The sequence below is a fragment of the Leptonychotes weddellii genome, chromosome 7 (genome assembly GCF_054177405.1).
Source record: "Leptonychotes weddellii isolate Sample4059 chromosome 7, ASM5417740v2, whole genome shotgun sequence".
In the NCBI taxonomy this organism is placed as follows: Eukaryota; Metazoa; Chordata; class Mammalia; order Carnivora; family Phocidae; genus Leptonychotes; species Leptonychotes weddellii.
The window spans coordinates 37,999,482-38,071,570 of NC_138375.1; the positions used below are offsets into that span (position 1 = coordinate 37,999,482).

At 38.5% G+C, this 72,089-nt stretch overlaps 1 protein-coding gene across 8 annotated transcripts; it reads right to left on the minus strand.

Moving 5' to 3' along the window:
* Positions 1 to 6,866: 6,866 nt before the first annotated feature.
* CSNK1A1 (casein kinase 1 alpha 1) lies at positions 6,867 to 54,655 on the minus strand. Of its 8 annotated transcripts, none has more exons than XR_014146947.1 (12): positions 53,982 to 54,643; positions 53,254 to 53,360; positions 32,145 to 32,271; positions 29,374 to 29,472; positions 26,890 to 26,973; positions 22,665 to 22,804; positions 21,264 to 21,342; positions 20,183 to 20,257; positions 17,569 to 17,675; positions 16,437 to 16,549; positions 12,426 to 12,825; positions 9,962 to 11,720 (listed from the first exon to the last, which is right to left on the minus strand). XR_014146947.1 is itself a non-coding variant. In XM_081826171.1 (11 exons), the coding sequence occupies exons 1-11, from the start codon at positions 54,102 to 54,104 to the stop codon at positions 9,386 to 9,388; spliced, it is 1,062 nt and encodes a 353-aa protein (XP_081682297.1). In that variant the 5' UTR covers positions 54,105 to 54,639; the 3' UTR covers positions 6,867 to 9,385. The 8 variants fall into 8 exon arrangements, 4 of the variants coding, with proteins under 4 accessions (XP_081682297.1, XP_081682295.1, XP_081682294.1 ...); XR_014146946.1 differs by having other exon boundaries at positions 16,401 to 16,549; XM_081826171.1 differs by lacking the exons at positions 9,962 to 11,720; positions 12,426 to 12,825 and adding an exon at positions 6,867 to 9,393 and having other exon boundaries at positions 53,982 to 54,639.
* Positions 54,656 to 72,089: the final 17,434 nt, after the last annotated feature.

Consider the following 72,089-nt stretch of genomic DNA (forward strand, 5'->3'; position numbering starts at 1 on the left):
ATCTTACTCATCTTTCAAAATGCAATTCAGAGATTATCTCCTCTGACTTCCATCTGCTTCACTGGTATTGCACTCATTTTGGTAAAATCCCATATTGCGTAGTCTCATATGAACTGTCACTCCTGAATTCCCAGGGAGTAGCACAGTGCCCAGCACTTAAGAGACTCAGCAAATGCTCTTTAACTGCTAATCTATCTGTGAGTAAAATTAATGCTGATTACTGTTTGTGCACAACTTGCACTTTGTACACAGGCTTAAAAAAACCCATATGTGGTCATTACATAAAATTCAAGATAAAGCAGCAGCAATTTACACTTTTCTTCACCATTTTGCAGGGGGCAGGCTGGTCAAAATAGTCAAGAATATTTTCATGTTTTTAGGTCTTTCTACTCACACTTGCACATGAGCGCAGGTGCACGTGCACACACACACCCCATCTAGAGGCGAGCTTATTAGTTTACTGTGCTTCTAAACCTAGACTAAAACATTACACTCTTAATGGAGCTGCATGTTACCACAGTGCAAACCAGTTTTGCAATTAAAAAAATTTACTTAGCAACTGTTGAGAGCCGTTTCTAAAAATACCCCCCCTTCTTCCAATCCTAAATATCTAAAGCAGCACTTTATCACCACCAAGATTTGTGCCACTGTCCATTGGCAGAGAACCAATGTATGGCTGCCTGACATCCCACAGAAATTGTTTCCAATGGTTATTCAAACTATTTACTTCTCTGGATCAGTAACACTGCACACTTAATATGGTAATGCTGAGAAAGGGCTACATTTTTTCTACCTAAGACATCATGCTCTATAAATGTCATTATCAGGATATAAAAGTACTACCGAACTGGGGGTAGAAGACCCTTTTCAGTGAAGGTACTAGTATATCAGAACAACCTACACAAACCTGGTTACATGAAAATGCTCCAAAAATATACAGGAAATATTCACAACCCCAAGGGAAAATAACTTGACCAAATTTGTTTCTCTAACAGAATGCAATTTTATTAATGCATTCCACTCTTGACTAGACATGGGTAGGGTTATCTTACACTATCCAACACTGATGATTTTAAATTTTAATTGTTTTAAGATGACCTCGAAAAAATGTTCAATTTTTAGTAAGACTGGTGAGGAGCAAAACTGGCTGACAATTTCTTCCTGCTATCATTAGCATGCAGATGAGGTTCTTGGTGATAACTAGGTAAAAGCTGGTTGATAAACGCAATCTATAAAAGAACTGCTCTGGCTTAATGGCGAGTGCCACTAGGGAAAAAAATAAAATCTTTTTGACCTGCGTTCTAGTTTTGGTTGTGGCAATTTCAGCGTATCTGTACATCTTTATGGGCTTCACTTCCATCAACTGATTTCCAAGACACTGAAGAAAAACAAGATCTAGTAGTTAAGTCCTAAATGCAAACTCTACTAACACCCCAAGTTGAGAGAGGACTTAAAACCTTTATGACATTGTTTTAGACTTTTTTAACTCCTAGGCTGCCACCCTATCTGATAAAGATACATAGACAACATCAATTATTTTATTTTATTTATTTATTTTTTTTAAGATTTTATTTATTTATTTGAGACAGAGAATGAGATAGAGCATGAGAGGGTCAGAGGGAGAAGCAGACTCCCTGCAGAGCAGGGAGCCCGATGCGGGACTCGATCCAGGGACTCCAGGATCATGACCTGAGCCGAAGGCAGTCGCTTAACCAACTGAGCCAGCCAGGCGCCCCAACATCAATTATTTTAAAGGGGGAAGTTAAGTTCTTAGGTTCGAGAATTCGAGAACGGAAGTACCCCTTGCAGCCCTGTGCGCTTCAGGATCCACAAAAGTAAAACGGAGACAGGACTTACCTCATTGGGAAGCTAGGACAATTAGGCAAATTAATAGACATAACACACTTGGAAAGGTGCCTGGCATTATAGCATTCAATAAATGATGGTTAATATTAGCAACCTCTGGTTTTCAAATGGTGATAAAATTTAAAAAGGGAAGAACACCAGGTCTAACCATAGAAAAACTAAAGGAAATCAGGTTTCAGGCCTGGCTCTGTAAAACTTAACAGATGCTGTATCTTGAGTAACCGTTTTCTCAATTTTTTTTTTTTAATTTTTAAGATTTTATTTATTTGTCAGAGAGAGAGGACACAAGCAGGGGTAGCAGAAGGCAGAGGGAGAAGCAGGCTCCCCGTTGAGCAAGGAGCCCAATGCGGGACTTGATCCCAGGATCCTGCGATCATGACCCGAGCCAAAGGCAGATGCTTAACTGATTGAGCCACCCAGGCATCCCTTCTCAATTCTTTTCTAACGGGAAAGATAGTAACTGTTTCATGATTGTTAAAAAGATGGTCAGATGATGCACAGAATTTTGACAGCTGTAAAGTTCTTTATGGATTCAAATTCCTTAATTTTAAAAGACATTCTATGAAACTTAGTATTTCAATCTTTAAAATGGGGATGATCATACCACCTCTCCAACTGCGTGTCCAGGTTGGGGATTTTTTAGAATGTCCCCTGGCAAGTAATGCATATTATTACATGGCAAGTTAATACTTTTAGGACAATGTATATGTGCTGCCGAAGCGAGCACAATACTTTTAGGACAATGTAAATGTTCCTGCTCATCAAACTTGCACTTTCTCCCTTTAGTAAAATGATTTTTCAAATGCATTATTTTCTTAGTTGATGTTCTTTTAAAAGCTTTCCCTGCTCCTCATTTTTATATGAATATAGTTGTAATCAATACTTTCATAATCGACTTGATACACAGTTGACCAGTAAGAATCTTTTGAGTGGCTCCAGTGTTCTGACATGCACTCATCATTTTTTGAGATTTCCTTTCTTCCTGGCAAATCACAATGTCCCAGGTTCATCTTGTTATTTTCTCTACCCCAGCCCTAAAGCTGGACATTTCTCCAAGGAGCCATGGCTCCTTTCAGCATTTAGAAATCAAGATCTGGGTGCTCAGGTGTGCTCACTGCTACCGTAGTAGCAGGGGTTCCAGGCCCTCAGTGAACATAGCTGGAAAACAAAACACACACACACACATGAAATACAAAAAGTCATGAAAGACAAAAGGGTGAGGAACTGTTCCAAATGAAAAAACACTACCCAGACACAACTAACTACAATAAATGGCCCTTGTGTTCGATCCTGGACAATTTGAAGAAGTGTTATGAAAGACACTTGGGATAACTGATGAAACAGGCTGGACTAGAACACTGGGTCAATCTTAAAATGTTCCGATTTTGATGATTGTACCATGGTTAGTATGAGCATGTCTGTTCTTAAAAAAATCTACATTAACATATTTAGGTACAGGGGTGCCTGGGTGGCTCAGTTAAGCATCTCTTATTTCGGGTCAGGTCGTGATCTCAGGGTTATGAAATGGAGCCCCACATTGGGCTCTGCACTGGGCACTGAGCTCGCTTAGGATTCTCTGCATCGCGCCCCCCCTCCCCCGGCTCTTTCTACAATAAATAAAAATGTTAGAAGTGCAGGTTTAAAGAGAAGATGCAGGAACAATAAAGGGGTACAATGTAAACAACAATGTAAACAATGTTGAGCACAATGGGGTATCTCCGTACTATTCTTTTTTTTTTTTTTCCGACTGAGCCACCCAGGCGTCCCCCTCTGTACTACTCTTGTAATTTAAGTAAACTCTATGCCCAACGTGGGGCTTGAACTCACGCAATTGAGATCAAGAGTGGCATGCTCTACAGACCAAGCCAGCCAGGTGCCCCTTAAATGATACAGAAGTAACAAAAACAAAAGGTTAAGAAGCACCTTATAGGGCGCCTGGGTGGCTCAGATGGTTGGGCGTCTGCCTTCGGCTCGGGTCATGATCTCAGGGTCCTGGGATCGAGTCCCGCATCGGGCTCCCTGCTCCTTGGGAGCCTGCTTCTCCCTCTGCCTCTGTCTCTGTCTCTAATGAATAAATAAATAAAATCTTTAAAAAAAAAAAAAAAAGCACCTTGTAGACTAAAGGCCTACATAAAACCCAGGTATTGATTCAGTTCACTGAGATGACCTAGCTCTGGCCTTAATATTTGAACCATGACATTTAGTGGATAACTGTGTGAGTCATGGTTTTATCAATGAAAAGGAACAAAAATTTTCTTGACTCAAGAACAAAGGGGCGCCTGGGTGGCTCAGTCGTTAAGCATCTGCCTTTGGCTCAGGTCATGATCCCAGGGTCCTGGGATGGAGCCCCGCATTGGGCTCCCTGCTCACCAGGAAGCCTGCTTCTCCCTCCCCCACTCCCCCTGCTTGTGTTCCCTCTCTCGCTGTGTCCCTAATAAATTAAAAAAAAAAAAAAAAACCCAAGACTAAAGCTAAAACCCATATTAACTTTCTTTTTTTTCTTTTTTTTTTTTTTAAAGATTTTATTCATTTATTTGAGAGAGAATGAGACAGAGAGAGCATGAGAGGGGGGAGGGTCAGTGGGAGAAGCAGACTCCCTGCCGAGCAGGGAGCCCGATGCGGGACTCGATCCCGGGACTCCAGGATCATGACCTGAGCTGAAGGCAGTCGCCTAACCAACTGAGCCAGCCACCCAGGCGCCCCCCATATTAACTTTCTTAAAGCTTTACGCCCAACATGGTAGGCTTAAACTCACAATCTGTGTATCAAAAGCCACATGCTCTACCGAGCCAGCCAGGTGCCCCTGTATTATTATCTTTAGTGGCGCAGTTGGTTAAACATGACTCTTGGTTTCAGCTCAGATCCTGATTTCAGGGTCATGGACTGAGCCTACCATCAGGCTCTGCGCTCAGTCAGTCTGCTTAAGACTCTCCCAGTCTAAAATAAATCTTTAATGGCATCAAAGAAATGTATATAAACACACCTAAATTTTGCTATAGGCAAAAGTGGCTTTGGGGCATCAGTACTCTGTAGTTTCACACCAGCTGCTAAATTTCATCCTAATATGGAATCTCTCCCCACTTCTTCCAAATAAGACACTATGTTGGGAGAGCTGAGAATTGGACCTGAACCATAAATTCCTCTGAAATGTCTCCTTTGGTAAGTAAGATGCTTCAGGATTTTTCATGATTTTGACAGAATAGGGCATAACCTGCAGATTCCACACTACCCTTTTTTCACTACCAATGGATAATCTAATCCTCCCCCAGTTTTTGTATCAAAGTGAATTGTAAAAGTCTCTTTACCTGGACTCTGAGTAAGTTTCCTATTCACAGGTTTTCCACACCCTTTTGCTTTCATGGAATGGCCCTGGTCTCCCTACAGCTTAAATGTGTTGCCAACCTCCATTTGATTCCTCAGAGTACTCTCTGATCCTTCTAAAGAGCACTTGATTTGTGTATCCATTCCTTTATGGTCCTGCAGCAGTTCTCTACCTTCTGTACCTAGTCCTGTATTTCAGATTTTTCATTTGCTGCTCCCCAGTGATCTGCCCCCCCTCATTTATCTACACTTCTTTTAACAACTCATACATACCCTGGTTGGCTTCCTCACTATGAAGGACATGGATCTAGCTTACTGGTCACTTAACACTTCATCCATCTCCACCTTACACTTCTTCCCATTCAGAAGTCATTTAAGGAATCAGGTGCTCTGGCTCAGGTCTTGGGTGGTACTGACATCAATGAACTGCTCCCAGTACTTAAAACCATCACCATTACAAACATGTCTTCCTAATTTTTGATTCAGATAGGTGTACACTGTGCCAATAGTAGCAGTTCCTCAAAAAACCTCTTCCAGGGGCGCCTAGGTGGTTCAGTGGTGGTTCGGTTAAGCATCTGCCTTCGGCTCACGTCATGATCCCGGGGTCCTAGGATCGAGCCCCGCATCGGGCTCCCTGCTTGGCAGGGAGCCTGCTTCTCCCTCTCCCTGTAGCTCTCCCCCTCCTTGTGCTCCCTCTCTAATAAATAAAATCTTAAAAAAAAAAAAACCTCTTCAAGGGCTCTGGTTTGGTAAAGGCAAAGGGTAGAATGAACTAGTTCACCCTGCCAGGCTGAAAAAGAGCAGAGACCCAACAACTGAATGAAGTGTGAATTCCCAGATCTCTCCAACTTGCTTTTCCTTCTCATTGTGAAATTCTAGTCACTGTGGGTCCAAAGCCTCAGCAAGACACAATGCCATTTGACCACAACTTGAAACAGGCCTCGGTCAGCTAAGTTTAATAGCTCTCCCATTGCTCAACATTTTCATTACTTTTGCCTATGTCCTCAAAACTGACCTAACAAGTCACTTGAGAAAACAAGTCATCTCACTTCAACAATGTGCTGTTTGGTAATGCACAGCCGGATTAGATCAACTTACTCTTCATTCATCACCATCTTTGGCCATTTCAAAAAATGCACAAAACAACTCTGTCAAGGTCTAGTCTCAACAGTCTCACTTTAAAGGGGGACAGCATATCTGAGATAAATTGTTGACACTTTGCTACACCTCATACAGACCTACTCACATTTTGATCAAATGGTTATCCCTTTAAAAACAGAGAAAACCTAAAATACTGCTACATATTCGTTTGCTCAGGAAGAGTCTGTATCAGACTGCATTTTCAAGAGCTGGGAGTCTAGGGCACCCTTCTTAGAAGTCCCACGGTTCATTCTACTTAAGCTAGAACCCTGTATTTCAGCAAATGTTAGGAAACACTAGCTTATTGCCTTGGGTTCTAAAATCTTGCTTGGTATTTTTATTACAATGTAATTAAGTTTATAATCATTACAGTATTCTCTGCTTGAAACATTTTAATAGTGTTGCAAGGACTAGTAGAAATAGGAAAATCTCTTGCTATTTGTTGATGAAAATAATAGTAAACACAACCTCCAAAACGTCATTTGTAGGCCATAGGAGCATGAGCACAACCATATGGGAGGAGATAACCAGTCTCTCCCTTCATATATATTCTTTTTTATTTTCTTGTTATACCTTCCCAAAACAGAGACATTCAACAGTAGTTAGAATGGCCATCTCCCAACATTTAAAAAAAAACTGTACCCCCCAATGGGTGAACAAAGTAGAGTAGTAACCTAGAGTTCAGCTGGGTAAGCCACTGCGGAGCCTTAAGTGGTGAGGTCTTCCAATTTCAGAGTGATGTGTCTTCAACTTGTATCATCATTGTAGTGGAAAAACATAATTTAATTTTGGTGAAATGAGATTCATCTCCCGACAGGATTAGTAACAGCATTCACTGAATTTCACATTCTTCTTTTGTGAACTGTGAAGAAAATGAATGGTAGCTAGAAGATCAATGGGATTCCAGCTCCAGCTGCAGATGGAATGAAGATATACCAGGACAAAAACACCTATATTTTGATTTACAAAGCTAACAGCAGTTTTAAATCTGCAACTTAATTACAGACCAACTACACCACAACCTTTTCAAATGGCAAAAATACAAAAAAGTTAAGTGTTACAAAAATATTTCAGAAAAAGTGCATAGTCTAAGTGCATAGTAAATAAAAGCACTGAAAAATATCTTGCTAGAGGGAGTTCAGCTTGGAAAAGTTATTACCGAAGCTAAACATTTTTATTTTACACAAACTATACTCAAAAATAGCTTTATGAGACTGATTTCTGGCTAAAAGTATCAAAGGGTTTATTATTAGTCAAGAAACAAATACCTTAACTGACAGGGGTGGATAGAAAAGAAACAAATAAGCTGCCTACCCCAAAAGTTCGCACTCATTAAGATTTCTGCAGTGTGATGGTGCTAACAGACCCTTTAATAGCAGAATGTGGTAATCATGGGATTAATTATTGCTAAAGTAGTTTTAAAAAAGAAAAAAGAAATAAAACTTAAACCTGACACAATCTGACCAAACATGTGTCAATGTACAGTTTCAAGGTTATTTTTACAAAATACCTACATTTACACAACAGGCTTCTGGCAGCATTTTCAGACAAAGGTTCTTTTAATTTATCCTGACATGCTATAAATGAATAAATTACACTATTTAAAGAATTACTGTCAGTAAGCTTTTCTTTCTCTTGGGTCAGAGAGAGGCAAGAAAAGAGTGCATTTAAGATTGAGAGGAAGCGCAGATAACTGAGGGAAAAGAACAGGGGCTTAGGGAGGGTCAGCAATCACATGAACCTCACCTGGTGGGATGCTCTCCAAGGTTAAGAATCAACCTGCTCAACTCCAATTAACAAGGAATTTAAAGAAAAACTACAAAATGGTAGTTAAACCCTTTAACGCTTTCATTCTTAATCAAAATCAGTCCAGCTGTGTAGTCTGAGGCTGCAGGAGTTACACCACCAAGCCCTGGCAGCTGCAGCACTAGGGACTGTGCCTGCAAGTCACTAAAACAGGAAAAATGAAAGAATGCCTTTCCCCTTCAGACCACAAAAAAAAAAAAAAAAAAAAAAAAATTAAATAAAAAAATCTGAGGAAAAGTTGTAACACTAAATCTAAAATGATTTGCAAAGGAATAGTATGTAACAAATGGCTTGAAGTAGTCTATTAAAAAATCGGGGAGATTTTGATTTCATAGTGAGTCAGCAAGGCATTTTTGTTGTTAAAAAAAAAATCTCATTTCCTTACAGAAACAATTTTTAGTTTTTAATGAACTTGTAAACAAAAAAGCTCCCATTTCAAAATAAAAACAAAATCCCAGATCATATAGATGTTTACAGTGATTACATTTATCTAAGCAACATACATACATGTTCAGTTGTAAGATGTTAACTAAATTTCTGTGACAAATATGTTTTTTTTTTTTAATACCAAGAACATTATAGAGTTAATGCAGAGTCCTAAGGATAATCTAGTAGTCACTAAGTTTTTCTTAAGTCTTCACTTTAGATGCTGTTATTTCTAGCACAGGTAAGCAGGCAGAGTCTTTCGTATGCTCAAACACTGGAATCTTTGGTTGCTACCATATCAGCTGGCTTGCAAACAAGAAGCCAACCATTTTAAGAATGTTTTAAGTGAACAATTTGCAAACCCCAGGGATGGATAAACCCTAAGAATGCACAATTGTGAGCATTTACAACCATCACAACTGTGGCTGAAGACTGTTCATGCCGTTCTTCTGAAATGAGATCTCAAAGCAGTATAGTTCAAAATAAAAGATTTTAACAAAAAAATTGGCATATGCACAATTTCTCCACCAATTTGTGTGTGTCAACCATTTAGTTAACTTTTCCACTTGAAAAAATGCAATAGAAAACTGGACACCATGTTTCACTATCTCAGTTAATATTCACAATTACAGCGGCTACAACTCGGGACACGGCATCACCAATGCTGCCCAGAGCCAGTTTATACTGAAATTAAGTTCTTTACACCAAGTAAATGGTTGTTCACAACCACTGGCTAGTGTACATATGAACTAAAATTCCTAGATTTGGGGAGAAACAAATGCTGCTCCGATCATCTGCTCTGCTTCTTCTGTTCCTCGATTCATGCTTAGAAACCTGTTTAAAAAAAAAAAAAAAATCAAAACAGAAAGAAGAATGTTAAAATTCCAAATTAAAAAATGTATTTTTTTAAAAAACTACACCCAAAATTGGGAAATTGGGTGAAACTGAGCTAATAATTACTTTAGAACGGTGACTTGTGTCATTTTCATCTATTTGAAAATGACTAGGTCAATTTTTTAAAACAAGAAAAAACCCTTTTCTGTTCTAGATGCCTTTAGGTAGGAGTGGGATACAGTCAATCAGTCTTCCCAGTCAGCATACAATTCTCAAGCTAGAGAATTACTGGTGATTCCAATGAGCCTGTTTTGTTTACTTCCGTATCTCTAATGCCTAGAGCATGTTATGTGTTCAAATATTTATCAAATGAATGAAAAATAGATTGCTTTGCCTAAAAATTAGAATGTATGTTTTAATCATACTATGTCCAGGAACCTTTCTGGACCTTATTTCTGATACAAATAAGGAACAATAAGCTTTAATAATAAATGTACTCAACACATAACTGAATTATTCCATAGAACACAAACTTGGTTAAGTGTACGATTTTTATACAGAAACCATGTATCTTTCAAAATTCTTTACTTCCATCAATTACATTAAAAAGGTGAGGTTTTGCCCCAGATTTGAAAATATAAACAAGTGAGGCTTTTTTTTTTTGGCTTTATTTATTTCTTAAGCCTTCCCACCATATAACTACCACCCTCCTCCCACACAATTAGACTCTAAGACTTCCACATCCAGGCAGGTTTGAATAGAAAACAGCTTCAGGTAATAATAGCTGCATGTCTCATCTGTGGCTAAAGACCACTAGAAGAAATGCTGATCTCTATTACCTACAAGCTTTATCTATGGCTAAAAGCAGAAAGGAAATACGCCTACTTCTCAACATGAAAATCCCATCAGTACCACCTCCTCTCACCAACAGCCATCCTTCGAGGTGTCTGTGCCCCTTGGTGCACCCCCTTGCAAACTCTTATAGCTGCCTCATTATTGTTCTTTCTAGCTCACTCTGATCTCTCACTTCTTCAGCACTGAAACCATGTTTTTGTTAATCATAAACTTCTCCCTTTTTTGTGCTTCTCAAACATTTGTTGGACCATCTCCAATGGGCTTTGTGGGATAAATAATATGCTTCTATAATTTGCTTTGCATGCATAAATGCCCCCCTTTTCCAGGATAATACCACACATTGATATGTCATTTCTTGGTTAATACTGTCTCACTTGTTAACTAGGAGTTTTTCCATCTGAGGGCAGAAAGTCATCTTCATCCACTTAAAAACATATTGGGCTAAAGACCTGAGGACAAACAAGTGTCGTACACTTTTCTCTCTCTACCTTGACTAACGGAGCTGGTACAAAATAGACCTTTGTTGCCTGTCCAAGTACTAAATTCATAAAGCAAATGCCAAAAGTGAAAAACGAAACTTTCTAAAAATGTGCTTCGCCACAAGGAGTATTATCTATTTGGTATGTATTACTAAACAGAAATACCAAGGTAAGCATATGAAGAAAAGGCTGTCAAACCAAACCTGAATTAAAGTTTTAAAGACCATATTCTGTAACCTAATTCCAATGTTAAAATACAGATTATTATAAAGCAGATTAAAACTATGAATTAGCTAAACTGTAATGACCCTTACCCTGATGAGCATTTGAAGTCCTGCAATTATTCTTAAATACGATAAAGAAAAATGTTTATGCAACTACTAAAATGATTTATCATAGCTTGCTATGCAATTACATTATACTGAGCCATTTAATTACTACGCTGAATATCCAAACAGCTTTAAAATGGAAACCACTGTCACTAACTAAAAAGAAAGCTTAAGTTATATTGTCAGTCAAAATAGTAGAAACTCTTGTGTCTTTAATAGGGATAAAAATTGTATCTAGATAAGAATTTTATCTGGTTCATCTTTTAATCTGATATTTTAGAAATTCCTGGGTCAATTAATGATTACAATTGCTTAGGGATCAGACAAAGGCTAGCCTAAAAATATTCCCGGTAGAATAGAGCAGTCAAATCCAGATTTAACTCTTCAGATCGGCCAATGGTAGGATACTCCACCCAGAGATCAATGTTTCTCCAGTGATTTGTCCTAAGATGTTACTGAAGTTTAAGAAAAATCTCAGTGGGAGCATTCAGCAGGTATTCAACATTCAATCTTCAAGGGCTAAGCATTCTTCTTCCCAGTGTGCATGAGTCCTTGGTTTTTATCTTGTAGTTTAGGTGGTCTCTCCTGGCTTCTGGCTTTTAGAAGTCCCAAAACCCATCTTCACTGCAACAACAGTTAAAATAAGGAATGGATCCCTTTGTTCCTAAAAAAAAGAGGGAAAAACAAAGTTAAAACAGAGTTGATCACTGGGACCACTGAGTTAATAGCTACACTTAAGTTTCTTTTCAAATCTGCAAAAGAAAAAAAATGTTTATATTTATTTAACTAATGAGAGTCTACCCCCTTACTCCAAAATCTGAAGATTATATATCGGCTCTTATTTGTGAATTCACTTCAGATGTCCTTGATTTTTTTTTTTTTTTAAATAGAACCACAAACTAGTTCAAAGAACTATTTATATAATAGTATGGCTTAGAAGTTTGTGATGGGCTTTTGAAATTTTTGGATCCTTTCACAGTAGAAAACTAACTTTTTAAAAGTAATGTGAAGACAAGATCTATCTTCACCACGCAATGTCATTTATCAGGCAAACTTTTCCACAACATGCCTGTGTGGGTTTTTTGGTTACACAAAAATCAGAATCAAGCTTGGACAATTCTGAATCAGACTGGCACTATAAAAGTTAAAGAAAAACAACTACAATAACTTTTCCTAACTAAACTAAAAATTTATTAAAAGTTGGGAAAGAAAGAAAATAGATTTTATTTTTATCACTACAAATCAATGACAACTTAAGTATACAAGATACATATTACCGCTAAACTGCATTTAAGAAAACCAGACTAATGATCTGATTTCTTTCGTCTTCCCTATTACAGAATTCTGAGGTTGTTGAACTTTAAAATACCTGTTACAACGGATTCCTTTCCCAACTGGTAGATGGTCTGCATTATACATCACTGAGTCACAGCAACACTGTGCTCTTCTAGGTCTTCTGACTGTTGTGGTATCCATCCAATCTGACAAGTTGAAGTTTTTGATAGGTCCAGCAAGCCTTGGAGATGTGGGTTTCAGATAACCACAAATCAAATTCTTGCACACTCCTCTTCACTTCCTGTTGGGGTACTGAGCTCTTTTCTCTCCAGTTGTACTGTCCACCGTGACAAAAGCTGACAAAAATTTCAGCAAGCAGATGCAGCTTCCTGGCACTTCTTTAGATTGAGTATATTCAGAGAAGATCAGTCTCCAGATATTTCAAGGTCTTCCCCTGTGATTTGGGTTACGTTGCTGAGTGACCAGCCACGTTCCTAGCAGCAATTGGTGAAGTCAGAAAAAGTTAAGCTAGACAGAAATGGTAGGTGAATCCCAGTAAATACTGGAAGGTAATTCAAGGAGGACCATGGACATGGTAGGAGAATGTGATGGAAAAATATTTCTATCTTTTGTTAACAATTTGACATCCACATATATTATGATAAAATTATGCTTTGTATCAATGGCTGGAGTAGTGAACAGATGGATTAAGATGATGAGAAAAGAAACGTGAGGATCCAACTTTGGCTTCACTACCTTAGGAAATTCTCCCCATCTCTGACCTCAACTAAAGAAATGGTGATCTTAACTGGATTCTGAAGTCCTAAAAATATTTCCTTTTCCTTTAGTACTTCTTAAATGTCTTGAAAGGTACTTTCCTGATAATCACATATAGTTGAAGAAAAGGAAGTGAAATGAATTTGAAAGTGCCTCAGATGTGAATCTTTTATTTTTCTCTTTAATATGCATAAAAACAGTAATTATAATCTTGTGGCACATGAGCACTGCAAATTAGTACAGATCATAGTGGGCTTTATATGAGAAATGCCTATATGAGAAATGTTTCTTAGTCTTTTGATAGGCTTTGGAATGGAATATTTCAAAAGACCTTTTCTTTAGAGAAGTAATTAGGAAAGAAGTCTATTACACACAACAAGCTCATCTTAGCTGAGTAAGGCAGACTTTAAAGAGTCTTTTTGGACATTCTCAGTGAACTGCTGAAACAATTTACACTTTTCCATGGAAAAACCATTTGATATACATTTTTCAAAAAATAGAAATAATAATATATTAGTCGATACCACCATTTGGGGTATTTTTCCAGGAATAGATATTCCTGCAATATATAGCTCTACCTGTTGATGATTCATTTAAGAAACTCAATTCTCTGTGGGAAACCTCTGAGAGTGTAACCCCGTGAATAAAAACTGGTATGATGTATTTAAAAAGCATCTTCTAAAATTTTAATTAGAAAAATGTACTATAATGTTATCATCATCACTGAAAGGATTTCTTGGAATCAGCAAATAGCCGAGCTGCATGAGCTCTCCCCTGAATAAAAAAATACTGTAGTGGACCCTGAGAGAATATGCTTTTAAATACCTTTATTATTTAGAGATTGAAAATCAGGAAATAAGTAACCTAGAGTGACTGTCTTCAAACTCCAGAATTAATAAAAGATTTCTTAACAGGTGACATGGATAATGGGATTGGGGTTAGAGAAACAGGCTCCCTATACTCATTTCATGCCACTCTCAAACCTGCCATACTGTCACAGCTTTATACATAGGGGGTTTCATGTGGTATTTGTTTGGGGAACTAAACTCTATAACCAAAATAAATCTTTTCGAGAAGTCAAAGATCAAATACAACTTTGTATTCTATGGCATGGCACATTTTAGGAGCAAGCAGTATTTCACTTGCAATCAAAATATACTACCTCAAAATGTTTCTCTGAAAGTAGTCAATGGTAAGTACATTTTATGGGAAAGTCCAATTATTCAAAATTTTACAAGTTGGTGTTTATATAATAATTTGTATAAACCCTGGGTCTAACACTGCTATTGAAAATTCTGTAAGATCTTCTTTTCTTTCTTTCTTTTTTTAAAAAGTAAATTCTACCCCCAATGTGGAGCTTGAACTCATGACCCTGAGATTATGAGTCACATGCTCTACTGACTGAGCCAGCCAGGCTCCCCAAACATCTTTTAAGATTTTTAAGTTGCTTTTATGAAAAATAGTTACACTACAAAATTAAGGATTAAACTTAAGTTTAATTACAATTTCTTTCCAAGGAAACATACTAACTCAGTGGATCCAACTTCTCATCTTTAAGACCTAGATAAGGCAGGACAAAAATTCTGCTTGTTTATTGAGAAAGAGATACACAGTAAACTAACAATGGAACTAACTCAAAATAAGGGAATTCTTTCTGAAAGCTGCTGAATGCCTGAAGTGAAATGTTCTGGGTCAGAGGAGATTTCAATCTAATTTTAGTTCTAGAAACTGCAACTCGTGATGATCCTATTATCCCAGCTAGCTTTAGGCAAAAATTGGTTTCATTTTATGAAAAGAAGCAAATACCCTATAGATTCAGGTATAATAAAAGTCCTAAGTTTAGAACATTACATTGGTAGGACCATTTCTCAGAGACACTAGCTAGCAACCTACCTCATTAAGGGCATGGCACTGTGATTAGTCATACAATGATTAAAACACTCAAGGGACAAGTTTAAGTCCCAACTGAGACGCAGAGGCAAGCATTAGTGTTTATTATCCTGAGCTGAAATTTCATCATCTCAGAACCCCCATTACATTAAGCCTTCAACTGTGAATCCTTCCCAAATACAGAAACATGGAAGAGAAGAATCTCAACTTCATTCCTAATAGATGAGCTGCTGGGATGAGGATGACATCAGTGAATTATACTTCTTGAAAAGTATCCTCAGATTAGAGTCTATTTTTAAATTACAAAATTTTTAAAATACAATTCTAAAAATATAGACCAAAGACGACTAAGTTCAGACTAGAGCAGTCATTCAGAAATTAAATAATTAGAAACCAAAGACCAAACCTTACCTGCCCACCACTTCCAGAAAGTAGGCAGGTATCAGGAGGTAAGCCCCAGAAAGGGGGGGAAGAAAAAGAAACAAAAACCATGAAACACAGGAGTCGAACTGTACGGCAACAGTGACAAGACTGGAGCTGTGCCCTAACAGTTCTACTCCTTAGTAGCACCAAGAGTGCCAGAGACAGAAAGGAAATAGACTAGCAGTTCAGTGGCATTTGCCCCAGTTTTTTCCCCCAATTTGCAAAGCCTAACTGAAGAATTCAATTCCACAACAAACCCCCAGAACCTGAGTATTTGCAAGATTTTATAAAATAAAGCCCAAGACAAATAAGAACCTTACATAGTTAGATTGCAACTAAATGAGAGATCTGGTTTTTGACTAGGAAGGATGTGTCGAGCTTTTCAGTTATTTGAGCATTTAAGAGCGCAAATGAGATGCTCTGCAACTGAGAAGATAGACACTTTGGGGGCAATGCCAGACTCACCTCTGGAAATTAGATCATGTTCACATTTTTCCATTTTAAATGCTAAAGCATTAACATGCAGAAAAAAATTCTTAACACTGTTAGTCTGAAACAAAGTCCAAATACCATAGCTAACCAGATTCATTATTAAAAATCAACAAGTGTTAGGTCTAGGATTTTGGATTGATTGATTATACCATATTCCCAACACCAAATATTTATTTTGGAAAGGGTTAATGAATGAGTAAAAAAGATGCAGTTGTTAAAAATGACCCAAAATCCCAAGAGAAATGATATAATATATACACACATATATGTATATACAAATACATATACATATATATATGAACAAGGACATTTGGGTTTAAAGTTAGTAGTCAAATTTTCCAAGGACGTCTTTTTTTAAAAACACAGAGCCAAATTTTTACTTATTTTAAAACCACCTCCTCGATCTAACACTGTTAGAAATGAATGAATTACCCAATTTTGTGTTCAATTTGTTCCCTGTAACGTCACTTGGTTCTTGGCTACTAACCTTTCATGTTACTCTTGGTTTTGTCAGTTTGCTTGCCTGTGGGGGTTTGGGCCTGCTGACCCTGCCCACTTGAAGAGGCTGCCTGCTGTGCTGCTTTCTGCTTTAACATTGTCCAATCAAATGTGTAGTCATATTGGTGGTTCAGGGTCCTGTAAAACACAGTATGGTATATGTTAATCCTTTAATAATACAGTCTAGTTAAATACTCCATTGAGCTTTCAAGACAGTGAGGGCACTTTTTAAGGAAATGATAGTGTTTTCTCTTAAGTATGGTAACTTCTAAAAGATTTCATTCCATATACATGACTTTTTAATTGTTCAGTTCATTAATTCCACTTTTTACAAGTCACAATTGAAGGAAAATGATGTCACTACTTCGGTCTGATGTATTCATTAAGAATAAATCATCTCCTTTTTCAAAAAAGAAGCCGACTTTATTACTTCCTTGAAAGAGGCAGGAGAGTGGGAATGAACAGCAGCATGAACAAAAACATGGAGTCAAGCTGTCAATTATCTAGGGAACCATCCAAATAGGAGGTACCTTCTAAGAACAAATCAGAGTAAGTATAAGAATGTAAGCTTGTGGGGGAGATGTGTATGCTGGTGGCTTGGAAAGAAGACTCTTCTGGGGTTAGAGAATTACCCCCAATTCTTAATCCTCTTCCAACTAAGATTTCGGGCCACATGTACTTTACTTCCCCCTCTGCTCAAGACCAATTCTGGGTTGCACCTAGGGAACCCCAGAGTCTGAGGCCTGAGGCCTGTCTCCACACAATCATAGACCCCGTAACTATTTTAATTGCTGTTAATTTTGTTATTAAATAGGGTTCTGTAGCAAAGCTGGAGAGTTCCAAGGGCCACCAATAATCACTTCTATCTAGTACGAATGGCAATTATTGTGGAAAAGTTAGATTCTACTTTGCGTCTGACTCAACTGTTTCTCCATCCCAAACTAAAATAATTTCAAGCACATTTGCACCACAAATGGAAACATGCCAAACTCAGTTTCTTTCTTTTATTATTTTTTCCAAACTCAGTTTCTTAAGATTTTATTCATATGGGTTTAGACCCACTTTAATCTGCTACCTGTCAGAACAGATGTGTTGGGTGGATTTAACTAATTTCCCTCACTAGAGTCTACAGTCTTAAAAACACCTTAAAAACTGACCTGAAAAGAATGCGGAATAGCTGCCTCAGATACATGTAATCCGGGGCTTCCTCAAAGCGCAGCCCACGACAATAGTTTAAGTACATGGCAAATTCTGCAGGAAACCCCTAAAGTTCAAGAGTTAAAACACAAGGTAAAAAAACAAAAAAATTTATTTAAGACAGAAAAATAAATGCATTTAAATACAAGTAAAAATTGTTTTTGAGGAGAGTGTTTCACTACTTTGCCATAAGATCTGAGAACTAAACTAACTATAATATGACTTGGTATCCTCATAAATCCTGACTACCTCATCATGTACATCTTTTAATATTGGCAGGGGAAACATGGATCCTTTCCCTACAGTATTATACTCTTAAGTAATCTGGATATCCAACTTGTTATTATTTTATCAATGTCTAATACTTCAATGGCAACAATGAACAAATGACCAAATGGAGGCCAGTAAGGTTCTCTGCCACAACAGGTCAGTGAACTGGCATTTTCTCCCCAACTCTGTAATTACTTCTTTGGGGAAATAGTATATACCTATATAAACAGAAAAGTAAAATCACCAAGAGTACAAACATACAGTGCAACCACTGCTGTGATACAGATCAATCCAATGCTTTGTCCTACGGAAAGATTGGGTTTGCCTTTTCTTTTATCCGTAATTGTTATAATACTGCATACATAACATATTGTTTTTCCACTAACATTATATTGCAATTATCCTTCTGTGTTATTTCCAACATAAGTTTCTGAATGGCTGCATAATATCCAACCAGTCAATACATCATAATTAACTTGTTCCCTATAACTGGACATTTAGGCGATGAAATTTTTTCTTTCATAAACAGTATTAATAAGTACACCTGTGGGCATAAACTTTTTACATGCTCAGCTTCTTAAAGGAAAGATTCTCAAAAATGCATATAACACATCTTTAAGCCTATAGATATTAACCACCAAAAAGGATTTTGCCAGTAGGAATGTAGAAATGCAAAAAATTTAAACAAAAATCCCCGCACCCTGCCTCGAGTATATGTGAATGTGAAGGGTGGGAAGTTAAAAAGACAGTCTCTTCCCACAACCTTCAAATTTTGAGAAATTTCTCACATGCAGGAGGTTAAGGTGGGATATAATGGACATACTTGCAACATTTATTTTTACTCACTGCACTGATACAGATATAATTTTTATGCTACTTCTGTGTTCGAGATGGAAAGCTGAAACCTTTTAAGTGAAAATATATTGTACGTTTTATTTAAACTCTTAACATGACTTTAAAATTTTTAATATATTTTCATGGTCTGTGTTAATGGTAAGCAGCATATACCAAATGAACTTGCTTTTATGTGTATTATAAATAGAGCTAAACAACTGCCAACTAAAAATCAAATAGTTTACTTCATGCACTGCTACCTTATGAAAACAGGCAAAACCTTATTAACAAAAGAAAATTACCAATATCCTAAGTATTACAGATATGAAATAAGTAGTTACCAGTGGACCATGAGACTGAAAACAATCTCACTATTTTACAGTAATACTAATATTCTGTGTTCACTGCACCCTCAGATCAGTTTTATGTGGCTAATCCAGAAAGACCCAGGTTCATTATTTCTAGATCAAAATTAAGACATAACCCAGAAGCAGACAATGTACTAACCCTCCCTTTCTTTTCCTGTAAAAATGGCTGACTTTTCCAATAATCCAAATGAATCATAATTTGCATGGAATAGTAGTGTATAGAAACATGTTTTGCTTCCAGAAGTATAAGATTTGAAAGTTATTTGGGTGCACTATAACACACGAACATTTTATTCATTCACCTAAAATGTATTTCATAATTTAAAACAAATCCCAAGAGTCTCAGAAATGATGATAGTCTCTTACCCATCCCAACCCCTCCTTTACTGTAGATCTAGAGAAAATGGAAAAGCAAATTTGTGGACAGGGAGACATAAAAACATCACCTCTCCCCGCCTCCACAAAGTACTATTTCAACACCATGTTCATTTCCCCCTTCTAACACCCAACTATACTATATAATTATATACTGTTTCCTAATAATTTCAGGTACACAATTGTCTCAGAGATGACCGTGTGGTTTTCTTTCAATGGAAAAGACCATGGTTATCCATCATGACACAGCTACTTCTCCATTCTCTACTTACAGGCTTCTCTAACAAAGTTTGAGATTTCAGGGCAACAAGCCTGACTCAAACTGTCATCTATATTGTTGGACACTGGCTATTTTGGATTGCTGTGATCTGCCTTCGTTTCTCTACTCCTTGATGTCCCTGACAACCGTTAAGATCCTTTCTTTACTGGCACCGGTTTAGAGATAAGGAGAATATTTCCTAATTTTGTCATAAATTGGTGAGGTTCCACTAGAAAACGTAACCTGCCCTATTCTTCTTCCTCCAATTTTTAACAGATTATAGGGCCCAAACAAACCAGAAACATAAAATGCTTATTTAAAATGACCTGTATGTTCAAGCCACTCTTAAAGATACTTAGAATTATCAAAACATACATTTAAAATGGCAAATAGCTACCTAATAGGATGTTTAAATTCCAGACTTCTTGGATTTTTTATATTAAAAAAAAAGCCATCAGGCACACTTACCTTACATAAAACTTCAACAGGAGTGGACATCTTCTTTTCACTAATCTTTTCATATTTTTGCTTTTTTGTTGCAGCCTGTGGAAAATAAGAATCAAACCACATAGACATATTCAATACTAATAATACTATTCAATACTAATAAGAACCTTGTTAGCTTAACCCACCAATATAAATGTAAACTTGAGATTCAAGAGAAATCATAACCTGGAATAAAAAATAAATCAAAGTACAATATACCAAAATTTCCCAACCCTAAACTTAGTTTTTTATATGAGTTTCTACTTTAAAAACATTTTTAGCTGTTAAGAAAGGGTGAGTCTAATAAGAACATGATTTAATGGGTGAAGTTAAATCTGAAATGAGTTTTCACAACCCATATTCAACACAAGGGCAAAGGTATAAGTAGATCAATAACAAAAACAGTGCCCACCATTTAGTAACACTATATAAAGTGTAGTAACATTATTAAGTGAAGTCAAAATATTTTTCCAATGTAAAAATAGTTCATATTGGATAGAACTATCCATACAAGCACTGAGCAACTGTCTAGTTCACGGATGCTCAATAAATACAGGGACCATTTTCCTTTAAAGGACCAATAAAGTATCAAAAGTAGCCTTTAAATTCTAGGACATGGTGAGTTATCATTAACAGACTCACAAAAGTCAGGGTGAAACTCCTAATTAATAGAAACAAGTGTTAGGATAATTAAGATAGCTAGTATTACTAGAAGAACCAGTTTTACTACACATAAAAGTATACATTTTCAACATACTGGCAACACACCAAAATGAGAAAGCCTCCACCTTTAATTAGCCCATGTCAATTTCCATTGAGATAAAGCTACTGGTTACCAATGGGTACCTGCTTACTGTCCCAAAGGAAATTGTTCTTTAAGCCTGACTCTGGGATTCTATTAACTTAATTCTTAAATGATCAGATTTTATTTTCCCAATAAAAGGTGAAAAATAAAGTTAATTCACTCTCAGAAAGCCTCATGTTTGAAAGGGATCTTAAAGTTCATCTCCAATATGTACTTTTATTCTTAAAACAAAAAACTGGGAATGGGAGTCTCATTTACCTTTAGTCCCTGCCATGGCAGGCTGGTTCTATTAAAATACATCAAAACATATCCTAATGATTCCATGTCATCTCGGCGACTAGAAAAGAAAATGTAAAGTTATGAGCTGGAATTATTATGGAAAACATGTGAAAGAAAGGCAGGTACACAAGTTTTCCCAAGCAAGGAGAAAAAGCAATTTGGTGGCTTGTGAAAGAACGTACTTAAAGTAATAAAAAGATAAAATAAATTAAAAAATTAAAAAGTTCATAAAGAGTTATGTCTAACAAAATTTTCTCACAGAATACAAAATTATAAAATCCAACACAGTCTGCAATTTAATTTCTAAAGAGCAAAAAGGATTTAGCTGAACAACTTTCTAAATGAAGTTAATAAAGACGGAAGAATAAAGTAGCAGGATACTTTTAAGTTTTGCAGAAGCTTATAAAAAAGAACTTGAGGGATGCTGAAATAAATTAATATTTTAAAGCTAATTAAGCATCTATATGAATATATACACACACATAACAATGAACATTTCCTAAGCTTAAAATTCTTCTCTTGAGGGCGCCTGGGTGGCTCAGTTGGTTAAGCGACTGCCTTCGGCTCAGGTCATGATCCTGGAGTCCTGGGATCGAGTCCCGCATCGGGCTCCCCGCTCAGCGGGGGGTCTTCTTCTCTCTCTAACCCTCCTCCCTCTCGTGCTGTCTCTCATTCTCTCTCTCAAATAAATAAATAAATAAAATCTTAAAAAAAAAAAAAAAAATTCTTCTCTTGAAGCGCCCTAACCTGGAAGCAAGCATATCATTTATCATTTCTGTGCTTGTTTTAAGGAGCAAAACTGACTGATAAAAGATGAAGATGAAAAACCAGGAAAAAAAAGAAAACAGAAGACCTAGAAAAAACAAAGAGATCATGACAATGTTTACCTCAATCCAGATCCTATTAATTTATGTAGGAGTGAAAGGGTAGAACATGAGATGGCCCACCAACCCCCTCTTGGTCCATCAGGACTCAGATAATAACATTTTCCTTGTAAAAATAAATAATATATTCTTCTCCAAAATTTAACTTATACTACTAAAATATAAAAAGTCCAAGATCAGCATTAAGAAAATAAGTACCGTCTTCAGCTGCAAAAAAAATAAAAATAAACAAGATAAAACTGCTTGTATGCTAACTTCCCATCATGCAGTATTTTCTCCCCAAGAGACAACCTTCAACAAAGAAAACAAAAGGTCTCTCATTTAATTGGCTTCTCAGCACTAACTAAAGCCAACAGGTAAAAGGATTAACATGTTTCCTCAAATCCTCAGCCAAGAGACGTCTTTATATATCATAAGAAACTAGTTAAAATATTTCAAAAATTCTTTAGTGACTTTTGCTATGGATTTGATAAACACATTCATTTTTCAAACTCACCTCTGTTCAATACCAAGATGTGCATTGATGCTAGCGTATCGAGCAGTGCCAGTCAGATTTTTATCTTCTCTGTATGGTATGTGTTGCCTTGTCCTGTTGTCTCTGTACTTTTTGGCCAAACCAAAATCAATAAGGAATAACTTTAAAAGAAAATAAAGGGATATTAGGCTTCCAACCTTGTTCAACTGAACTGCTTCTTATTCATTAAATGGCATTTATACTATCTTGTTCAATTATATCAAAATAAAGTATCACAGGCAGAAAACATGAACAAACAACACTCTAATAAGCTTCTACTAGTCCTCATCAATAAATCAAGTTAAAAAAAAATACAGTTAAGTGGTTGATCCTTGTGAGCTGAACCAACTTCACAGGCCCAGTTTACTATACATTCAGGAGCCTGTCTTTAGAAAAGTAGTGGAAAAATATATATATGTTTGATAGCAGAGTTGACAAGTGTGCTGTGTGCCATGATGAAATCTGACATCCTGTTACTGTTGGTAAACAAGCATGAGGTTTCAAAAACTAAACATAAACTATCTGGAATTCTTCCATTTTATAAAGGCCATTTTTCATTCAGTATGCCAACAGAATGTTCATTATTTAAAATAAGACAACTCTGAAAGTTTGATATTGACAACAAACCCAAAATTTTTATTAACAAAAAATAAGGATTTTTTTTTTTTTTTAAAGCATGCATTACTTCTACTACTTCCCACTGACATTTATCCATGTATCAGGTTATACTTCTTGGAAATACAGTAAGCTGATCAAAAATCTTTTTAAAAAGTACTTAGTATTTACTTATATCAAGATAACTTACAATCAGCAGTTTAAAGGAGCTAACTAAAAACCACACTAGTATTTTAGAACAAAATAATGTTTAGTGCTGTCTTATTTATATGGTACACAGGGAATAAGATATTCATTTATAATGTAGCTAATTTTTAAAAGTAACTGAGGTTTATTCTCCATGATTAACACTTCAAAGAAGGAAAAAACCTGTTTTTTATCAAAAAAGAAAAAATCCAAAATATATTCATATTTACCTACCTTCTAAAGCAAAATAATCTTTACTCCAATTTTTAGTCTTGATCATAAATTCACTTATTAAAGTTATGTTTACAAAGATTATCCAACAAGGCAGGTCTATGTGGCATTACAGTACATAGTCCTAGACTTTTTTCCCCCTAGTTATGCCTACATTTTATAGCTCTTTTTTCCATTAAGTAGACTTTGGGTCCCTTCTACCCAGTTTATAATCTGTAATGTCCTAGGAAACTGGTCACCTAGCCTATTAGAGTTTGTATAAGAATAAATAAAATGAATGATTTAGGTGAAAAGATGTGATCAAACGCCTCTCTTAGGAGGATGAAAAACACTTCTATCGAGGGGTACCTGGCTGGCTCAGTTTTAAGAGCATGAGACTCAATCTCCGGGTTGTGAGTTCCAAGCCCCATTGTTGGGCATAGAGAGTACTTAAATAAATAAATAGATCTTAAAAAAAAAAGAGAGAGAAAGAAAAGAAGAAAAAGAAAAACACTTATATCAGGCAGGCACTGTACCCTGGCCTTAACTGGACATCGGGATGGGAAAGACATGGAGGTTTGAGCTTATGTCACCAATATAACAATGAGATACTTATTTTTACCTGGTCTACTATAAAAGAAGGAAGATTACATTTTTAGTAAAATTTAACTGGATGAGAGCTCTCTAGTAGGTTAAATTCACTTCCTCAGCAATCACATTATTATACGTCTATGAGAAAGTCTTATAAAACACAAAGAGAAATAAAGCTCACACTCTTAAGTTTCTCTTGATATGAAAATGGGCTCAGCATATAAATATTAAAATGAGCAAAATACATTTCTGTGAAGCAAACCAAAAAGTATGACTTAAGATTCTGCAGAGTCACAGTGAAAAGAAAACAAGGCAAAAACAAACACAAAAAGGACACCCAGCTTCATAGTATTTTTAAAAATACCCCTAAGAATTATGTGGGTTCTAAATAAAAAGTGATTAGGACATAGACTCTCCTCTAAAGGATATTTTCTGGGATTGCTTCTTTTAATACTTCAAAATAGAGAAGATAGGAACTCTGACATATTATACCTGATAGTTTCATTCGTAAGTCTACATTCAGTAGCTCCATTTGCAACTCAATAACCAGACATTTTCTCACAACTTTCTAAGATTTTATAAAAACTCAGTGTTTACTAAAGTTCTTTCCTTCCACAACTCTAAAGGATGAAATGTAGTTTATTAAGAAAACACTATCTTCTCAAATATCTCAAACTTTAATATCGAAACAAAAAACTACAAAGCCAATCAACTCTAAATTTTCTCTTACAAAACCTGAGAGTAAGTCAGGAAAAATAATTTCACTGCTAAACAAAGCTATCTTATTTTATGAGCCAGCAACTGAAGAGAAAGATTATTCAAAATTAAAAAAAAATCTAAATCTCTTGGTAGTTCATCATTTTCTGGTGGTACCTATCAAGTTTCATTAGTAGCCCTCTCTGTTTTGAATTTAAAAATGAATACAAACATAATAGAAGTGTTTACATGACACCACAGGATACCAAAGATACATCCAAACAGCCGCAAATATATAAAGAATCAAACAAGGAAAAGTCAATATTCAGTAAGTCGTAAGATAATGTATTTTTTACAGGTTTGCATATACAAAAAGAAGTCTAATTTCTTTGGTGGGCCAAGCTGCTTTTCTGTGGATTTGTGTTTTGTGTTCCAAGTAAAATTTTTGCCTGTTTTATAGAATGCAGCCTATTCTTCAAAGGCATGTAGTAATGAGTTAATGTTGTATATACTGGGGTAACTCCATCCAGCAGAGGTGCACCTTCCTCAGAAACACTAAAGCTAATTTTAGTTTTCAGTAGATCTAGCAATTTTTCTCTTAACCAGGGGCCACTTTTCCCTGCCCTTCCAAAAAATTCACATGTTCACTTTTCTTCACAACCCAGCTAACCTGTATGCAGAGAAAATAAACAATTCAATTTTATGGAAATTATTAAATGATTATGCTACAAAATATAAATTAAACATGTGAATGAATGGATAAGCAAAAATGGGGCACTAGGTGCTTTATTATGTGCCTAATTACCCAGCAACCCCTCTTCCCACGCTCCAACTAAGAATCAGTCACAATTGTTATTTCTTTGTGAATGAAAATAAGTCTGAATTTCGGAAACCTATTTAACAGCAGAAGAAGATGGTACCTGGAATAACGCCGGGCAGTATGGAAAAGAATTAAATGATCACCCAGATGATGAATGTGGTACAAAGTATGGAATATACTTTGAAACTACAAAGTATGTTCATACACCAAATACAACTTTTCTCTTTTGATTACTCATGCCAATACTTCCTTTCTCAGTATATACTAAATTGAATGATGAAGATTCATTTATTTGCTCAAGAGCTTAATTAACGAAGCTCACTAACTTCTAGAGTTCCACCTACGTAAAAAATTTTTTTTAAGAAAATTACTGGGGTGTTTACTTAGCCTGCCAAACACTAAATCATCAGGTTATGCATTCCTTTATCTTATGTGTTATTAATTGGTAACTGTTTGATAAGTGCTTCAATGATGTTACTGTTATACTGTTAGACTGCAATGTCTCCTAGTTCCAGAGCATATAATGCTCTTCCAGCATCTCACGCCATTTGGTTGAAGTTGGGAGAATTCACAGATAGAGGAAAATCAATTCTACAAACACTAGATCTCAAATCTGATCTACACTTACCTGAAGTTCACTAGGGAAGGGGAAGAGAGTTGATGCAGAATATATTCACCATACAGCACTGATGCACTGAATTTAGATGTATTTCATGCATTAAGTTCTGCAACTCCAAATACATTTTTAAAAACTAACAGTCTATCTCAAGTTTACCATTAGACAAAGAATTTCAACACTAGACCAACATATCATTTCCTCATGTGGATGTTAGAGATCTAAACATAATCCTGTTTTCATTTAGGTTTTCTCTAAACTTTACAAATTTTAAGCAAAAGCCACAAAAAAAAAAAATCTTAGTAATGTTATATGTTTGCCAAGTATGTCTGAATAATGCCAACGTAAGAGATGCTTGAGCAAGATCTACATTCTCCAGAATTAAAACAAAACAAAAATAATCAAAATAAAACAATAAAAAAGAAAAGCACATGAATTTGGGATTGAGGTTGGAATAGGAGACAGTTTCAGACCTGGTTTAATCCTGAGAAAGATGGGTCCTGAGAAGTACTAACAGTCATGCTTCTTTTCCTCTTCCCCACTGGAGATTCTAAACACTAAACAGACAATAGAGGGTGGCAGTGCATCAAACAGTATTGCTTACATTGCAACAATGGCCGGCGCAGACAGGCAACACCGAGGCATTAGAGAAAGAACAGGGTAGCCAAATGCCATCCTTCTTCCACCAAGCACTGTAGCTTCTCAGTTTTCCAAATAAGAATCACATGCTCAAGAACATTTGAATTCTGGAAAATACTCAAGTTTTTAATGCCACTATATTGTGTCACTGCCTGAATCAGGGATAGCAATGGTGACATTTGGCTCTTTAATTTTTTAATCAAAACTGGGGAATTTGGTTCTGGAATATTTGGTATCACAATCTGCCCTTCCCCCAAAAAAGATTGTACAGGGGAAAAAAATCTTCAGTAAGGAAGAGGTAGAAGGCATTTAGTCACCTCAAAATTGGTTTTCATAAGCATGCAGGGCTGATTACTGGAAGAGATGAACAAATTCACTAAGATTGGAGTGGTCACTCCTAAATATCAAATTCAGAACAATTTTCCAAATTAAGAAATTTGACTTAAAAAAAAAAACAAAAAAAAACCTCAAAAGCCCCCCCACTCTTTCTCCCCCATGAATAGAAAACTACTACAACAAGCTAACCAAAGAATCCAGTCTCATAAAACTGGCATTTTTTTCAAACTACAATACAGAAGGAAAACACTAAAAACCAACTACATAAACAAAACACTAATCTAAAATGTTCAAGAACAACATTTAGAATTTGGATCTTTGTTAAGTGAAACACTGCACTTCTACCCTAGGGTCTCTGAACCGTATTAACAGCAAGCAGCTCCACAGTATTTTATTACCTCTAGAGAGGACACAAGATTTCATCATGGGGCAAATTGGACATCCTAACACAACATGTAATTAACAAGCTATTTTTAAAGGGAGGGGGGAGCAAAGAGGTATTATCTAGGTCATCATTTAATTTTAAGACAAAAACCATGTACTGCAATGTCGACATGCAGAACACAGATCACAAGAGGATAATGGGTCTTTAGCAGGAAGAAAATGGGGAAGGAGGGCTGGGAAATGGCCAAAAGATCAGGGTCAAACTGACAAAATTGCCCAAAAAATTAAGACCAGTAATTTGTTTTCAATTCAATTACCAGGTTTTGCAATAACAATTAAGCACCTGGATGCTTCAGAGAGAGAAGCTACATAATATTAAAAAAAAAAAAAAAAAAAAGATGCAATTTGGGAATGGCAAGATCAGTTATATGTCGATATACACAACTTTCATTATTTAAAGTTTAGCTTTCAACAAAAAAAATTTATTTCCTAAAACTTGGTCAGACCAACATTAATGTCTCACACATTAACAAATAACACCAGTTCTAATGGTAATGGCTACAAGTTGGCATTCATACAGGCAAACGAAGGTAAACATTTATAGCCAGACCTAAAAACACCAAACATTTCCTAATGATTTAATAAAACAAATGGGAATCTTCCTTCCAAAAACAAAACAAAACAAAAAACCACAAAAACCAAAAAGCCCCAAGTTGTCCTGAAGTTGAGAATTTCTATCAGATCATCAGATCATAACATGCTTAGTGCATTGCCAATGCTGCCTGTCTGCCCGAGCTCAACATTGAATCGATAAATAAAGCAATTCACTCAATAAAACTAATCATTGCAGATAAAGTTTCAACACAATTAGTTTCTAACTGCAGTCATGCGTCACTAGCTAAAACCCAATCACCCCGTATGTTAATCATTCTGAGACCCCAATGAATACTAATTTTGTTGTATGAATATTCATTTCACTTGACTATATATTTTCCTTTGAAAGGGGAAGGAAGGATGGAGAATCCACCCAACTTGGCACCCAAGTAAGAAACTGTCAACTACTTTTGAAGCAGGCCCAAAAGTTATCCTTTTGAATACACAAATCCAAGGACTGAAGAATTCTCATTATGATCATGCTCAGTCAGCAAATGTTAACGCCATGGTGACAGATGGGTCAGTGGTTCCCACGCTGGCACGAACACATATATTACAAAAACCCACACTTCAGAGACAAAGGTTAAAATCTGATTTTAGCATTCAGGAAAAAAAGTATATGGGGTTTTTTACTACTTGAATGAGTGAAAAATAGATACAACTGTTTCATAATTAAATAACAGATAATTACATTTCATTATAAAGCCCTTGGGAATTTTTTATTTCCATATAGATAATTAACCTTGGTTGGGTAAGTTGGGAGAAAATTTGTTTCAAGTTACTAAGTTAATAGAGTTAGCTGATTACCCTTCTAGCACAATCTTTTAAAGCAATCTTCAACAGCAAATACAATTTCCTATGACTTCTTAAAGACTGAAAGTCTATCAAAGCAATTGTTGGAGTTTTTACTCTTTGTTCTTTCATGCAAAGAACATTTGACTAACCTTATTACAGTGACGCCCAATACCCATTAGGAAGTTATCTGGCTTAATGTCTCTGTGTATAAAATTCTTTGTATGCACATATTCAATTCTACTGATCATCTGGAAAAAAAAAGGAGGGGGTGAGAGATAATTATGTAATTTGAATTGTGATACAAGAAAGCAACACATTATTTCTCAATTATTTCTCAAGATCACAGATATATTTTAACAACTTCATTTAGAGTTCACAAAGACAGTGCTAGACAAAATTAAATGTAAAGGGCATGGATACTGAAGCATAAACCTGCCCCATTCTTTGGCATGTTCTAGTATTGATTATAAACATAACATCTAACCTGGTAGGAAGACCTGGTGTTTGCAATTTTTAAATTACAAAAGTAGTAAATTTAGAATTGTTTCAGTTAGAGCTAATCATCAACTTTCCACACCCAATTCTTTGCCCCGAGGTAACCTGTGTTACAATAGCCTGGCATTACCCATTTCCATACTCTTATTTACACACACGTATGAACTCATGTAATTGGGAATGGAGATGTTGACCAACTGAAAAATACAAGCTGTTACTGTTTTAACTGCAATAAAAGCATCCTATTCATTTTATTCTTCTTTGCTTCTTTTTAACTAAACATTCCTGGAAGTTAGTAGCATACAACATAAACACAAAACATGGGAACATACACATGCTATGTTTCATTTCTTAGATGCTTTTTGAAGTCTCCCTTGTTTTTTTCTCCACACAAATAATCACATTCAAAAACTGAATAGTAAGGATGTCATTCTAATAACCTTTTTTTAATTTCTTGGAAATTCTGCCAAGTCAAATGGTGTAAGTCTTAGCATTCTTTTTAACGGCCATAAATAAATATTCTATGGTATAGATTAAGTTTTCCCCAACCATTATTCCCACTGTTCCCAACATCTTCTCACTGTGAACAATAATGCTGTTAACATATTTCAATTAAATACATCCTTACCTACTAGTGCTTTTATTTCTATGGGCTATAAACCCCATACAATTGTAGGGAGAGTGGCTGGGTCGAAGTAGCTATCATTTTGATAGGTGGCACCAGACTGTCTTTAAAAATAGGCTCTAACAATTCATTTTCCAGCAATACTTGAGAGTATTTCTTTTCCCATTGGCAAACTTATTTTAGTTCCTTCTAAATTTTGCCAATATGACAGGTATTGACCTCACTTCTTCACTAACAGTTTAAAAGTCTGCTCATTTACTGTTCTGGAACTGCCAATCTGTACCTCTGTCCATTATTCTTTTGGCTTGTCCTTTTCTTACCGATTTTAAGAATTCTGTGCATATAACAATCTTTTCTGTCATTTGTTATGTAAATAAATTTTAAAAAACTGTCTTGTTACTATGGCATCACTTCTAGAATAGTTTTAATTGTCAAATTATCAAATATGTCTATCTTTTCTGTAAGATACTTAAAAGTATTTGAAAATGTTTTCAATACCCAAAGACTAACTTTATCTTTCTACCCATACATATGTTTTTGCTCTTCTCAGTAGTATGTGTCAGGATTCTACTTATTCGTCCCCACTTTCCCTAGAGCTTTTATTACCATACAGATTCTGAACTCTGACAAATGTCTCTTAAAGCCAAATCTATAATCAAACTATTTATATTTTCAAGGAAATAGATGTATACAATGTCCAAATAGCACCTTTAGTTATAGCAGCAACTTGTACTTTATTAAAGGAAGAAAAAAACATTTCTCTCACTTAATGTACTTACTTGTCCTAGTCTAAGTGATACCCATTAAACCAGGATCATTGATTCATTGGGAAAAAGTGTGGCAAAAGATAATAAATGGCCCCAACTACTTACCTTCAAGTGTTATCATCTACAGAGCCAAGACTTAGCAGCCACCTCCTTAAACCATTGCTTTAATGCAACCCCATTCCCTGAACTACATTTTTTTCTGTTACCAGTGTACCCAAGATAGACTTTTATCACAAAATCTTGAACGTAGTTTTTTCCATTTTTCTCTCCTGAACTGTACACTCCCAGAGGAAAGGGACTAGAGTTCTTATTCTTCTTTGCACCCTCTAGTTCTAAGTAAAGCAGAAGGCCCTGAATAAATGTTCACTTGTTAATACCTATGTGTTACAGAACCTACAGAATATAAACTCTTCTATTAGGATTCATTCACATGTTAGTTAAAACATATTAGGAGGATCTTAACCTTCAACATTTGAGTTCTTAACATACCACAAATAAAACAATGTAATTTGCTAATATTTGCTTGAACCACAAGGTTTTTTTTTGTTAATCTTACTAAAATATCAGGTGATTACAGAGAATGAACACTATTTTCTAATGCTTTGAATTTATATTTTTAAAAATTCTAACTCAAATGCCAGTGTATCATCTCATTTTATTTTGACATCCAATCTAAATGTTAAAAATGTTACTCTCTTCCACAGCATCTTTATATATTGAGCGCTTTCTTCAAAAATCTTATAAAGAAACCTCTATAATCTTCACTGAAACAGACTCCATCTGATGAACAACTTGAAAACTACTGGGTACCAATATAATCCATTTCTGTCCTATGCCACAGGAGAACCTCTATTAAATCTTATTAAAGTAGTACTCTTGAATGAGTACAATCTACTATTATATCTTTTTTATTTTTGCTGAACCTAAGGTTACATAGCACAGGATTATACATACTCTGGTTTATAAAAATTTATATTACAATTAAATTATGAGTATTCTCAATTTTTTTTATTTTCATCAAAATTTCACATACCTGGTCAGCTAACATAAGTACAGTTTTCATTGTGAACCTTCTTGAACAGAAATTGAAGAGGTCTTCAAGGCTGGGTCCAAGAAGATCCATGACTAGCACATTGTAGTCTTTTTCTTGACCATACCACCTAACAAAATAAAAGGGGAAAAGGGAGAGCTTTAGGAAAAGGTGATTATCACTTAATATCACTAAATTTCTAAAATTCTTAAGCTCTAATAAGAAGATAGTTTTCCTTATCTATTTATTTTATCAAAGTTACCATAGAAGCACCTGGCTGACTAGTCAGTGGAACATGCCACTCTTGATCCAGGGGTTAGGAGTTTGAGCCCCACATGGGTATACAGATTACTTATAAAATAAAATCCTTAAAAATAAGTAAATAAATAAAGGTACCATATATTTTTTTTAATCTACATTTTAAGTAATCTCTACACCCAATGTGGGGCTGGAACTCACAACCCCGAGATCAAGAGTGGCATGCTCCACTGACAGCCAGCCAGGTGCCCCAGTTAGGTTTTACTTAAGGTTTAAAGTTTTCCTCTATTCAGATGATGAGTCCATGAACTGACTATACTGCCCAACACAAAATTAAGGGTAAGGAGAGTTTCTTCTGTCAAGTGGCCCCACTGTCATATTAAGATAGAACTTGCACAGTAACCTTAACACTCCTCTTACCAGAGCATTTGAATTCTATATCCATCTGCCACTGATTCCCATGACTTCTGCCAAATTCCTTAATCTTACCTGATACTACTTCCTAACTGAAGAAATGAAGGAGACTATACCAATCTTACAAAGCAAAGATCCCTTTTGTTAGAACTCCTGTCCCATTTACTACCAAGTTGTATTTAATCAATAATTACTTGTTCTTTTTTAAAAAAAGGAGTCACAGTTTTGCTTAGTTTGATTACCAAAAATAACCAATATTACCATAAAGATGACATGTGCTTTCTACTGGAGCCCTGTTTTAATTATCCAATGCTTTATTACTGTGGGTAAATATACTATTTGTCCCCCCCAAACTCAAGGAATAGCTAACTTTTAATTTTAGAGATTCCAAGGATTAGGAATCACTATAATAAATGATTTCAAGTTTCTATATGCCTATAAAAATAAGATTCTGCTTGAAAAGAAAATTGGCCAATAAAAAAAATTTTAAGAAGAAGTTATTTTAAAAGACAGTGGAGTAATTTGTTAACTTCAACAAAAACTGATACCAAGATTTACCACTTTTTGACAAGTTTGTGTTTTAAAAATATTCAGAAAAGGGAAAAAGGCTTAAAAAAATCTATGGCAAAAGTATTAACAAATCATTAGTCTAGTGGGTAAATGTTTAGTGCTATTTCTTTTTTTAAATTTTGCTCTAGTATGTTGTTTTGTTGATAAGCCAATTATTTAAAAGAAAATCAAGATTAAAATTAGAGTGTGTGTGGGGCACCTGGGTGGCTGAGGTCATGATCTCGGGGTCCTGGGATACAGCCCTGTGTTGGGCTCCCCACTCCACATGGAGTCTACTTGTCCCTCTCTCAAATAAATAAAATCTTAAAAAAAAAAAAGAGTATGTGGGGTTAATATTTAAATATTTTTCTAAGAAATGCGAAGTTAACTACTACATAGGTGGTCCCATATTCAGATACATGGAATATGCTCCCTAATATTATGTTATGAGAGTAAAAGATTAAAAAGGAACTAGTATAGAGGCACCTGGTTGCCTCAGTAGGTTAAGCGTCTCCCTTCAGTTCAGGTCGTGACCCCAGGGTCCTGGGATCAAGCCCCACATTGGGCTCAGGAAACCTGCTTCTCCCTCTCCCTCTGCCTGCCTCTCCCCCTGCTTCTGCTTTCTCTCTCTCTGTCAAATAAATAAATAAAATCTTAAAAAAAAAAAAAAGGAACTAGTATAAAAAGTTCACACTCAGGGCACGTAGGTCAGAGTTGGTTGAGCATCTGACTATTGGTTTCAGCTCAGGTCCTGATCTCAGGGTTGTGAGATGGAGCCCTGCTTCGGGTTCCATACTCCCTCCCTCTTCCTTTGCCCTGCCCGGTTAGGCTCACTCTGTCTCTCTAAAGTAAACAAATAAATCTTAAAAAAAAAAATTCACCCTCCTTCCTATACTTCTGTTCCAACTGTTCTTGAGAACTACTTTACAAACACAATAAATAATTGCCACCAAACACACAAAAAGGAATCAATTTTCACACCCTTTTGCAGAAAAAGGTACCCTGATGGGAAAGTTTCTGCTTAACCTTTCAGAGATCTTGCCCACTACCCTAAGCAACAGAAATGCCAATGGCAGAGTTGGTCTAGAACTTACTGTACCTAAACTGTATACAAAGCAGCTGTTACTTTCCCTCTTCCAGCCTTTGTTTTCCATATAGAAATTCAACACCCTTGACATTCCTTCAAACATTTACTTGAAAGAAAGACTCACAGTGGTGGGTTTTTAGGGCTGGAGATAGGCACAGGAAGAGATGGATAAATCTAATAATATTAAAAGGTAAAATATGAACAAAGTAAATAGGTGTATGTTCTTTCCTTTTTCCTGTTTATTTTCTTTTTCTTGCATTTTTCCTCTTCTTAACTGGAGAGGTAAATCTGTGCTAGGGAGTTGTCAGAACTTCAAAATCAATCCTTGCCATTATAAATACCCAATACTAAAATTAGCAGATTCTTAATATAATAATATAATTATAAATTATAAAATAAATTAAAATCTTAATATTAATATAAATTAATATAATTTATCTAGGTTTATTTTTTTATTTTTTAAAATTTATTCATTTGACAGAGAGAGAGCGAGAGAGGGAACACAAGCAGGGGGAGGGGGAGAGGGAGAAGCACGCCTCCCGCCGAGCAGGGAGCCTGACACGGGGCTTGATCCCAAGACCCCAAGACCATAACCTGAGCCACCCAGGAGCCCCTAACTTATCTAGGTTTTAAAGAAAAAGAAATACTCTATACAAGAACACCAAATCCAGGCAGCAGCTCTTTCTGCCACAGGTCCTGTCCCCATGCTTTAATAAACCATCTTTTTGCACCAAAAACAAAACAAAACAAAACAACCAAAAACCCCCACCAAATCCAGAAAGAGCTAAGGCAATGAGAAGGCACAAAAAGTCAAAGGTGAAAAGGGAAAGCAAAAATCAACTCTCCTCAGACCACATGCCATCTCTCCATGGACAGATTTCCACTGGATGCCTCACTAACTACAACAGTTGAGCAAATTTTACAACCATCCATCTAACCCAAATACAAACATGAAATGTAAAAGGCACAAATTCGTATTTCCTATCTTCATGCAATTACACAGGACTTCAAAAAGAACTTTCTGAGAAGTCATCTGCAAAATAAGCCTTTAGCAGAATACTCCCATGATAATGAGAAACTGGAAAGAATTAGATGAATTTTAGAAACATGCTAAAGAAAAGAATCAAGTTATTGGGCATTTTCCTCCTTACCTGCATAAGTGTGTAAGACATATCTGCTATTCTCAACATCAAAAAGATAAACAGTCCATAAAAAGCACCTAAAATAGAAATGTTCAAAGGCACTTTTCTCCACAGAAAAACCATGCATTTCTATATTAGGTCTTCCTGCTGTATAGAGACTGGTATTGAAACTTCTTAAACCTAAATGACAGGTGTTTCCATCTTTCATACTTCCTTTTGGTCTCAAGGAATATATAAAGTTAACACCTCACTCTCCCCATCTGTGCTTTCCACCTCTCTAACTCATCCAGACATTAGTACACAAAGATTAGAAGCCAGGAACAGTCTACTACTTATCCAAATCCTACTTATTCACTTTCTACCCTCACCTCCATGTTTTCCACTTCTATTCTAAATGAGCTTCTAACTCTCTACTTTCAACCCCAATGTCCTAATACTCAGACACCAAAGAAATCTTCCTTAAGTAGCCTGTTCCACACTGGTCCATTTCAGATAGAATTCCCATAGCCACTGACTACTGCTTGTATCCACAATCAAACCCCTTGACAATACAGTATCCAGGTGCTGCCACTTTGTGGTGTTTCTGTCTCCACAGCTAGTAGGGTAAGACCTTACTGTCTGTTTGAAATCATCTTCACAGAACCTGGGTAATGAGCAAGCACTAACCTGATTCTCTGAGTTCATTTAAGTCTGCAGACAATCTGAAACCAACCAACACAAAAACTCAGATATTATCTTTAGACCTTTTTTATGTGAGTGCGGTATATGTTGCTAGTAAGTACAATATAATAAAGTGATGTACATATACAATGTAGGTACTCAAATTTATCTATGAGATTAAAGAAAGAACTCTGGTTTGATTTGGACCTTATTCTTACTAAGTTTCAAAACAAGCAGAAAAAGCAAGTAATTTAATGGATGAAATTAAAAAAAAAAGTGCAAGGGTCTCATTTTTCCATTTACTTGTTTTAAATCAATGCTTTCAGACTTAAGAGTTGCCTGACCAATCAAGGAAGTCGTAGACTGAAGACTGAGTTTGAAATTTATATAACTGTCATTACTTAAAGCATAAGAAAGCTACCTTAAGTTCTAAAGAAGATGCTAAGGCAAGGTTCACCTCTTTGCTCTCATTTCCCTTCCTCTAAACCCATATCCAAACTAAACCTAGTTAAAGAATTAAGACACATGAAAAGCAGAATTTAAGACAATACAAGAGTCATTGGGGCTGACAAAAAGTGCTAAAAGAATTCAGAAAACCAAAAGATCAACAGTAATTAAATTTATCCAAAAAAGCCTTGTGAAAATGGTCTATTACCAGTCAGATCCTGACAAAGGGATAGTATTTTGATTGGGAAGGTAGTAAAGGGCATGCTAGCAGGGGTAAGAATAAACTCCAGGCTCCTATAAGAGGAAAGTCAAGGTGGCTTATAATTCAGGGCTATATTACAGACTCTTGAAAGTCAGGCTAAAGAGCTTTTAAATTCTATAAATAACTGGGCGAACTACCAGTACAGTGTGGTGGGGGACATAATACAATTCAATCAACATTTTAAGATTAGCCTTGGCATCAATATGCAATGTAGAAATTGGGGAGTGGGAGAAGGATGAGACAATGACATGGTGACCAATTAGAAGTGTTATGGTTGGAAGGGTGCTGGGTGGCACAGTCAGTTGAGTGGCTGAACCTTGGTTTTGGCTCAGGTTGTGATCTCAGGGTTGTGAGATGGAGCCTCGCTTTAGGCTCCATGCTCAGCAAAGAGTCTACTTGAGATTCTCTCTCCCTCTCCCCTTTGCCCCTCCCACTAGTGCTTTCGCATGCTCTCTCTCAAATAAATAAATAAATCTTAAAAAAAAAGTGTTAAAGTTGGAGACTTGATGCTAGGGATTTCTTCTCTCTGAGAATCTCTTCATGAAAATAAAAAAATCTTAGAAAAGAAATAAAATGACTGAAATATTTTAAGTATTGCTATGAGGCCTAAGGACTTCCAAGAACCATAAATCAGAATAATTATCATAAATATGCAGTTCAGGGCACCTGGTGGTTTAGTTGGTTAAATATCTGCCTTCGGCTCAGATCATGATCCCAGGGTCCTGGGATCGAGCTCAGTGGGGAGCCTGCTCTCCCCTGCTGCCCCCTTCTTGTGCTCTCTCACTCTCAAACAAACAAATAATAAGTATGTAGTTAAGATTAAAGCACTCAAATAGGTTTCATCTCTATGACTAGGACAATAATAATGGAAGACTTGTTTAATGTAGGTCCTCCCCTCAGACTATCAGTTTGATAGGTGTGATGGTTAATCTTTTTTTTTTAAAAGATTTTATTTATTTATTTGAGAGAGAGAATGAGATAGAGAGAGCATGAGAGGGTGGAGGGTCAGAGGGAGAAGCAGACTCCCCGCTGAGCAGGGAGCCCAATGCAGGACTCGATCCAGGGATTCCAGGATCATGACCTGAGCCGAAGGCAGTCGCTTAACCAACTGAGCCACCCAGGCGCCCGTGATGGTTAATCTTATGCATCACACTGGGCTCAAGGATGATGGGATAGCTGGTAAAACATTACTTTGGGGTGTCTGTGAAGGTGTCTCCAGAGATCAGCACTTGAATCAAGATTAGCACTTGAATGACAGACTAAGATCACCTTCCCCAAAGTGGAGGGCTTGAATAGAAAAGGGAATAAAACTAAAAAGCAGAGGAAGGGAAAATTCGTCAGCTAGAGCTGGGACATGCATCTTCTGCCCTCCATTACCCAAGCTTATGGTTCTCAGGCCTCTAGACTTGAGACCAAAACTACACCACTGGTTTCCTAGGCCTCCAGCTTGCACACCTCAAACTGGTACTTCTTTGCCTCCATAGGGGTAAGCCAATGCCTCATAAGAAATGTCTTTCTGTTTATATAATATCCATTGGTTCTGTTCTCTGGAGAATCCTGACTAATACAACATGGGCAGCCACTGTATTTGTCTTATTCACAACTCTATATTCCAGGCATCCAGCACAATGCCTTACCCGTGGGAAATGCTCAGTAACATTTGCTGAATTAAAGAGTGAAAAGTCAGATTAGAGGCTCTAACAGGCTGGGGAGTGCTTGATTTGGCACATAAGGGAAACAAAACAAGGAAAACAAAACCACTCTGTACTTCAAGTATAAAATCATCAGGAAGCATCTATTCATCTTTGATTCAAATTAGCCAAGTAATTATAAAAGTTTACAAGTGATATTCTTAACCGGTACATGTTTCTTCCTGTGCCGCTTATCCTCCCGTCCTTAGGTCATTAATATCAAAGTCTTCACTGAACAACTAAAAAGCAGGAGCACTGAATCAGTGCTATAATAGCATCTCCATTCTCAAGACACTGTCTCTCAAACTTTCTTGCCAAGCCATCATCATCCAATCTTTATGTTCCTTTTTATGAGGGTAGAAAATAAGATCTGTTCTAGTACAATCTAGCTGATCCCCGCCACCCCCCCAGCTCCTAAATTACCAGACTTTAACAGAAGGGTACTCTCAACCACAACAGAACCCCTCTACTCTCAATTTAAATACTTGAGTCTCAAATCCTTCTGGTACTACATTCGTTTGATTACTTCTGGAAGCTGCAGACATCTAAGACCTTGAGTCTTCGACACTGTAACCTCTAACCTAAAACTGTCAGTACTTACTGAGCTCCATTTCTTTTTTTTTTTTTTTTAAGATTTTATTTATTTATTTGAGAGAGAGAGAATGAGAGACAGAGAGCATGAGAGGGAGGAGGGTCAGAGGGAGAAGCAGACTCCCCCCAGAGCAGGGAGACCGACGCGGGACTCGACCCTGTGACTCCAGGATCATGACCTGAGCCGAAGGCAGCCGCCTAACCAACTGAGCCACCCAGGCGCCCTGCTCCATCTTATTAATGGCATTCATTACGAAAACAACCAATAATGCAAGATAGTTTCAATCACATTCTGATTCAGGGTAAATCTTCAGCCCTTTTGAAAGAGAACTAGAAACAGGACTTAATATGGGTTTACCTCTTAGTTTTCTATTAATTACTGATAAACAAGACTGCTGTGTAACTCTTGTTTTCCTTAAGTTTCCTTGCCCATAACTGCTCTTTAGATTTGTGGCCTCTATTTTACTCTGAATACAAGGTACCTAGAATTTAATGACCTAAACTTAATTTCTCCTGCCATCAAAAATTTAAGAGCATCAATCTATTTCCTTCTCTTGCAACTTCACATTTAAGATACAATTCAGGGGCGCCTGAGTGGCTCAGTTAGGCATCCAACTTGATCTCAAGAGTCATGAGTTCAAGCCCTCCAATGGGCTCCACGTTCAGCATGAAACCTACTTTAAAAAAATTAAAAAATAAAAAGCAAAAAATACAATTGAGATTTTAAAAGGTCAGTAACATAATTTTTATCCATAATCCCTGGGATTTGTAACTTGCAGAAATACCTCTGAAATGGTTTGAAATTCAGGGCATCTTCACTAAAGAAAAGACACTCAATGCAATCTGGCTACTGTAAGGAAGTGGAGGATCAGGTTTAATAGACACTGTGGAATACCTAGAACTTTAAACACAAATACAGATTAGAACAATTTCTCCATACTGACAACTGTTTTAGACATAAAGTAACTGAGAAAAGACCACAGTTTTAGCTGTAGGGATGGCAATCAAAGTAATAATGCTGATAAATGTGATACCAAGAAATTTTAGATATATTAATTCAAACTTTTAAATCTTTCTTCAAACCATTCAACCTATTTTTTTTTTTTTAAAGATTTTATTTGTCAGAGAGAGTGAGCAAGAGAGAGAGAGAGAGCACAAGCAGGGGGAGCGGCAGGCTCCCCGCTGAGCAAGGAGCCCGATGCGGGACTCGATCCCAGGATCCTGACATCATGACCTGAGCCAAAGGCAGATGCTCAACCGACTGAGCCACCCAGGCGTCCCAAACTGTTCAACCTTTTTTAACTGATTTTCCCACCTTTACAATCTCACATGCCTGGGGAGGGCATTAACAAGCATGTAAGTAATTGAGAGTTAAAACAAGGCTAGGAAGAGAAAAGAAAATAAATATTGGGAACCTACCAAATGAGTGACCAACCTTGCATCAAATATATTTAGCCACAATGCCACAGACCTTGTCTAAACGATTTGGGGAGTGGAGGTGAAGTAACTCCTACATCAACATTTCTTAATCTTTTTGGTGCCACAGATCTCCCACCTTTGGTAGTCTGATAAAGCCTATAGATTCCTTCTCAGAATATTTTAAATGCAGAGAATAAAATACATAGCATTATAAAGGAAAACAATTATAGGGAAATTCAGCCACACTAAGATTACTTAATTTTGATACAGTAAAGTACATGTTCTTTATTAATGAGATAAAAGAGTAGATCTAATTAGGACTATTAATTATGAAGCAGTTAGGAGTGTAAACAATATTCTGAGATACCTGCAACAATAATGTGTTATGGAGAAATATCTGTGATTTCTACTGGTGATAAAGCCAGAGGTACTGCTAAACTAGTGAAGATTTCTTGCCTCCATTTACAATAGAAATACAGACTGTCCTCAATTTACCATGGGGTTATATCCTGTTAAACCCATCCTAAACTGAAAATATTCTACGTGAAAAATGCATTTAATACACATAATGTACTGAACATCATTACTTAGCCTAGCCTACCTTAAATGTACTTAGAACACTTAAATTAGACTACATTTGGGCAAAACCATCTAACAAAGCCTATTTTATAATAAAGTGTTCAATATTTCATGTAATTTATTAAATACAGTACTGAAAGGGAAAAACAGAATGGCTGTATCAGAGTAGAATGGTTGTAAATACACCAGTTGTTTACCCTCATGATCACCTGACTGGGAGCTGCCTCAGCGCTGCTGCCCAGCAACTTCCCGAGAGTGTCACACCACATATGCCAGCCTGGGAGAAGATCAAATTCAAAGTATGGTTTCTACTGAATGCATACCACTTTCACAGCATCATAAAGTCTAAAAACCATAAATTGAACCATCCTAAGTCTGGGACCATCTTACTAGATTCAGTTAGAAGTTCATGAAAATAAAGATGTAGGGGCGCCTGGGTGGCTCAGTCAGTTCAGCGCCTGCCTTCAACCCAGGTGATCCCAGAACCCTGGGATTAAGCCCCACATCGGGCTCCCGGCTCAGCGGGGAGCCTGCTTCTCCCTCTGCCTGCCGCTCCCCCTGCTTGTGCCCTGTCAAATAAATAAAAAAAAATTTTTTTTTTAAAGATTTTATTTATTTATTTGACAGAGAGCGAGCGAGAGCAGGAGCACAAGCAGGGGGAGAGAGAGAAGCAGGCTTCCCCTAGCAGGGAGCCCGATCCCAGATCATGACCTGAGCCGAAGGCAGACACTTAACGACTGAGCTACCCAGGCACCTCAAATAAATAAAATCTTAAAAAAAAAGAAAACAAAAAAGATAAGATGTAATTTTTTTCCTATCCCCCCTTGGGAGGTTATATCCCTACCAGGTTAAGAATCCCTGCTTTGAAACCAATTTTTTTTTTTTTTTTAAGATTTTATTTATCTATTTGACAGAGACACAGCGAGAGCAGAAACACAAGCGGGGGTGGGGGGGGAGAGGGAGAAGCACGCTTCCCACCAAGCAGGGAGCCCGATGCGGGGCTCAATCCCAGCACCCCGGGATCATGACCTGAGCTGAAGGCAGATACTTAACGACTGAGCTACCCAGGCGCCCATCGAAACCAATTTTTTTGTATTTTTTTAATTAAGTTTTTAATTTTAATTCCAGTCAGTTAACATACAGTGTGATATTAGGTTCAGGTGTACAATATATGATTCAACAATTCTATACATTACTCATCATGGTAAATGCACTCTTTAATCCCCATCACTTATCCCCCATCCTCAAAATTAATTTTTTAAGGTGAAGAGACCACAGAGTAAAATCTGAGAGTTGGGTAACAAATATATGTTTTATTCAGCAATACTACCATCAACTAAAATAATCTGCTTTCCTTCTTCATCCTAATCCTCCAAAACTGCTACTACTAATCCTTTGATCACAATACAGCCTTGAATTAATGCTGTAACATTTTCAAGTTCCTTAGTCTCCTTGTTCCTTGCCGTTTGCCTTCAAAGATGTATAACTGTTCCTTAATCCAAAAAATTATAAAAACACAAAACCAAAAAATGTGCCTTATATATGACCACATCACTATCCAGTACTAAAGGTACTATTTATTGATCCATTCAATATTTATGGTATCTAACAAGACAAAACTAAATTAATTACTGCTCTCATAGCTTACAGCAGTGTGCGCATGCAAATAAAAAACACGTGATCGGCACCTAGGTGGCTCAGTTGGTTAAGTGGCCAACTCTTGATCTCAGCTCAGGTCTCAATCTCAGGGTCCTGAATTCAAGCCCCACACTGGGCTCCACACTGGGCTCCACACTGGGCATGGTGCTTACTTAAAAAGAAACAAACAGAAGTGAGGAAGGAGAGACCAGTGCTGAGAGGGTCCAGATGATGGCAACCCAATCTTTTAGAGAGAGTCATTAAGGAAAGCTTTTCTGATGAAGAAGCATGGTTAATTCTTGGAAGTATAAAATGGAAGATGGCCAGGTAAAGGGGTGGATGGGAGTTAGTGTGCCTGAAGTTTGGTATTCACAACAAACTTAAAAGAAGCCAGCATGGTTGGGACACAGTGAAACAAGATCACTTTATTTCCTTGTTTACAAGTTAACAAATATTCTAAAATCAGATTATGGTGATGGTTGCACAACTCTGTACACACACTAAAAACCAATGAATTGTACATTTTAAATGTGATGATTTATGTATGTCAATTTTCTCCTTAAAGCTGTTACAAAAAAAAAATCTTTTTCCAGGGATAGCTGGCTGGCTCGGTCAGTAGTGTGTGAGACTTCTGATCTCAGGGTTGTGAGTTTGAGCCCCACAGTGGGTACAGAGATTACTTAAAAAAAAAATTTTTTTTTTTTTAAGATTTATTTGCCAGAAAGAGAGCGCGCGCGTGCACAAGCAGCGGGGAGTGGCAGGCAGAGGGAGAAGCAGGCTCCCTGCTGAACAAGGAGCCCCATGCAGGACTTGTTCCCAGGACCCTGGGATTATCATCTGAGATGAAAGCAGCTGCTTAACTGACTGAGCCACCCAGGCGTCCCAAAAACAAAATCTTAAAAAATAAAAAAAATCTGTTTCTCCAATCTCTGTTTTAATATTTATTGTACCTATGTGCCTGAAGCTGCAGGTAAGTGCTATAGGCACCCTTAACAAGCTCTGTAGGTAATTATTATGCATGGTTAATGTTTGAGAAATAAGTATTCACAGGGAAGCATAATGGGGTCCCACTGACCTGACCGATCAATGCAGTCTCTAGATGGTTCAGGGTACTATTTAGGGCTTATATTCAGGATACTATCCCTTTGATGTTAAGGAAATCCTCACACTGTCTGAGATTTACACATCTTTCCTCCTAATTTTCTGTAAGAGAGATGAATTCACAACTATATGCCAGATGCATTGCATGTGCTCAAAAAGAATGAAAGTCTCACAAAATTTTTTCTGTTCACTGAAATATGCCCAGTATCTTAACTATGCCTGGCACATAATAGGCACTCATACAGGTTTGTTGACTGAATAAAAGAAATACTTGCTTATCCTCTAGAAAGTACTGTAGGAGGTACTGTAAAGTATATTAAGTTTCTAAGACACTTTTGAACATCTGAGCTTTCATTTGAAGAGAAGCTAACATTACTCTGTTCTCTCGGAGGGATACAAGGTATTAATATTATGGAGGTTCAAAAATGGGAACACCAGGATTTCAGTAAGTGGAGCCCAGTGGTAAGAGTAATTTTAATCAAGGAGCACCTGGGTGGCATAGTCCGTTGGGTGGCCAACTCTTGGTTTCAACTCAGGTCGTGATCTCAGGGTCATAGGACTGAGCCCCGTGTCAGGCTCTGCACTCAGCAGTCTGCTTGAGACTCTTTACCTCTGCCCCTCCCCAATGCACCCCCCTTCAAATAAATACTCTTAAAAAAAAAAAAGAAAAAGAATTTTAATCAAGGAAGAACAGCCAAAAAGAAAACAATCTAACCTAAATACATAATGAACAGCATAGTAAAGGAATGGAAAAGAATGGTATTTATGTGAAGGTATAAATCCCAGTTTCCTTAGAAGAATTTCATTATTTTAGTTGTTACCAAGAACAACGTATTAAACACTTCTAATGTAACTAAGACTTGGAAAATGTGAAACTTAAAACTTATAAATATTTCATGCTATTACCTTCTAACAAAGCAATTTATAATCAAATCTCACACTCCCCTTTCCATAAAAGTCACCTTAAGGACAAAACAGTCTGGTAGTGTAGGCCAATTTAATAAATAAGTACTTAAAGCAGCTTCCAGATGAGCTGAAATACAGGATAACCTGAATTTCAGGTTAATCTGAACACCTCTCTACTATACACTTAATGATGGCACAAATGAAACATATGGATGACAAATATGATGTATGCTTAGCCACTATCACCATCTTGTCTCCCTTAAGAAAAAAATCTCCAGTACAAAAGTTGCAACTTCCTGATGTTGATGAACAAGAACCAAAAGAAATTCCAAAGGCCAACACAACTAAGAGATACTAAGAGATGCTAATAGATACTTAAGCTGCTAAATGTCCACAATAGCAAGCCTTCACTGTGAAATTAATGGACATTAGCATTTAATGATATGGCAGTATTTTTATACCAGCTTTCAAAGCTAAAGAACGAGTACAGCCACATTTCCATTTGTAAATTTGCTGCCAGCTAGTGAGTTCAGCTGAATACTCGAGAAATACTAAATACGGGCGCCTGGGTGGCTCAGTCGGTTAAGCGACTGCCTTCGGCTCAGGTCATGATCCTGGAGTCCCGGGATCGAGTCCCGCATCGGGCTCCCTGCTCAGCGGGGAGTCTGATTCTCCCTCTGACCCTCCTCCCCCTCGCGGTCTCTGTCTCTCATTCTCTCTCACAAATTAATAAATAAAATCTTTAAAAAAAAAAAATACTAAATACTACAGAGATGATAAATATTCCCATTAGGAACTACGCATACATCAGGTACTCCCAAAGTTCTATAAATGTGTAAAAGAAGTCAAACTCTCTATAGGGTTCCATTAAAAAGTAAATGTACACTGATAGGGGCGCCTAGGTGGCACAGTTAAGTGCCCAACTCTTAGTTTCGGCTCAGGTCGTGAGATGGAGCCCCACTCTGGGCTCCACACTGAACAGAGTCTGCCTAAAATTCTCTCTCCCTCTGCCCCTCCCCTGCTTGCTCACTCTCTAAAAAAATGAATGAATGAATGAATAGAAAATAAAAGAATTTCTTTATTGAGTCATTAGTGCCTTTTTAGCCAACACTAGGCTAAAAAACAAAAGATACCTCTATCAGCAAGACATGGTTCTTTCCCTCAAGGAATTTCTAGAATGCTTTCTTATAGGAATGCATCTGGAACATGGGAGTACAAAAATGGTTTCAAATATTGGTGTTACTTTCCAGAAATCAAAGCATTTGATTATATGGGACTACAGTGTACTTTCCAGTGCCATGTTTCCTGGTATAGATTTCCTGAATTAACCTCCTAATTCATAGGAGGAGGTAAGTTAAGAAACCAGCCCTACCAAATTGCAGTTCTAGAAAAGATGGGAGTTGGTGGGTATGGGCAGGAAAGAACAATTATAACCTTGAAATATGGCACAGTAAAATGGTTCCTAAACTCTGCCATGTATCAGAATCACCTGGGGAGTTTTTTTTTTTTAACTCTTGATGCCTAAGGTATACCCAAACCCATTAAATCAAAATATGTAAGACTAAGAGCCAAGTGTCATTTTTTTTTTAAAACTTCTCCATGTTATTCCAATGGGCAAAGTGTGGGAACCACTGGCACAGTCTGAAGATGCAGTAAGATCTATTTAAACAACACATTGGATGTGTTGAGTTTAGGCAAATTAACTACTCTGACTCTCACTTTATAGGAAACCCCAACTTACAGGATTGTTGTAATGATTAAGACCATGTGCAATGTCTGAATAATGGTCAATTCTACTTTTCTTTCTTGCACATACATGGAAAAATGAATGTTTAGCCACACTGTATTCAACCAACTACTCACTTATTTCAGTAGTATGTACTAACATAATAAAAGGCAATTATACATTAAAGTTAGAACAAATTATTACCATATCAGAGAATGAAAGAGCCATAGTTTATCCTACTGATATCATCAATTTTTTTTTTAAGATTCTATTTATTTGAGGGGCACCTAGGTGGCTCAGTTGGTTAAGCGTCTGCCTTCGGCTCAGGTCATGATCCCAGAGCCCTGGGATTGAGCCCCACATCGGCTCCCTGCTCTGCGGAGAGCCTGCTTCTCCTCCTCCGCCTGTTGCCCCTCCTGCTTTTGCTCGTCCTCTCTAATAAATAAAATCTTAAAAAAAAAAAAGATTTTGTTCATTTGAGAGAGAGTGGGAGAGAGCACAGAGGGAGAGGGAGAGGCAGACTCCCAGCTGAGCAGAGAGCCTGACGCAGGGCTCGATCCCAGGACCCCAAGATCATGACCTGAGCCGAAGGCAGATGCTTAACCGACTGAGCCACCCAGGTGCCTCTGATCTCATCAACTTACATAATGCATTAAAAAAATAAAACTCTTAAGGGGCACTTGGGTGGCTCAGTTGGTTAAGGGTCTCCCTTCAGCTCAGGTCATGATCCCAGGGCTTCCTGCTCCATGGGGAACTTGCTTCGCCCTCTCCCGCTCCCCCCCCAACCAGCTTGTGCAATCTCTGTCAAATAAATAAAATCTTATTAAAAAAAACTCTTAAGACCTAATTAATCTTATGAAATCCCTTTTATAAATGAAAGCTGACATTACAAATTACAGAATTCATTCTAGGTTCAAATCTACATGACATCGCAGAAGGATCCCTAACTTTTGACTCTCATATAATGCTCTTTCCATTTCCTTTTAAATTGAGGATCAGAATGTACTCTCCAGCTGAATCTTTTTGTACACTTCCAAAGTCCCCATTAAAACATACCCCACTGAGGACTTTCAGGCAAGGAAAAGGGAGTATTCCTGTTCTTCAAAGGAGAATGAGGCAAAGATCTCAATTGCTACTCACTGTTCACCACCCCACCTGATCATTTTATTAGGCAAGTTGTATAGTGTACTTCATGGTGATAAAAACATTATTAACCTATAGTCTTGCATACAGGCAAATCAACATCATATCCAGAAAAATAAATATGTAAATATGATCCAAAAGACCAACTTAAAAATAAATAAATAAAACCTATCTTGCCACAAAATGTAGCTTACCATGGACTAGCTGTATTCAAAAAAATCAAATATTCTTTATCTCAGTAGGGAGCGTGGGCTATATCACTGTATACATTTGTCAAAATTCATTTGATGGCACACTGAAAGCTGTGCATTTCACTGTATATAAATCACATATCATTTAAAAAAAAAATTAAAACACATCCATGCTATGTGACTACTGGTCATTTAAATTTCAAGAGCCACCTGAGATTGTTTTAGAAACAAATACAATAACAAAACCCATCATTTTGGGGCACCTGGGTGGCTCAGTCGGTTGAGCGTCTGCCTTCGGCTTGGGTCATGGTCCTAGGGTCCTGGGATCAAGCCCCGCATCGGGCTCCCTGCTTGGTGGGAAGCCTGCTTCTCCCTCTCCCGTTCCCCCTGCTTGTATTTCTGCTCTCGCTCTCTGTCAAATAAATAAATAAAATTAAAAAAAAAAAAAAAAAACCCATCATTTTAACTAGGTATTCACTTATATTTTGAAAACTATTAAGGGGTGGCACCTGGGTGGCTCAGTCAGGTGTCCGACTCTTTGTTTCAGCTCGGGTCATGGCTTTGTGGTTGAGACTGAGCCTCACATTAGGCTTCCCGCTCAACAGGGAGTCTAACTGGGATTCTCATTCTCTCCCTCTCCCTCTGCCCCTCCCTGCTCTCTCTCTAAAGTAAATGGATCTTTTTAGGGGCGCCTGGGTGGCTCAGTCATTAAGCCTCTGCCTTCGGCTCAGGTCATGATCCCAGGGTCCTGGGATCGAACCCCACATCAGGCTCCCTGCTCAATGGGAAGCCTGCTTCTCCTTCTCCTACTCCCCCTGCTTGTGTTCCCTCTCTCGCTGTGTCTCTCCCTGTCAAATAAACAAGTAAAATCTTTAAAAAAAAAAATTTATAAGCATCTAGTTAAATAATAACACAAACAGTAAGTTACTTATGGGGCACCTGGGTGGCTCAGTTGTTAAGCGTCTGCCTTCGGCTCAGGTCACGATCCCAGAGTCCTGGGATCGAGCCCTTCATCGGGCTCCCTGCTCTGCAGGAAGCCTGCTCTCCCTCTCCCACTCCCCCTGCTTGTGCTCCTGCTCTTGCTCTCTCTCTGTCAAATAAAGTTACTTACATTTATAGAAGAGGTTTTCACTTTCTCTGAATGAGGCCAAATGCCATAAAGTGAAGGAGGCATAGTATGGCTCTGTAGCATCAAATGAAAAGGTGTGGGGTTTGTGAGCAGGCATGCTGACCTTGACATAAAGGTGGAAATGGCTCAGAAAAATTAGGAGTTAGGAGACTCTAGTAACCCTTCAGAGACTCAGTAATCTAATTTGTGAGATATTAGGCTGTATTCAGGTTTCATTTAGCTCACAAATGCTACTTAAGCATCATTACATTATTCCGCAACTAGAAATCCATTATAAACCGATATAAAGCACCTTTAGTATACTCTGTATGCATATAATACGTATGTATATATAGTAGTATATATAGAGAGATTCAGTTTCTACGAGTTAAAAATCACATTTCTCATGCACCCAGTAATCTGTAATAAATAAAGACGTATCCAGTGCAGATGTCATCTTTGTTCTCTGATAACAGCATTAGAACTTATTTGCAAGACATATGCTCAGTGCCAAAAAGCTAAGATTAAAATTTAAGCTGCTTTTAACACTGAAGAGTAAGGATTAACTAGTACTTTATAAATATCTTCTGTAATACTTGCCATTCAGAGAGGGCAAAAAAGTGGTTGAAAACAAGGCAACAATTCTCCCATGCCCCTCCCATCTTCTCTATTCATTTCCCTATAAAAATATATTCCATTAATTTACTTCCTTTTAAATGGTAACTGACAGTTTATCTGATGCAGATGGCATTTTTAAGAGTCTTGAGAGGGGTCTCTGTACTAAGAGTCAGATAAGATCTAGACCTAACATCAAACTGTGATGAAATGCTTTCTAGCTACCATCATCCAAAAAGAAGTCTCAAAATTTCAGAGCTAGAAGTTCTAAGATCCAACGAGGCAGGTGACTTATTTAACCAGGGAACTCTGTTCAAATAAAACCCTACCTGAAAGCTCAGTATGCAAAACTTTTTCTAGAAGAGTAGGAAACCCTAAACTTTTCTGTCCAGTATTCTTCTTTCCTATTCCAAAAGAATTAGAAAATTACTAACATGGTAAAATCCTCTTTGCATTTCACAGATGAGCAAACTAACTGATAGACCCAAAGAGGTTAAAGGACTGACTGACCCAAGATCATTGTCAATACCACATGATAGACCTAGAGCTTGGTATCATAAGTGCTTCTTTAGAGATCACATTATTTCGATTCAAACTGAGTACCACAAAGATAAAGAAGATTGTAACAGAAATAATTTTTAATGAGCTTCCAGAAGTCAATTAACGATTTCAGTTTCTTAACTAAAGAATGACCCTAGTTTCTTAAAAACATGGAGACTAAACCCTACCTCATTCCGCTCTTTACCCTGAATGCCATGCTTCTGCATTAACAACAGATCCCTTACCAAGTAAAAATGAGTCAGGTCGGCTATGTGGGCTAGATCATTTTCGGCCCTTGTTTTAGGATATCCGAAAGTATCTTAGTAAATTCAAGGGGTTTGGAGTGCAGGGGAGAAGATGGAATTAAGTGTAATTACAGCAAAATCCAAATTGTTTTTTAAAAGTAATCTCTTCACCCAACATGGGGCTTGAACTCATGACCCCAAGATCAAGAGCTGCATGCTCTACCAACTGAGCCAGCCAGGCATCCCAAATCTAAATATATTTACATCCATCTAAAACAATGGATAACACATAGACTGCTTCATTAAATCTCAATAAACTAAAGTCAAAATAGTTCAATATTTACCAAATATTTACCTGTATGCTATATATAGGTGATGTGGAAATAGTGGGGAACAAACTGAGGGGATGGGAAGACGTTGCCACCCAAATAAAGAATGCTTATGTAAAGTCTTTCTACCCTTTTCACTTCAGTAGAAAAACAGTTCTCTCACACTTTACAACCAATGAACCACTATTGTTTCTATGTACCAGACTCCACCACTCCTAAAACAAATTTACTCTTTCCCCACCCTCATCCAATTACTACCTTCTGATTAGAGACTACTCCCAGAAGCCACACTGTATTCTTGGATGCCCTCCCCAACCAGTTCAACCAAGCTTTCTTCCTTACATCCGGATCCTGAAATCCCATCTCTTCTCCCAGGAAGCGTTAATTTGAAAGCCAGGTTAATCTCTCTTTAGCTCCACCCAGTTAACAACTACAACTCTCTGCACTCAACATCTTATAATAGATGCCTGTTATTCCGGGCTCACAAGTTAATTTCATTTATTCATGTGCTTATTCAGTATATTACCTATGGCTCTTGTTGGTCTGTTATCAGCACTGCCTTTAAATAAAAGCTACCAGATAAAAGGGTTTAGCAATGAAAATGCCAGATGCTTAATGCTTTTTGAAAATTATTTCTAATACATTAAATTCAACATAATTTGTGAAATTTCTAAAACCTCCCAACATGGATGAATCTCAAAAGCATTATGGTGAGAGAAGTCAGACACAAATGACCTCATACTGTATGATTGCATTTTATGTGTAATTCTAAGAAAAACTACAGTACAGAAAGCAAATCGGGGGGGCCAGGGGTGGAGAGATATGTTTAAAGGCAAAAGGAAAGCCGTTTTAAATTTTTTGGCTAATGCAATGGACTTTTTATTTTGAGGAAATAAAAAGCTAGACATTTTAATAAAGACTTTCATTCTTTAAAAAAATTTTTTTTCATTCTTCCAGAGTAACATTCATTTTCCCAGCAGGAGGTTTTTGGAGGGCGGGGCGGATAGGAATCATTTAAAATCTCCCATCATCTTGGATTTCACATTAATCTACCTTACAAAATAAACCTGGAAGTTTCTTCTAAATAATTTATCTCTCACAACCAAGAGAATATTTTATCATTCAACTTCTCCGTTAAAAACATCTATCAGCACTGGAGATTTTTTTTAAGGATAGTATTACTTGGGTTGCTTCCACAGCTGAATTAATGTATGCAATTCAGTACTTAATTCAAGATTTAAGGAATATAAACTGGAAAAGAAAAAGAAATTACGTTAACTATCACTCCACTTAATTCTTAACTGTCTCTGGTTCTTTTTTACAAATGTTATTTTTACGTGTTGAAACATGGCTTGGCTTTACACTACATTTTAGCCTCTACTCCAGGAAGATGCTTTTTAATCTCAAAGTCAAACACAACCTTTAAAGTTAACCATTTAAAATATCCAATGTCTTTATGTGGTCATCTTTTATCCTGATTACTATTGCTGTTTGCCTTCACCAATATCCCATCCCCCCAAAAGGCCACAATTTCCCTGATGTGAGGAGTTACCGATCAAGTAACTCAACAGGTTAAAGTTACTCATCACACTGTGGTTACGAGATTAACCTTTCTTTTTAATACAACTGATTTGAGTCAATTTCAACACAGTAGTGGTCAGACTGCCTTTGCCATTACAAAATTTAGTACACAAGCTGAAATGTAGCCAACATTATCCTTCATGAAAGAATAATTAACACTTACAAAGGGACTGTGAGGGATTTTGCATAGTATAATTTCATTTCATGTCGCATCTGCTGCAGGGATCACAAACAGACTGTCATTATGCCATCTCCTTCCTTGAACCCCACCGCCGCCCGCACCTTTATTCTTGGCTTTTCAAAGGTTTAATCCACTCAGAGCTGCTAAAGGGGGAAGCAAGGAAGAGTAACTTGTGAACCCAAGCCTAGGAAAGGGCAGGAATATGCGGTTGAGTCACGTCGTTCCGCCATTTTCTAAGCGGAGGAGGAAGACATGTTGGAACAAAAACACAACAAAAGAGCAGCCATTTCCCAAGCCAACTCCAATAGCAACCCGAACTGGCCGAACCCGGTCACTTGGCACCTTCAAATCCACTTCACTGGATAAACCTAAGAACATCAGAGGTGTCGGCGTAAAGAAAGCAGCAGACAAGCCGCGTAGGGATCAAAGATGACTCGCCTAACTTAACTGCAAATGAAAGCCTCGAGAGAAGAATGAGGGAAGCTAAATGGAGCAGTGTAACAAACTGAAATTCTAAACGAAGTTGGCAAACTAAAAATTTACTCAGTGACTGTGGTGTCTTACGGTTCTCAGGAAACCACCGGCTATAGTAAACCCAGGTAACTCAGATACCAAGGCCCGAATCAGCTGGTGCTATTGCCTTCCTCTACCCATTTCCCTCATGCCGTACTTCCCTCGGCGCACCGCCTGTTTGCTCACGGGGTCTTACCGTATGTGGGGGATGCCCACCCCACCTTGAAGAATCTTATAGAGTTTGCTCTCGTACAGCAACTGGGGATGCCTGGCCTTCTGAGATTCTAGCTTCACTGCCACTTCCTGCAGGGGAGAGAGGGGATGATGGCATCAACATCCCTAAGAATTCAATGTCACTTGGGAGAGGAGGGGAGACATTAGCAAAGCTCCAACTCGAGACTAGAAGGTGAAGTGAGAGGCTCAGAAGAGAAAGCTCTCTTTGTAATTATAAAACGAGGCAACCAGCCTCAAAGGCCTCTTCAGGGGGTAATGACGAAATCGGCACGTCCTCGAAGGTGCAGGAAAATGATTCATCCAGAAAACGTAATGAGAGATTTTGAAGGAAACTGACGATCGAAAGCAAGAACCCCAGTAGAATAAATCCATATAGTGGGGGAAACATGGGGATTAGAGAAATACGATTTTGCCGATCTCGCCTTAAAACGACAGCTTAAAAAGTTCGATTAAGGTACATTTTTAACAAGCTGGGAAACTTCATAGGTTCTCCCAACCCTTCTATCGGGTTCTTTGCCTTTTAGGGAAAGAGAGCGGGGGAGGCTCCTAAAGCCAGGGAAACTGGCTCCCTCTCTGGACTCCCCTCCCCAGTACGTGCCTGTGATAGGGAAAAGCCCCAGCACTTTGGGGATTGGGGCAGGGGGTGAGGACTGGCGCAGCGTGGTCGTGAACCCCACCCCGGGTGATTACCTCGCCGTTGGTAATGTTGATCGCCAAATAAATGTCCCCGAAGGAGCCAGACCCGATCTTCCGTACCAGTTTATATTTTCCTCCGACAATGAATTCGGCCTTGGAGCCGCTGCTGCTCGCCATCCTGAGAGATTTAGATGGAGGCTGGGGCCAAGCCCCGACACCTCTGAGGGGAGGACTGAGGCCTCAGGGGCTCGTCCGCGGAACAAGGCTGCGGAGGGGGGCGGCAGGAAACGAAAAACGGTGGCTCTTTCAAGGCGTTACAGGGCCCAGAATCGGCCGAAGGGAACCTGATCACCGCCGCTCAATCAGGCTTCTTTTCGCCAGGCCGCAGTTTGTGAGTGGGTTCCCTCGGTTACAAGGCTGGGCCACTTGTTTTTGGGCGGCCGCCGCTGGCTCGCTTTCACGGCGACGTCGCGGGCTGGAAAAGGGGCGCGGTGGTTTAGGGCGGCGATACCGCTGCCACCACTGCCGCCGGCTCCCGCCCAGAGGGACCCCTGTCACTCCGCCGACGCCGCCATCTTGTTACTCCGGCACCAGCCAACACAAAATGCCCCCAGTCCCCGGGAGCCGCTTCTTCACGGCGCAGAGCACTCTGGGAAAGGGATCTCGGGCGCTAGCCCCGGAGGGTCGGCAACGAGAGGGAGGGCGGAACCGGATCCGTGAGAGTCGCGGCCCACGCTCCGAGCGTCACCCCGTCATCGCCCAAATACGCATGCGTACTGTAACCCTGCTGATTGCGCAGGCGTGCGGTGGCCTCTCCTCACCCCCGCCCGGGGCTCACTTCCATTTCCGGTTGTTCGCTGTTCGGATCAAGCTACCTGTTAGTCACGTCGGACCCGCCTGGTCTCTGAAAGGCCGCGCGACATCGGGCCCCGAGAGCATGTTAGGGCGGAGTCACCTTCATTCTTCGTGGAGGATGGGAACTTCTGGCTTCCTTGAGAGTTTTGACCTTTGCTCTTTGAGGCGATTTTTAACCTTTGATCTTTCCCTGGGCCACTCCCTCAGACCGGCCTGTTCCAGCCCAATTCTGTTTTGCGAGAGGCTATCGCCTCTGGTGGAGAGGAAGAGAAAAGCAGCCCTGGCCGGGCTAGGTTTGGCCAGGGCTCCGGGTTTTAGCAGAGTGTAACTGATGAAGTCTTAAGAATTAGGATTCTGCGCTCTAGGGAGTGTTGGAGAATCTCGTTTTACGGGAAGGGAAAAGAGGGAAAGCAGAATTATCTTATGCCTTTGTGTTGTTGCTCCACTGATACATTTGGTCCCCAGGGGGAAAAAACCCTAATACCCGATTCATAATTTTATTGGCGGATGAGTCAACAGAGAATAGAATTTACAACCCTGAAAAAACTGCACCGTAGAGGTTTATTCCACCCACCCCACCCCCCGCAAAAAACCCTCCATAATCATGTCTTGGTCATGTTGAAAACTGCAGCGCTGACCCAAAAAACACAGGATGGAAATAACTATTACAAAATAAATCGATAACGTTTAAAGAAGTAAACGTTAAAGTTGTTGTAAACCTTTATACAGTAATTTTTTTTACTAAAAATTGATTTAAAAAATCAAATCTTGGCCACATTTTAGGTGACAAAATTTGACCTGAGGAAACAGCTTGGTAGTAGTGATCACAAAAGAAAGCTCTGTAGTTGATGCTATCATCTGTAGTATGAATCAAACCTCAGTTGTAAAAATTTAAACGGAATCTCTCAAAATAATTTCATTAAAATGGAAATGGAAAAAAATGTAGACTTAACTACAACTTTGAAAGCTGATCAAGTAATTAGTAATGGAATTCAGCCCGAAAGATAATCTTAACTAAAATTCCTCCATGTTACTCTAATTCCGATTTAAATACTTCTATTCATAAAGCTCTAATCCAGATGTGTTGAATGTGAAAACAGATCCCCTAAGGTTTAGAATGGAGTTTTGATGCACCATCAAAACCCAGGCTGCCTGACTCCCAAATCAGCACTATTAGACATTTTCGTTTAGTGACTCTAAGGCACGTTTGGCCTACTTAAAATTCTCTGCAGTTAGATTCTGGTCTTAAAAAAAAAAAGCCAAGTGTAAGCATCTTGAAGTTCCCAGAGACAGCAGCTCTTCTGCTGATTTTCTACCACAGACTCCAAAATTTAATGGATTCCACAGCTTGAGGAGTTCCCCACAGTGGGTGGGGGATACATTTAAAGGGATTTTTTGGTGTGGTGAGGATGCAATTGCTGCATTGTGGGAGATGGGATGGGGGGGTAAAGGTGTGCATGGAATGGACTAGATTAGGGATTCCCAAAGGTCTGTGTATGGACAGGGGCAAGTCTCACAGTTTTCCATAAAGATTTTAGAAAAATAAGAGCAGTATAATGCATTTTTCTTCATTAATTTCTTTTTTTTTTTTTTGAGATTTTATTTATTTATTTGACAGAGAGCACAAGCAGAGGGAGGGGCAGAGGGAGAGTCAGGGAGAGAGGGAGAAGCAGGCTCCTAGATGAGCAGGGAGCTCGATGTGGGGCTCGATCCCAGGACCCTAGGATCATGGCCTGAGCTGAAGGCAGATGGTTAACAACTGAGCCACCCCGGTGCCCCTTCATTTATTTAATTTCAAATTGTACTTTATTCTGAGATTTTATCGTCCTACACATGTCATTAAAGTGACCTTTTTTATAAAATGGTGCTGATGGAAGATGGTTGTTTTGTTCTTTTGTTGGTATCCTTATTTGTCAAAGTTAAAAACACATTTTTACGTTTGCCCTCCTCTTGTTGTTGCTGTTTATTTTGAACTTTTATAAGCTTTTGAAATCAAACACTCCAGGACCCACCAGTCTAAATGAGTTTTAGAAGTCCTTCCAACTCTGACATTTGACGATGATTTTATGTGTATATGTGATGAACCTCCTCATTTGTTTCCTGCCTGTTGTAGTCACTATTCCAACACTGACAATATCCAGCAAAATGCCCCAAAACGCTGTATGAGGGGGCGCCTGGGTGGCTCAGATGTTAAGCGTCTGCCTTCAGCTCAGGTCATGATCCCAGGGTCCTGGGAGCGAGCCCCGCATCAGGCTCTCTGCTCCGTGAAAAGCCTGCTTCTCCCTCTCCCACTCCCCCTGCTTATGTTCTCTCTCTCGCTGTGTCTCTCCCTGTCAAATAAATAAATAAGAATCTTTAAAAAAAAGTGCTGTGTGAGAGCATACCATGTGATTTCAGTTGCTTCCATCTTAAGATTTAAATTTGTCAAAAAAAAAAAAAGATTTAAATTTGTCAGATTTTAGAAGGGCAAAAGTTAGGGGGTGGTTAACATAGAAAATAAAGTTTTTAGGTGTTGACTATGACTCAGTCTTTTCCTTAAAATCATGCATCATTTCTGGTAATTTTCAACCTCAGCAACTGAAGAATTAACTGTTTTTGGTGCTACTATTAAATCATTCTGTACTTATTGAATCAGCAGCAGCTTTGGTGTAATGGAAGGAGACTTCTAAAATGTGCCAAAATGCAATTCTTGGATCACATGAATTCACTAAAAATATAAACTAAAAATTTTAGACCTTGAGGGAAATTTAGAGATCATCTACTTCAATAATCATATTTTTAAATGCTTTGCAATGTACAGAGTGGCTTCACACATATCAGTTGTAGGACACAAGAGGCTTGTCCAAGATCACACCAGCCTTAGTGGCAAAAAAAGGACTAGAACCCCAACCTCTAACCAAAGGAATTAGAAAAAGGAGTAGAATGAAAATTGGGACAATCATGCCCTAGTGATTACTTCTATGTTCATAGAGAGGTCAAGATGAATTGAAAACATTTTTGTAAAGCCACAGTATTTACCCAAGGAAAGATCAATGGTAACCAGAGTGCATTTTGAGTAAAATGATAAAGACAAGCACAACAATTATAGACAGATGCTGTAAGGAGGAAAATGAAAACAATGGTGGTCTGCCCATCTCAGAGTTGTTTAGTACAAATAAATAGAAAAAATGGAATGTCTTAGAAGCTGTCAAACACTGTCTTAGGTGTTGTTCAATTGTTATACTGCCTTGTGCACAATCAGTATCAGATAAGTGAGTTAGTGGAGTAATTGAAAAGAAGACCATCAGAAATGTCCTGTTGGATCAGAGTGATAACCCATTTAGTCTCTTTTCCAGTCCTTGATAATGACAGAAATTTCTGTGTCCCTTTCTTGTCTCAGTTCTTCTTTTCCCCCTCGGAATTGTTCATGAGGTTTTGTAAAAGTGGGTTGCTGCACTTATGATACCTATGAAGTACCTGTCTGTGATAGCTACCTACGATAGCTACTTCAACCACATTTGAGACATTCTGTGAACATTTCTTACTTTTGATGGAGTCATTAGCCATAAATTTATTTCAGTTAACTTCATTCTTTGAAGTTATTTATGCTTTTCACCCATGTGGCTTCAAGATCCTGAAAATTGATAAGTTCCATTGTATGCTACCCAGTGACTTTTTTTTTAAGATTTTTATTTATTTATTTGACAGAGAGAGACACAGCAAGAGAGGGAACACAAGCAGGGGAAGTGGGAGAGGGAGAAGCAGGCTTCCCGCTGAGCAGGGAGCCCGATGCGGGGCTCGATCCCAGGACCCTGGGATCATGACCTGAGCTGAAGGCAGACGCTTAACGACTGAGCCACTCAGGTGCCCCTACCCAATGACTTTTTAATAATCATATATACATATAAAATGTTTACTGTTCTTTTTCATATAAGTGACAAATATTTGGGGCATCTGGGTGGCTCAGTTGGTTAAACCTCTGGCTGTTGATTTCAGGTCAGGTCATGATCTCAGGTTCATGAGATCCGCCCTGCATCAGGCCTACCCCTACGTGTGCTCTCTAAATAAATAAATTTAAAAAGCTTTATTTTTTTGAAAGATTTTATTTATTTACTTGAGAGAGAGAGAGAGAGAGCGCACAGGCCAGGGGAGGGGCAGAGGGAGAAGCAGGCTCCCCACGGAGCAGGGAGCCTGATGTGGGATGTGGGACTTGATCCCAAGATCCTGGGATCATGACCCGAGCCAAAGGCAGACGCTTAACCGACTGAGCCACCCAGGCACCCAAAAGAAAACTTTAATAAGTGACAAATATTCATTTGAAAGATTTAGAAAATTTAGATAAATCAGAAAAAAAAGAAAACAAAATAATCACCAAATGTTAACATTTTGCTGTGTATAAATATCCAGTCCTTTTCTATGCATATTGTATGTGTGTGTTAGATGTATATATATCTATCAAATATGTGTATACATATATTTAATTTTATTCCTTAAAATTTACAACAAGTAGCCATAATGCACATTCAGTTTTGAGACCTGTTTTTTTTTTTTTCACTTAATAATTTGTTGGACACATTTCCATAGGTTAAAAGGAAAACTGCAGGCCCAAAATAGCCTCTCTTGAGTTAAGTCGCCAAGTCAGTAGAGCAGGATTTAATACCTAACCCAATTGTAATTTCAACCTCCCTCAGAAATGTTAAGTCTTAACCCGTCAGTCAGGAATTTTATGACCACCACCAAGGAGATAAGCTGTCTCTTGGACCTCCTCTATCTCCCAAAGGACCATGAGGTAATCTGTATAATAAGACCCCTCCCCCTCCCCCTCAGGGAAGGTGATACCTCCTGAAACAATCTTTTCTTTTGCTTGTAATTTTCTTGCCCCACCCTCGTTCCTATAAAAGCCTTCCATTTTGTTCAGAGCTGCCCTCTGCTTGGTAGATGAGATGCTGCCCAATTCATGAGTCATTTAATAAAGCCAATTAGATCTTCAAATTTACTGGGTTGAATTTTGTTTTTTAACACATATAACTAAATAATCTTCCAAAGAATCATTTTTTAAATTTTATTTATTTATTTATTATTTTTTAAGTAGGCTCCATGCCCAGGGTGGAGTCCAACATAGGGCTTGAACTCACAACCCTGAGATAAAGAATCTGGACACTTAACCAACTGAGCCACCCAGTTTCCCCCCAAAGAATCATTTTTTTTAATTTTATTTATTTATTTTTATTTAAAGATTTTATTTATTTGACAAAGACACAGGGAGAGAGGGAACACAAGCAGGGGGAGTGGGAGAGGGAGAAGCAGGCTTCCCGCAGAGCAGGGAGCCCGATGCGGGATCTCTATCCCAGGATGCTGGGATCATGACCTGAGCTGAAGGCAGACGCTTAATGCCTGAGCCACCCAGGCACCCCAAAGAATCATTTTTAACGTAAACCTGTAAGTATGTATTGTATTGATGGACCAGCATTTGACCAATCTCAATTGAGTATTCTGGTTATTTCCAAACTTTTGCTAGTATAAACAATGCTTTAATGAATATTTGTATAGCTAAATCTTTGCTCACATCCAAAATTAATTGATTGCAATATATTTCTAGAAATGCTATGAGTCTTAAAACCCCTTGTATCATAAAATCTTCTGTTTTGGTACAGTTTGTGATGATTAAACCCATAATCGTGAGCTATCCTCTCATTTCTTATATTTATCTTTACAAATTTAAATCTTTATTTTTTCAGTCTATCCTTAAAAGAGGTTTTAGGTTTTCTTTTCTGACCACCTGTTGTTGTAAAACCTAATAAATTTAATTAGAAGATACCTTTTCTTTGCAGCTCTCTAATTCCTTTCCCCATCCATTTCAAAATCTCAAGAATTCAAGTCTGTGGGGTACAAGGATGTGCTCATACAACTGAAAGTGGCCGGGTTATGGACACAGCTAACAAGACACGTTTGTCGGCCATTAGTGAAGCAATTCTATTCTACAGATATTTAGATTTAGTTGAAGAGAGGGGAAGATTAGTTTCCAGTAAGAGAGAATGAGGTCAAAGGCCTCTCAAAATCAAGACTGCAGTTAACGAAATAGGAAAACCAGAATAATCTCGTATATTTTCACATCTCCCATATTTTGCATGAGCTCAAGTATTCCCACAAAAATAAGTGTGCAAGGTCTTAGAGATGGGGAAGAATTCAACTCATCAGTGTTCTAAAACTTAGATTAACCTGGAATTTACTACAGAAATCTTTTAAATGCTTAAGTTAGGCATTTCAGTGTACTTGGTTAAATGAGAATGTGTCCTTCTTCACCTATGTAAATCGTTGCCATCTACATTTAGAGTAATAGAAGACCTGGAAGTTTCCCTAACTTTAAGCAAAAGCCCATGGAAACAATAACAGAGTAACGGAAAATAATTTTATTCTTTTTTTTTTTAAAGATTTTATTTATTCATTTGAGACACAGGGATAGAGAGAGAGAGAGCATGAGCAGGGGGAGAGGCAGAGGGGGAGGGAGAAGCAGACTCCCTGCTGAGCCAGGAGCCAGATATGGGACCCTATCCCAGGACCCTGGGATCATGACCCGAGCCAAAGGCAGACCCTTAACGACTGAGCCACCCAGGTGCCCCAATAATTTTATTCTTAAAAAATAGTTGGGGTGGGAGAGGAGAAACAAAAGTAGGGTGTTTAAGGACTAGGTTAAATGATATGAGGAAACGTATCCTGACCTATGTAGTCAGAGAAATCTGAATTTTAGTTGTAACTCTACCTTAAATATTTTCCTAGGCTTCAATGTTAATAATCTTTTAAAAGAAAAGTCAGATTCTAAGGTTCCTTCTAGCTTTAAATATATTGTGCTATTTACTGAAAATGACTCCTATATTTTGAAAGAGAAGGAAATGTGCATGCTCTTTTTCTTTTACAGCTTCTTAAAATTCAGATAATACATAAAATTCGGATGGGTAGGTTCTTACCTGTGCTCCTTAACACTTGTCAGGAAAATCAGATTCTCTAACAGTGAAATATAGCAATAGATACATGGTTGGAAATTAGAGGAGGCTCCCAAATCAGAGACTGGGAAATAATCTTCTAAAGTATTTAAGAAAGGCAATAATTGAATCTTAGTTTTAGGTAGAGCTCTCCCTAGTGGTGGGGAAGGGCCTCAGTGAAATGACCTCTGTAGGTGTTGGGTTTTGTTTGTTTGTTTGTTTGGCCTAAAAAAATCCTTACATCACATTCTCATAGAAGGAAATCATGAAATGATTTTACTCTTCAACACAGTCTTATTCTTGGCTAGGAATGAGATTCAACAGTGAAAATCAAGCAAAGCTTGTTTCCTGTCTTCTTAAAATACTGTTTCCACTAGCACCACCCCTTCCTCTCCTAGTTGCTTTGAAATAATGCCTGAGGCTGTAACTCATTTGTCTGCAAAGAACATTCTGCAGTGTCATATTTAAATGCCAGGGATATGTCCTGCCAGGGAGGAAATTCAAATCACCCATGTTCCATGTACTCATTGGAAACCATCCTAAGGGCAGGACTTGAAGAGATGAAATGCCTGAGTTTCCCCCAAGTTCCCCATTCCACCCGAGTTATCTCGTTCTGGTCCAGTGGGTCTGACCTGGCAATATTTTGGTATATTTCAAAATTTCTCTTTTAATCACACAAGCCATTAATTCCTGGAAATGTGCTGTCATGCATCACATTTGGGGATATTTGTGTTGGCTATTTTTATTTGGAAGAATTTTGTGTTTTGGAGTTTCTGCCATTTCTATGTCCCTTCCTTTTCTCAGCCCCTGCTCTCTTCCTCTGTATTGTTCATTGGCAAGGGCACGAAACTGTGCTCCCAGTGACTCATTATTACTCACTATAGTAATCTACTCTCCTTTGTGAGACTAAATGTGGAAGATGCTTGAGTTGCCATTCCTGAGGAGAGTGGGTCCTAAAACACATCCTGTTAACTCTCAACTCCCCATGCTAATGCCAGGAAGTACTGATACTGATCACAGAAAATAGCATAGCTGCTCCATTTGATCCTGGCCAAGCCCAAGGCCGCAAAAAGTCTTCCTGCAGTGAGCAGAGCCAGAGGCCTGATTGGACAAAAAAAGAACTCTGGATTGTAGGGCAAAGCAAGTCAAATTGTATTTATATAGCCCATTACAGTTCATAAAGTATTTTGTGATGCACTAACTTTTGCTTTTCATGACCTGTATCAGAGCATCTATTGTTACTTTATCTTGTGTGTGAGGAAGGTGAAGCTCTGGTGATTTACCCAACACCACCAGCCTTTGAGAACTCCCCACAATCAAACCCGTGTTCTATGATGAGTGCCTGTTCACTTTCACAGTAAGCATGTCAGGTCCAAAACCCAGAGCCTGCTCTACATCTGAATCGGCAGCAATTAGCAATAGGTCTACCTCAGTAGATTCACTTTTGACTGCAATCATCCCCCTCCAGCAGGTGGGCCCAGCCCATCGGCAGCTCAATTGACCTCTTAATGTTGAAGTTCTGCAACTAGGTGCTCTATCAGGGTCTGGTTTCTGACTTTCAGCTGAGCCTGAACTCCCACACTTTTGAAGACTGACACCCATCTCCTCCATGCCCAGTAATCCCTGGCTCTCTAGCGGCTTCCTTGATCCTGGCTACCTGATTTCAGTTATTAACTCCATCCTCCTGACCCCATCAGCCATCCCTCTTAAACAACACTTTATTCCTGCCTAATGCCTGTGTGAATTTCTTCTGCCTCTTTCCCTTTCAGATTCTTAAGCCAATTGACTTATTTAAATCTTAGCTATCTACCAGACTTTCCAGCCTCTCCTTACTTCCTGTTGCACCCTGAACCTGATCTGAACTCCCATGACTGTTTCTTTTCTGTGTTCTCTATGCTAGGCAAATGATACACATACACCCTTTCTACTTACCTTTTGGCTCCTTTTAACCTACATGAGATATATATATACATACATATATATAGTTTATTTAAGTAATCTCTACACCCAACGTGGGGCTTGAACTCACGACCCCAAGAATCAAGTGCCACATGCTCTTCTGACTGAGCCAGCCAGGTGCCCCAAGACTCAATTATTTTTATATTTTCTTTTGCTGCTTAGAATTTCAAATCCTATTGACCTTCTTAGCCTATATTCTCTTGTCTCACACTCTATCACTGACTGCCATAGCTTCTGCCCTAGTTGAAATAGGATATGTAGAAGTACTTCGTTTAAGCCATAAACCTCATACAAATATACCCTGCTGCTGTTATTATTAGGTAATTCAAGCCAGAGGTGACTTTTGCTAACCTTCCCGGTGGAAGGAGATAGGCTGTCAGCTGAAACAGGAACGTCACAATTCTTGTCCAAAGCCAAAAATAAGAGAAGTGTAATAACTATGACAGTACCACAACTGATCTCTTTATGTAGATGATTACTTTTGACAAGGTCACCGCCGGCTAAGATGTATCTCAGAAAACAGAAATGAAATATTCTAGGCTAATCTAAAGGCCTCAGAACCTTTCTTTGAATCAATTTAAAGATACTGAGTTTTCAGATGACATCTACCCTGATTGATTTTCCAATGCTAAGATAATAATTACTTTTAACATTTATATGGCATTTTGTATAGTAGTATTCTTACCTATATTATCTTATGTCATAAAAAAGATTTCATGGAAGAAGTAATTTCATTGTTTTATTTAAAAAAAAAGATTTATTGGGGCGCCTGGGTGGCTCAGATGGTTAAGCGTCTGCCTTCGGCTCAGGTCATGATCCCAGGGTCCTGGGATCGAGTCCCGCATCGGGCTCCCTGCTCCTTGGGAGCCTGCTTCTCTCTCTCTCTGTCTCTGTCTCTCATGAATAAATAAATAAAATCTTTAAAAAAAAAAAAATAAATAAAAGATTTATTTATTCGAGGGGGTGCAGGGGCAGAGGGAGAGGGAGAGAGAGAATCTCAAGCAGACTGACTCCATACTAGGCGTGGAGCCTGATGCAGGGCTCAATCTCATGACCCCGGAGATCATGACCCTGAGATCATGACCCTGAGATCAGGACCTGAGCTGATATCAAGAGTCGGACGCTTAACCAACTGAGCCACCTAGGCGCCCCCTCACTGTTTTACATTTTTTTAAAAATAAGCTCTACACCCAGCATGGGGCTTGAACGAAGGACCCCGAGATCAAGAGTCACATGCTCTACCGACTGAGCTAGTCAGTTGCCCCCAACTGTTCTAAATTTTTAGATAGGGCAGCTGAGGCAGATCTGTAAATCTGAGCTCTCAGTTAACTTGCCCAAGTGCATTAAATAAGCTAGGGGTGCATGTTGCACTTGAACTCAGACTTTTCTGATTCCAAAAAACCCTGCTTTTTTATTTCTCCAGCCCATGCATCTCAGAACTGTAAAACACCCTGGGAAGGAAACTGCTCATTTATTTCAAGATTAAATGAAGATATAAAAACAGACATTCACTTAATAGATCACAGAATATGCCACAGAAGGGGATGTTCAAGAGCACATGCTGCGTCATGGTTTTCAATACTTATACAATACTGCCACCTTGTGGATGTAGTCATTTTCTATTACTTAGCCGACTTCTGTAGCCTAGCATAATGCATGACCAGGATTACCCAGCGGAATCTGAACAATCAAATGTAAAATGCCCAGGAAAGGGCTGGAATCAGGTAACTTAGAATAACATTTGAGGGGCTAGGCAAGTGTCAAGAGTTTGAGCGAACCTATGGTGCTTTCTGAACAAGATCAAACACTGTATTATTATTAACTTTGTATCCTCTACTAGAGAGTATGTTTTCATTTTGTACACAAGATAGTTGTGTCCTGTTAGATAGAAGTATGACCTTGTTATTGTGTATTCAGAGACTCAGCATGGTTTAAGGAGATGCAGATGGGTGCCAAGTTGACAAGGGATGGACTTGTGTTGGTTAATTTTAGGTGCCAATTGAACTGGGCCATGGTGCCCAGAGATTTAGTCAAACGTTATGATATTCTGAATATTTCTGTGCAGGTGTTTTTTGGATAAGATTAACATATAAATGGGTGAACTTTGAGTAAAGCAGAATACCCTCCACAACGTGGGTGGGTCTCATCCAAAGAACCGAAGGCCTTACTAGAACAAAGACTGATCTCCCCTAAGCAAGAAGGAATTCTGCCAGCAGACATCCTTCAGTCTCAAACTGCAACTCTTCCCTGGGTCCCCAGCTTGTGACCTACCCTGCAGATTTTGGACAATCACATAAGTCAATTCCTTAAAATAAATCTCTCTCTCTCTCTCTTACTCTCTCTCCCCCACTGTCTCCACACACATACACACATCCCTGTTGGTTCTGTTTCTCTGGAGAACTCTAGTACTTTCCCATACTTCATTCAGATCACAGATAAGATGTTCTCTCCTGAGAAACACTCTTCTTGACTAAATTATTTAAAATAACCCCTTACCCACATCTCCTCACCATACCCTGTGACTCTTCAGGTCTATACCCTACTTGATTTTCCTTCATAGCACGTATTAGTGTGTAAATCTATATATTTATTGTTTTACTCTTTTTGACTTAACCTCCTTCAGTAGAACATTCATTCACTGAGACAGGAACTTTTTCTGTCTTGTTCACTAATGAATCCCCAGAATAGTGCCTGACTCAATAGTATCTGTCGAATGACTAATGGATTATATATATGCATTATATAGATTTACCTATGTACATGTTAAGCATATGGCTCTGAAACCTGTTTCTTTTTCCAGTTAATATACAACATCTATAACAATATCTGTAACATGGACATCTTTACATACCTGTGCCTATAGATAAACCTTATTCTTTTTCTTGGCTGCATAGTAGTCCACGGTGTAGACACATTGGAATTTATTTAACTATCTCCTCTGACAATTATGTGGCCTATTTCTAGATCTTTACTTTGATTTTTTAAAAAGTCACAATAAACAATCTTATGCATGTGTCTTTGTGCACTTGTGTGTGGATTTTTTTTTTTAAGATTTTATTTATTTATTCATGAGAGACAGAGAGAGAGAGAGAGAGGCAGAGGGAGAAGCAGGCTCCGAAGGAGCAGGGAGCCCAATGCAGGACTCCATCCCAGGACGCCAGGATCATGACCCGAGCCGAAGGCAGACGCTTAACCATCTGAGCCACCCAGGTGCCCTTGTGTGTGGATTTCTATAAGATAAATGAACAGAAGTGAAATTGCTGAGTCACAAAGGTTTTATCAACTTACAGTCAGTCTTACAAGTCATTTATACGCTTGTGCACACAATCACAGATCCTTAAATGTGCAGCAACAAGCCCTTGAGGCTGTATTCCAGGGCAGGAAATGAACATCGCAACAGAAAGACTCCCTTTCTCACCAGACCTTTTTTTTTCTCATGCAGTTTCCAGGAAAGCATCGCACTGACCAAGGGGACTTCTAACTAGAAACCAATAAATAAAAATCAGGTATTAAAATAATTCAAACAGTACTTGAATGAAAGGGTACTAGCCAAATATTTTAACTGTGGTTTGACTTGGTGGTGTGGAACCAGACTGAAGCACAAGAGTCGAAAGAAACTGTTCACAAGGAAGTTTAATAAGAGGCCGGCTCACCTCCCCACTCTTACTGCCCCTGCCCCATCTTTTTGGCCAGCTCCCCTTCCTTTGCCTGCCCCTTGCTTGTGCTCACAAGTCTTTATCCTTGGTCTCCTTCTCTTCATGTCCTTCCTGTTTTCCCAGGCCAACCTCATTCGCTCTTATAGCTTCATGTAAAACAGTTTTGCCAGTGACTTCCAAATCTGGGTTACCCATCCCAACTTCCCTCTCCCAGAACCTTATATCCATCTCCCCACCAGACACCTTCATTTGGATCTGCTCCAGGTGTCAACTAGTTTAAAAGTGCTCTCATTACTTTCCCCCAAACCTTTGCCCCAAACATATTCCTTCTCTAGGATGCCCTTTCTTTAGTGAAGATCCCACCATGCACCTAGTGGCCCAAGACAAAAATCTCCAAGTTGGCCTAGGCCCTCCATCCCCTTACATCCTGTAGGTCATCAGATATTCCTTCAACATTTTATTCTTATCCTTTCCTCTTCTACTTCGCTATTATTGCAGCCTTAACCGAGGCCTTATTATCTCTCCCCTGGCTGGATACTACGACTTTCTAACTAGTCTCCCGCCTTCAGCCTTATATTGTTCTGCGACTTGGTGCTCTATCAGGGTCTGGTTTTTAACTTTCAGCTGAGCCTGAACTCGCACACTTTTGAAGGCTGACACCATTTTCTACTAGATGATGTTTTTAAAATTCAAATAATATCACATGGTCCCCATTCCTCAATGACTTCCCCATTGCCTACAGAAATAGTTTAAATTCCTTAGCATGGCCTACGCGCCTTCCCAAATGTGGTATTTGCCGACAGCTGTCACAGCTCCACCCGACATATAGCATTCAATGCGGCTATAACGAAGTGATTGCATTTTCTGAAAACACAAGGGAGTTGCGTATTGATGTGCATGTTATGCACATGTTCTGCAGTCTTTTCTACCTGGCATGACTTTCCATGCCTATCTGCTTGGTAAGGATTCTCTCTTTAAAGACTCAGCAGGAAGGGTCACCTTATCTTTGGCTGCCCATCTTCCCTGTAGATTGCCCACTCCCTCCTGCGGCAGACACTTTTGGCTGCCTACCCAACGGCATTCCCCCTTGTCCTTCCTCTTCCCCAAAAGACTCCAATTTTGTTCAGGATACATGACTATATAGTTCAGAGGGGGCTGGCCCCGTGTTGGGTCCTCATCCATCTAAGCCAGTCAGTGACTGGTTTAGGTATGCTTTGGTATGGACATGCTGTTCTACTCAATGAGATAAGAGGAAAGGTCTGCTGGAGAGCTTTTTGGAGGGCTTGTTCTCTTGAAGAGACACTTGGGCAGAGATGGTCTTGTCTTCTAATGGACATTGTAATTTCTAGATGAGTTGGATTTCTGGCACTGGAACCAAAGGACTACTGACTGATACAAGGAGTGTGGTATAGTAAAAGCAAAACAAGTTTCCCGAAACCGGGCTAAAAATTCATGACGGTGATGTGTTAAGGTCAATTTCTAGAACTGAGGCACTTATTTCATGATGGAATTCCAGCAAAGTAGACGAGAGGGTATCTCCTAAACTTCAAAGCTAAGTTTCCACATCTTTCTACAGATTAAGAACAGGACTGTTACAGGCCTCGGGGCTGAGTCTGTGTGAGAAGGTTGTGGCCTTGCCTGGGGGGAAAAGGGAGCTGGGAAACCTGGAAGGGAAGAGAAAATAGCCCTGTCTTAAAGAAGGGTGATGATGCCTGTGACAAGCCAGAAACACAGGTGGGAGCTGCTGGAAACCAGGAAGAGAAAGAAACAGAAGAGATGCTAAGTGGTGTTGCTCAGTACAAATGATAAAACTGGCCCAGAGATGGTGTGACATTCCGGACGACGGAAGGAGGCCTAGCAGTCCCAGTTCTGCCCCTTCCTTGCAGCAAGGACCGTAGCGAGTTTCTGTCTCTGAAAATCTCAGGTTTCCCATTGATAGAGCACAGTGAACTTATCTTTTAGAGCTAACTAGCATAGTAACTGGCTTATAATATGGGCTCAATAAAGCAGACACTCTTGTTATAAAATTTTTTATACATTAGTAATGAGGTTATTAAACTAGCCTGTTAATGTGATAAAGGTTAATTCTGCTAAAGACACAGCAACTAACAACTTCTTGACTTGTCTTTCTGATGATTTAGAATCTTCAAAGACAAAATAAATAATGACATTCAGACTTCGTAGAATTTTTTTGAAAGATTTTTTTTTTTTATTTCTTTGAGAGAGTGAGTGAGCACAAGCAGGGGGAGGGACAGAGAGGGAGAAGCAGACTCTCCGCTGAGCAGGGAGCCTGACTGGGGGCTCCACTCGGGGCTCGATCCCAGCACTCTGAGATCATGACCTGAGCTGAAGTCAGACCCTTAACTGACTGAGCCATCAGGTGCCCCAGTAGAACTTTTTTTTGAATGGTGATGAGAAACTTTGGAGAAAGCAACCATGTGAGAGACAGAATGGTATAGTGGTAGACTTGGCTATAAACTTGTCATCTATGAGCCGTATAACCTTGCATGGGTTACTTAATCTCTCCAACCTCAGTTTCTGCAACTGTAAAACGCAAATAATAATATCTATCACATAGGGTGATTGTCAGGATTAGAGATCATCTGTGAGAAATTTCTGACATGTATTAGGCATTCAGTAAGGGGCACCTGTTTTTATTATTACTGTAGAAATCAGATGGGTAGATTTCACAAAGTTGAATGAAGAAATAGATATGATCTTAAGACGGACTCTCTAAAAGAGGTAAGTAGTTTTTTAAAAAAAACTTATCAGAAAAACAAATTGGGGGGGCGCCTGGCCGGCTCAACTAAGCGTCTGACTCTTGATTTTGGCTCAGGTCATGGTCTCAGGGTTGTGAGATGGAGCCTGTGTTGGACTCCATGCTGGGCATGGAGTCTGCTTAAGATTCTCTCTTCCTCTGCCCCTCCCCCGCCTCCCTCTCTTAAAAAAAGAAGAAAGAAAGAAAGAAAAGAAAGGTAAACCAAATTGTATTTATTAGGCTCATGGCACTGCCGTTATTGTGCTGCTCAGTACAAATTTGGCACAAATTTAATTCTTTTCAACCTTTCTTTGCTCAACTGTGCAATTATAAGTGATTCCAGAGAGAAAGAAAAGGAAAGGCTTGGGAAGAAAATACTGGTGCTGTAAAGAAGTTCTCTGAGTAGCTGAAATTTTAAAAGGTTGGGTAAGGGGCGCCGGGCGGGCTCGGTCAGTAGGGCATGCGACTGTTGCTCTCAGTGTTGAAAATTCAAATCCCATGTTGGGCATAGAGCTTACTCTAAAAAAATTTTTTAAAAATGGAAGGTTGAGTAACAAGTATAATAGCTACCTCTTCTGGTTTTGAGAGTTCAGCTCAGATGCTATATTATACAGCACTTTATACAGATTCTGCTCTTTAATTCTTTCTATTTGGGGCCTACAAATGATTAGTAGACAACTACATAGTGGATATTTATCATTTTCCTGATTGCTCAGCCTCTAAATTGCCTTTATAAGTTTGGAGTACAGTCCACTGTGTGAGGTGGGCCTGCATCTCACTCATGGAAGCCAAAAGGCACAGGTATCAGTTTTCCCTGATCACTGACTACTTGGGACTCAGTCAGTCCCACCTGGATCGTGATTCAGGAGGCAGGAGCCCAGAGAAGCAGGCAATGTGCAAAATTTACCCCGGGATCGGAAGCACGCGGAATGTGGTGGCAGCTGGGGCAGCTGGGGAGCTGGGGCAACCAGGGCCCCCATCCTCCATGTGTTGCCAGTGTCCGACAGCAGCATTCTTCCTGTGGTGTGTTTCCTCTGTGGGTCCGGCCCCCCAGCCTCCCTTTGTGCCTGCCTCTATGCCTAGCCTGCTTCTCCAGCCTGTCCATTGATTCTTTGAGCTCAATACTGTTTCAATAAATTCCTTTTTTTTGCTTCAGTCAACCAGAATTAGTTTTTATTGCTTGCAACCAAAAGACTCAGGCTGGTACATAATCTTTTTTTTGTCGGGGGGGGGGCACACAGTCTTTAAGTAATGCTTAACTCAAGAGTCTGATGCTGCTGCTTTTTTATTTTTTTAAGATTTTTTGTTTTCAGTTTTTATTTATTGACATAATCTCTATACCCAAGGTGGAGCTCAAACTCACAACCCCAAAGATCAAGAGTTGCAAGCTCTTCCGACAGAGCCAGTCAGGTGCCCCTGATGTCACTGCTTTTAGTGCAGATCTTTGGATAAAGTCATAGTCAAATTTGCAATTGGCCTGGGAGTTCTATCTGGGCTTCCTTGAAGTCCATGCATCTCAGGCACAATGTCTGCTGTCCCATCCTAAGCCAACTTCTTCCTCTGTCTCTCACAACTTCTTTTTTTTTTTTTTAAGATTTTATTTATTTATTTGACAGAGAGAGAGGCACAGCGAGAGAGGGCACACAAGCAGGGGGAGTGGGAGAGGGAGAAGCAGGCTTCCCGCCGAGCAGGGAGCCTGATGCGGGGCTGGATCCCAGGACCCTGGGACCATGACCTGAGCCGAAGGCAGTCGCTTAACGACTGAGCCACCCAGGTGCCCCTGTCTCTCACAACTTCTTAATTCACACTCATTCATCCACCCAGTCAATAAAAACTTATTCAGCACCTACTGTATACAAGGCAAGATGCCAGGCACTGAGAGGAGCCCAAAGATCGATAAGCTGTAGACATCACAGTATACTTTAGGATTCTGAACCAGGTAAATGTATTTTCTTTTCAAAAAAGAAATTTAAAA

Excerpts from the sequence above, each read along its gene's own strand:
- CSNK1A1 (XM_081826168.1), bottom strand. The coding sequence starts at position 54,104 with ATGGCGAGCAGCAGCGGCTCCAAGGCCGAATTCATTGTCGGAGGAAAA. Across the intron at positions 29,473-32,144 it reads TACTTATGTTAGCTGACCAG|ATGATCAGTAGAATTGAATA; the intron begins GTATGTGAAATT and ends TTTTTTTTCCAG. Across the intron at positions 22,805-26,889 it reads CTTTCTCAGGATTAAACCAG|TTATTCCTTATTGATTTTGG; the intron begins GTCTGAAACTGT and ends TTTCTTTTAAAG.